This window comes from Centroberyx gerrardi, chromosome 5, assembly GCF_048128805.1.
Source record: "Centroberyx gerrardi isolate f3 chromosome 5, fCenGer3.hap1.cur.20231027, whole genome shotgun sequence".
NCBI classification, from domain to species: domain Eukaryota; kingdom Metazoa; phylum Chordata; class Actinopteri; order Beryciformes; family Berycidae; genus Centroberyx; species Centroberyx gerrardi.
The window spans coordinates 16,473,588-16,545,676 of NC_136001.1; the positions used below are offsets into that span (position 1 = coordinate 16,473,588).

The 72,089-nt window shown below is 41.0% G+C and overlaps 2 protein-coding genes across 5 annotated transcripts; one reads left to right on the forward strand and one right to left on the reverse strand.

Annotated features, from left to right (window-relative positions):
- Positions 1 to 6,517: 6,517 nt before the first annotated feature.
- pax7a (paired box 7a) lies at positions 6,518 to 52,457 on the reverse strand. 4 transcript variants are annotated; one of them, XM_071895290.1, is made up of 9 exons: positions 52,364 to 52,457; positions 50,851 to 51,086; positions 49,691 to 49,835; positions 49,088 to 49,216; positions 28,631 to 28,830; positions 20,777 to 20,942; positions 20,025 to 20,221; positions 7,898 to 8,147; positions 6,518 to 6,633 (listed from the first exon to the last, which is right to left on the reverse strand). In XM_071895290.1, the coding sequence occupies exons 1-9, from the start codon at positions 52,446 to 52,448 to the stop codon at positions 6,518 to 6,520; spliced, it is 1,524 nt and encodes a 507-aa protein (XP_071751391.1). In that variant the 5' UTR covers positions 52,449 to 52,457. The 4 variants fall into 4 exon arrangements, with proteins under 4 accessions (XP_071751391.1, XP_071751389.1, XP_071751390.1 ...); XM_071895288.1 differs by having other exon boundaries at positions 49,706 to 49,832; positions 52,364 to 52,448; XM_071895289.1 differs by having other exon boundaries at positions 28,631 to 28,818; positions 49,706 to 49,835; positions 52,364 to 52,448.
- Positions 52,458 to 64,081: 11,624 nt separating this feature from the next.
- mrps16 (mitochondrial ribosomal protein S16) lies at positions 64,082 to 67,151 on the forward strand. The gene is made up of 4 exons (XM_071895282.2): positions 64,082 to 64,223; positions 64,447 to 64,476; positions 65,930 to 66,196; positions 66,812 to 67,151. The coding sequence occupies exons 2-4, from the start codon at positions 64,464 to 64,466 to the stop codon at positions 66,940 to 66,942; spliced, it is 411 nt and encodes a 136-aa protein (XP_071751383.1). The 5' UTR covers positions 64,082 to 64,223; positions 64,447 to 64,463; the 3' UTR covers positions 66,943 to 67,151.
- Positions 67,152 to 72,089: the final 4,938 nt, after the last annotated feature.

A 72,089-nucleotide genomic window follows, 5' to 3' on the forward strand; every position in this document is an offset into this window, starting at 1 on the left:
TTTCATCTCTGATGATTTTCTCTCTTTTTTATGTATTTCCCCCAGAAGGTGAGATCACAAACCCACAGAAGGCAGAGTGGCATGTTTTAAAGCGATGGACAAAATACAAATATTTGAAAATGTATTTCATGGTAATTATGTCAGGTTTCATGGCCCTGGCACAGTACTGAGGCACAGCCTGGATGCCTTAATTTGTATAGAAATTGTAATCATTTGTTCATTTCAAGGTGAAAATTGCATTTTTTAATTTAAATTGTATCCTGCGTGATAGGCTATTATCTAGAAAAATTGTCTCTGTGTATGGCGGTCTATGCCCTGGCGTCACGCCTGTTTAGAACCCACTTCTCCTGAGAAAGGGCTTATATATGTATCTCCTGACTGAATGCACCCAGCTTGTTCTTCACTTAGGGCCGCCACTGCACTCATTTCCATTTTTGTTATTAATATTAATTAGTTTGAGAGCACAGCTCAGATTTTAAATGTAAATCAAGCTTGGCTTCACAGTGATTTTTATCTCACTCCGATTTCTTAGATTTACAACTTCACTTGGACTTTTTTCTCCCTTCCTTTTTAAACTCCTTTAGGGGAGGTGTGCATTGATGTGTGTGTGGAGTGTGTGTGTGTGTGTGTGTGTGTGTGTGTGTGTGTGTGTGTACGTGCATTTGCAATATTGTGTATAAGTCAAGATAGATCTTAAATTAAGTGTGAGCTACATAACTGAACAAAATGGAATATAGGTGAAGTTAAGATTTTATATTTAACATTTGAGGCACTGATTCTGGCAAATCAGACAGTTTTAAGCTATGACAATACCCTATTTCAGCTTCAGCTTTTTGCTTATACATGGCAGATTAGCTATCTATAATACCTGAGAGGGGTAACCATGAAATTCAAAGTACCTAAAATGTTCTTAAAATAAGATTTTCTCCCTATGCAAAACACACAGTTGAGAAGGAGATATATGCGTACCAAGCTGTGTGTCTGTGTCTGTGTCAGTGGGATCCTTGAGGTGACGAGCACAAAGCTGAGGCTCAGGTACACGGCGTATGCTGGCATAATTACAGGATTTGGAGGATTATTATACTGTAAGTGCTTTCATGGCGACAGCTGGGAGCTTTTTAGTCCCTGTGACACATAATCTCAAAGAATAAAACCAAGACCCCCAGAGCATCTCTTAATCATTTCTTAGCATACCTGCACACGGCTCTGAACTCTCTTTCTGAAGATAGATTTATAAAATTAGAATATAATTATCATATCTTGTATAAATCATTCATGATTACTGACTTTTTCATCTATCTTGTTTTTAAACACAAACATATATATCTTTGAAAAATGTAGAGATTTTTGGCCTGTTTTGCCTTCTAGAGCGAAAGCCCTCAGCGGCTGTTGGTGTTCTACCTTCTCATTCTCCATGGCTTCTCTGGCTCTTCAGCAGCAGGTTATTTATCACAGCGTGGCCAGGTTCAGGGGCCTGGTCCTAAATTAGATCTGAATCAGAGGCTCTATTCCATGGCTCATTCTGAAAGTGAGTATGACCGGGCTGAGGCAGTGACTTCTCTATCACCGCCTCCTGAGCGATAGGGCCTCCTGGTCTCTACAGCGAGGCTCAGGAGTTTCATTTCCATCCCTGTGATCTAAACAAACCCATTACCGCCAGCCATTTATGCACAGGGGCAGTACGCAAGCCCTGGCCCTGAGGACACAGCCCACGGCTAAGCTACCGTGGCGCAGAGCCACCTTCAATGGCCGCATGTCCATATAGAGAGAGGGGAGAGGAGGAACGAAGTGCTCGGGCCTCTGCACTTTATCTAAACCACTCCAGAGAGGCGAGCGGAATCGGCTCTTGTGGGCTCTGTTTATCCTCTGCTCCTGTAGTCAATCAATTAGGGGATCAAAGGAGGAGAAGAGTGAAGTGTCACAAAGCTCTCCCACACACCACTGCCTGAGCTGCCACCTCGTCCGGTCTGAGTGACAGGAGACCGGAGGAAGACAAAACTCCCAGACCTACACCTCAGGAGACAAGCTGGAGCAAAGGGGACAACCATAACACATGCCAAGGTCTAATCTGGACAACCAGAACACAAACTTTTAGAGGAATATGAGGGGTGACACATACCAGGCAGAGAGCCACAAAACAATGCATCTTAAATATGTGAAGAGGATCCACTGTACTGCCACAGTCGCAACCCAGCCGCCTGTTCTGAGTGAGTTCATATAGAAAACAGTTTTTCGCTTTCCACTGGAATTGATTTTCTAATTGACCATATTCCTTCCTCATTGATATGCTTCTCCAGAACCCAAGAACTCTGTTTTATGTGTGGTTTGTAATTAGACACTGAAGAGAATTTCCATTTGCATCAAATTGAACTCAGCCTTGATGATATAATGTGGTGATAATGGTGCAGTTTGTAGCTGATTTGAATCTGTAAATCTAAAAGAAATCCAAAATATTCTGCACCTATTTATACTCTCTGAGCTCTTAAAATTTCAATATTTAACAAAGTATGAAATATGAATGATAGTTACCTCATAATAATGCAGTCTACTCAGAATCACTAAGTTTATTCAGATCAGTATTTACTTTATTTAGCATCAAATTCATCTCCTAATACAATTTGATGTTAATGATGTTAATAATTGTGATTAGTGATGCCTTTAATTAGTTTCATTTAATTGCAAATGAACAGTAAAATATTGGCTATAATTTTGTGGTATATAAAATGTAAATGCCTTTCACACAGTGCAACTTGGCATGATTTGCTGTCATTACGAATTCACCAAGATTATCTATAGATATTTTATTGCTACATTGATTGCAAACATGTCAAAATGTTGTAAATGTGTTTAAAATCAATCAGTATTGAATGAACATACCTACAGCATGTTTTACATACCTCCAACAGTGCTAATGGTAAAAACTGAATGAGCTCAACTATCCTCGCCTGTAATATATAGCGCAGTGGATGCTTCCATGCCACACTGGATAGTTCCTCTGCATTCACACCATACCGCAGAGATTTGCAGACACCATACCAAAGCCTGGCCCCGACCCAACCGGCGGCGGAGTGGAGAGCGTTGCTGGACAGTGGGCAGGATGAATGACTTCCTGCAGCTGCAACCAGACAGATGCTCAGTTTCTCTCTCTGAGTCTGGGACGCCCCAGCTCTCATCACTCCCTAATCGCACACCAGGACAGGAACAGTCACTGGTGGCCCACTGGCTCCAAGAATGTAGCTGAACACACATGGAGGACACACACATACACACGGGCTAGGTGCATATATGTATGCATACATACAGTGTGTGCACACATGCCACACAGAAACACACACAGAAGCACACACACACACACACACACACACACACAATAAGGCTACACATCAACTGAATTCAAATAATGCTACATAATGTCGCTGTTGGGTGAAAACCTCCTAATTCCAATTTTGTGATTTTCATGTTTTAACTTCAACTGAAGGATTACATGTTCCTCTTTTGGTTGAGAAATTTCTACAACTCTTGGGTTTATGAATCCTGTTCAAAACCAATTAGATAAACTCAAAACCACCTGGTCATCAAGCTAAATACGAGGCCGTTTTTCTTTGTTCGTGAAAAGCTGACATTTTGGAGATACAAAGTTTTCACCTGACAACAGTGATATTTATCTGACGTAAAGGCAGTTACAAGGCTAATTGGGATCTCAAAGTATTGAAATGCATGCAGAACAAACCTCACAATAAAAAGGGACAAATGGCAAAATCAGTTTTAGATCTTTAATTGATAACAGTTACGCCAGTGTTACAGTAAACACACCAACAGGCTGAAGGTAGTAAATACCAATACAAGTTTCCCACTACTCTAATACTTCATACAGCAGAATAAATTATACCATGATAATATACACACATGCGGAACAGAAAGGGAATAAAGCAAAGCACAGATGTCAGAAAGCAACTAAACAGGTTAAGGGTCAAACAGAGGGGAGGGGGGCAAGGAGTTGTATGCTTTAAATATCCAAATGTTTATTGAAGTGTTAGAAATGGATTTGATACACTAAAGACGAGTCTAAAATTCTTCCTTTTTAAAATATACACATGAGTGAGGCTTCTAAGCAGAGCAGTCAGAACTGCTTTGATTCAGTGCGGAGTCAGCGTTACTTTGAGTGAGACTTTCTCCTGAAGTCTGTGGAAGTCTTATTGGTCCACAAATCAAATGTGACTCTATTCAGTTTCCCAGAGCAGAAAGGCTGTCTTCACTAGCATCGTCGTCATGCTGAACCCTCGGCAATGTCCCACACTCAGAGGCCCAGAGGTCAGGTGTGTAAGGTCCGCGGTCCAGTCAAGTCTGGTCTGCACTAATGATCAGTCTGTAAGATCAGGTGGTCAAAAACACCCTCAAAATGCTCTGACACATGAAGATGTTTCATCCAGCCACCTTTCAAATATACAATGGTCCAAGAGTCTGTCTCTGTCACCATGCCTTAATAATCCATTGAGCTCAGCTTGATCCTCCTTTATACAATTTTAAATCGAACAATTTAAATGGAATTGATATTTTTCCTAATTTATACAAATTTTCCATTCTTATCTGGGCCCAAAACAGAAACTTTTGGTAAAAAAAAGTAAACCAATAAAATATAATACAACAAAAATAATAGAAAAAAGCCAGTTAAGGAAACTCAAAACATTTACTTCCGCAGATCCCTTGCTTACCTACCACTCAACATTGTTTTGTTTTAGTATAAAACATACTCTTTATAAACAAACAATACACAATCTGCTCCGTCTACTGTACAATTTCCATTTAAAGGCGACTGAGGACCAAATCCTGTCTTGAGATAAGTTTGTGTAACTAACAATTCTGTGTACATCATACACTGATGCCAATGGGAGACACCGAGAATGAAAATCACACACATCTCAAGGAAACAGTTGGCCCTGGATCATGTCAAAAGTCAACTATGAGTGCTACACAAATGTCTCATATTCACTATTCTTTAAAAAATGCTTTTTTTGTACATTTCAGTGAGTGCGTCAAAGCAGAGGATTAGAGGGGGCTCCAGTCCAAACCAGAGAGGGGGCCAATCAGTGCTGTTACCTGTGCCCTTTCACAATTGACTGGATTATATGATTTTTCCAGAGTGCATGTGAATGGCACAGCTTGTGTACTTTTAATCTCATAACAGAAAGGGCTGGAATGCTTATATATTCGTTGACGGTGCCTGTGGAATGTTTCAAAGGAATGCATACTTAGTCTTAACATGGAAACCAACTGAATGTGCCTTCAGAAAATGTGTTAATTACTCTATGAAAATAGAAATCCTGGCTGGTAATGGGAAGGGTCATTGTGAATTAGCTTTGACATTATGTTTGTGCGATTTAATCTGCTTTACTCTGTTTAAGTCACACAGGATTCCCTGGCAGATGGGATTTGGGAGGGGTAGAGGGGGGAATGGAGTCAGCCCTCCTTGGCAAGGTCCATATTTCTAAACAAAATACATTAATTTCCCCAATCCTGTTTTTACAAACAATGCCCCCCTCCCCATGGACCACGGCTAAGGATGGGATGGAGGTTAGGAGGGGAAAGCTATTGGCCGCCAAACCGCTGCTTTAATTCCCTGTAGAATCCCTCCAGCCAGACTTCCCACAGAGTGGCCAAGTTCTTTAGGAATGTCAAGATGAATATGAAAGTGGGAAGGTCAAATCGCTCATGAACATTAGAGCTCAGGGAACAGGCAGAGGAACAGCAGCTTGGAAAACAATCATCCTCTCTGTCTGACTGTGCCGACACACAGACACAGACACGCACACGCACGTGTGTGCACACACACAGACACTCACTCGTCTCAGTCATCCACTGTGTTTTACACACCAACATCTAACAGAGAAAAGAGCTACGAATGGAATCAAAGAACAACATAAATCACGTTAACCATAATCATATAACAGCAACAATAATCTTAACAATATCAAAAAAGAACAAGAATGAGAGTCGTTCAAATGATATTGGCTTTGTTAACTACTATAAACAGCAAGGTCAAAGTACATGTTGTTGATGGCTCTAAATGTGTGCTGGACTGCAGCCATGACAAAGAGGAACCCGGGCCAAGGCGGCCAACCATCCTCGGGTCGTCTGGGGTCCTGTCTGGCCCTCTGTGTGTCTGAGCAGAGCAAATCAGGGTTTGGGGACGGCGGGGGTAGTGACACAAGGAGCGGGCAGAGACGCTTAAGAATGAAAATAGAGGGTAGAGCCGCCTGGTGGTTCACAATGGTGTGAAAAGTTTACTTCCGTTCTCCTAAGAGCCTTGTCACACTCACAGGCGTACTCTTGCACACGCTCTCTGCCTGCTGGGCGCGCGGAGAGGGTACGCGCCTGTGTGCTGATGTCATGGTCGGGCTGCAGTGGGAGCAGCAGAGAGGTGAGCTGAGTCGGAGTCCAGACTTGATGGAGCATGGAGGAGCATTGCGGAGGGTGGCAGAGGGTGGTGGAGAGCGGCACAGGGTGCGTCCCCAAGGGCTCAGTAGGCCTGTCCTGTCTCCACCTGCAGCAGTCCCAGCACAGCGGAGTGGTCTCCCAGTTTCATCCTCCTCTGGGTGGACAAGCTCACGTTCTTAGCCAGGTAGTCTACAGCAGCTGCACGGAAACAAATAGAAAAAAACACATTAGTCTACAAAAGTCACACACGCACACACAGAGACAAACACACACACAGGTGGTAGATTCCTGAGACATATGTCCTATTCACTCTCATTTCATTCCTCTGATTAAGGCTGAAATAAGTTGTGGCAGAAGCGAGTGAGTCAAATGAAAAACAATTCAGAGAGAGAGTGAAAGATAAAAGCCCCTCCCTTGTCCCTTGTCTGAGGTTGGCACACTGCTGGCACAGAGCATGTGCATCCTGGTAAAGTCTCCATGCTGTCACTCAGACGGGTCCCTGTGTGTGTTCTATGTGCCAGTCTTCATTACACTTGGCATCTCTGATTTCATGCCCTCCACACTCCACATGGCCGATCATTTTCATCCTCAGACAGCAGCTCTCTCCTCTCTCCTCCATTCATTACCCATCCACTGTGCTCAATCACCATCTTAATTAACCTCACATCAGCTCACATCCGCACTGCCATCAGTTTCTCACTGCTGACAAAACACTCACACACACACAAACGTGATGGATGGCACACACACTCTCACCAACACATACGATGCACCACAACACGAACACAAACCCCCCCAAAATAACAGCACAATATACCAGATCGCTATTAGAACCAGCATATAAATACAAACAAATGTTGGCTAGCTGGTCGGCTTGTTGGGGAAGTGTGCTTCGTTTTACCTCTCATGAATGGTTGTGACAGCATCAGTCAATTATGCTAATCTAATAAAGCAAACTCTTTCCTGCCCTGAGGGTGTGTGTATGTGTGTGTGTGTGTGTATGTGTGTGTGTGTGTGTGTGTGTGTGAGACAGAGAATAGAGAAAGAGAGAGAGGTGGGCAAGAGGACACTGTGGCCCCTGAGGGTGTGCCGTTGCCTTTGAAGTGGCCCTCTCCTCTTTCCCATCCAAGTGGAGTGGGGTGTGACTAAGCCAGCTCCCAAGGAGGATGGGGGGGTCTTTATCAAGAGCACGTGTCTGCTTCCACCAACCAGGGGGCAAAGGTCAGGGGGCTCTCTTGCCTGGGAGTTGGGTGTCACTTCCTCCAATGCCACCATTAGGCTTCTCAAACTGAATCAACTTAAGAGGAGGACATTAGCCTACGAGCTGGTCTCACTGGGGTTAGGGAAGAGTATAGGGAAAGGGAAAGATGACCAAACACAGAGACACAAATAGACACAATCATACACGGATGCAGCTGAACACACACAAACATATAAAAGGACCTATTCAAGGATTACTCACTCTGTCCGTACTGGCTGTACTGGTAGCCTGCAGTGACGGGGTCCACGCTGTAGCTGGTGGCGCTGTAGGTAGGGGGGCAGTATGATTGGGAGGAAGCCAGGCTGTCCACACTCTTGATGGCGTCAGAGCGCTGGCTGCAGCTGGCTGAGATGGGGTTGGAGCTCTCCAGGCTGCTGTGCAGGGGGGAAATGGAAAAGTCGTGCTGGGTCTGGGAGGGTACGGCGCTGGGGTTGCTCAGGATACTCATCACCTGGGGGGGGAAGGGGGAACGGAGGATGTTAGAAATTTGGAAAATCAAGGATCAAAGCATTGACAGACTTGAAGGAAAGTACTTTTTCTGCGATATAGTGCCATCATAGTACTTCACGGTAAAGATGCCAATAGAAATACACCATTTCAACTTTGAAATAGGGAAAGGAAGAAACTTCCCCATCTCTAAAAAAAAGCAGAGAGCAGGGGGAAGGATACAAGGAGGGTGATGAGGTTAAAAAACGAGAAAGGGAACAAGAGAGACTGTTTCCATTAGCTGGCGCTGCCAGTAAGTGTTCTGCTGTGGGACAGAAGGGTCCCAGGGTGATAATAGACCCACCATCCGTGCCAGACAGCCCCTGTCCCGAAGCCTGAGGCCTGAGCCCGAGCCTACAGCACAACAAGCACCAAGGGAGTCCCTAATCCCTCGCCCCTAGCCTACCCATCTCATGAATAGTAATGGAGTTGGAACTGGTAAATGATCCCCTCAGATCCCCACACAAAGTAGGCTCCACAAACCTTACTGAGGGGCCCGCTGATACTGCAGGTTAGGGCTCGCCTGAATATTACAGTGTGTATATTATTCATAGAGCATAAAAGCATCCAATTCAATATTCTAGATTAATGTAATAGCATGTGACATTTGTCAGAAGAAGGCCTCAAAATATGTTAAAATGGAAGAGATTACCTCTGCTGGTAGTGCAACTTCAGTCTGAAGCACAGCAGCCCAGAACACTGTGCAGAAGTCTGTTTTCTAATGCTATGAGTTTCTTTAAGTGAAAAGGGAAAGTGGAGGCTGTGGGGGTGGTAAAAGGGGAATTGTCCCACACATGCTTCCCTCCTATAGCAGGGAAGCCTCCCTTTCAACATCAGGTTCACGTTGAGATTCGCTATGCTGCACTGGCCTTTGGCCCCTTGGCTGCTAAACCAATTAGCCCATCATGGAGGTGGTTACACAGGGGTGATACACACACAGGCACATACACGCACGCATGCATGCACACACATGCACGCACATGCACGCACACACGCACACACACACACACACACACACACACACACACACACACACAATGTATAAGCACCAAGGCAAAGCAGCGGCAAACAAAACAGTCCACAAAACTCCTGACTGACGCACTAACAATACATAGTCAGGAATATCCCACAGAGGGAAAATTAACCATATTCTGCAAATTAATCATATCTTTAGAAAAGGTCTCCCAGGAAATATGAAGCACTTGAAGCACATCAGAAACATAAAGGCTGGTTAGTCATTTCCACATGTTAATTCTATCAGTATGGAAACCCCCACCGTCCCCTCCACATATGCAGACAAAGCATGTGACATGTATCCATAAGAGGGAGATTCATGACTTTCTTCATGCTGGACACATGTGATGCTCTCTTCCATATGGAGCCGAGCTGCAGACTCTGAGGAGGATGAGGCGAAAATGTCCTGATGGTTTGTGATGGCCATGCTGGGGGAAAGTGAAGGGGGAGCTTGTAAAGTGTCCAGAGAGAGACAGCTGGAGGGCATGAGTCCATTTTAGTCATTGGTTAATTGAAGCTTGATTACATCGCTTCCTTATGAAATAGAGTAGCCAACAATTGGCCCAATTATTATTCATGCTCATAAAAGTTCTTCAAAAGAAAATGACTTCTTATCGTTGACATTGCTGCAGTTTTCTTATTTTAGACAATGAGGATGAGTTGGCCTTTTCAGAATGGAGCGCTGTCGTCTGTGAGCTGTGTCTTTCTGACGTCCTTCCAAACAGAAGACTCTGTGTTGATGATTTCAGTTTTGCTAGAGGGGAAAAGGTAAGCTCTTCCAGTGTAGTCAGGTTCTTATTAGCTATGTATCAGAAATATTCTAGTGTGTTCACACAGCTAAATAAAAATCAATGCCCTTTCACCATCCCATCCTCCCTATCTGATGAAAGTGCAGATAGGGGTAATGCGATCTTTCAGGACAGAGTTGGAGTGACTTTGGCATCTCAACACGACTCAAAGTGGTCTCACATGTTCTTCCTCGCATATCTATTTTATATTATCCATAGGTCATTTTCCAAGACTGTTGTTTTGATGTAGAACAAAGTCCCTTCAATTCACATTGAGAAGCTATATGATACTCAATCACATAAGATCATAAAAACCAACGGAAAAACCAACTGGGTGCCTGAACATTTTTCTATTGCTACACAATATGTAAAATAAACCTTTATAGCTATTAAATCCAACACAAACTCTAATATTCCTGCTGAAGGCACCGATTCAAACTCCTTATCTGAGAACTCCCTGCCAGTCAAGTTATTGTCAGAATGGAATAAAAAAGCTATTTTTATCTATAAAATGCGCACAGCTTGATATACATTAAAGGATTATGGTTTTGGATTGACAAGGATATTTGCCAATGCGATATTTGATGGAGTTTCACTGAATGGGGTCCTATGCAGCGGAAGGCAATTCAAATTTTGAATTATATATCTCAGTACCCACACAGATGCATTAAACAACAGTCTAAAGGTGTTTGAATTACCATAAAATTTTAGAGATGAGCAAAAATCCCAGAAACACCAATACTTTCCTTTAACATACTCTTTACACCTTTGCAGAGAAGGCCTCCATCAAACCTCTTCCTCCCCTACTTCTATCCTTCCCTCTCTCCTTCCCTCTCTCCCTCCCTCTCCTGCCCTCCCTCTTTCCTTGCATACAGCGTCCTCAGCAGCCCAGAGTTCGTTTGTTGTTTGACTTTGTGTGAGTGCTGGTTTGGGAGATAATGTGAGCCAGGACCTAGTTTAAAGGACAATGCTCCAGGGCGTTCCCTGCCTCTCTCTCCCCCCTTCCCCTCTCCTACTCCTTTTTCCTCTCCCTCTCTACAGATAGATTACTTTATAAATAATAATAAAAAAGTAATTAATTCTCTCAACTTCTGAGCCCTCTAGCCTGCGGCGAAGTAAATGGAGAAGTGTAAATTGATACAATGTGCATCCTTTCAGATAAATAAATAGCGCATTTGAGACACAAAAAGAGGCTCTTTCATACCTCGCTAATTTCCTCAACAGTCAAATTACTTTTTTTTTTGTCTGTGTGAATGTTTGACGAGTTGTTCTTTGTTGGATTTCCTTCCAGAATAAAACATCATGACTCCTACAGAGCTGAGAGAAGTACAGTGAATGAGACTATAAAAAATTATAAAAATCCCAGTGCTTAAAAATAAAATAAATATTTGTTTGATGTACTGCAATGCATTATGATTTACACACACTTTCAACGGCTTACCATCTACATCAAATATATTATGCAATATTGCAATAACATTCAAAAGTTTTCATAGTTAGCAGTATGGACTGAATGTGCTTGTATTCCATGAATCACGAAGATCATATCACCTCATTGCAACTGCTTGGCCCCATTCAAGCACCTGGCCAGAACAACTGGGAACTTAGGCTCTTGTGTTAGATTAAAACAATACAAATTCACAAGTGTAAAGAGAGGAAATGGAGCAGTGAAAATATGAGAGCCTATAGAACGAGGGAGAGGGGGGCAGAGGAGAGAAGAAAAAGTGATATAGAGTGAGTGAGAGGAGAGTGGAGGCTTTGGGAAGTACAAAGACTCCTGTAGGACTGCGTTGGCCTGAGGGCTAGCCTGCCTGGAGAGCTGATAGGAGCCCCTTCTGTTCCATTCCCGGCGCCAGCGCCAACACACCCCACTCCACAAATACTCTTAATCTGCGCAAGACTGGATTAGTTCCTCTGTCACCGATAGCTCCCCGTTCTGCCCAAATCAAATGCCCCCAAGATGTACCTTTAAGTTAGGCAGAGGTCACCAGGGCAGACAGGGAAAAATGAGCACTCCAAATGTCTGTAAGTTATCTGAGTGGTGCAGAATAGCATCTTGCACCTTAGCAGATCTGCCTGGCTGATACTCGCTTCAGCAGAGATGATTAAAGATCCACAGTGATGACACTGAATTTCAGATCAATATTTGAAGGCCAGTCCTGAGGGCGTGATTACAGGAAGAGAATCTAGTGTTTAATTCTCTAACCCAGGACTCGAGCAGATCCAGTGTCTGGAAACTGTCTGACTTTGACAACAGCCAAAATAGGAAACATGGATTATTTTAAAATATATGGAGAAAAAAAATCTATAAGATAATTTCTTTTATAACTATGTTAAAGAATGGACTCCAAACTTTACATTTCAATAATTTCACAAATATTGCCATAAATAGCTGACTGAAAAAAATAAAATCGGATGAAATAATCAAACATAAATAAACTGAAACAAAACAAAAATGAGGGAAGAAAATAATAATAAAAAAAAAAGATCAGGGACTTTCCCTTCCAAGTCAGTAGACTCCTGCTCCCAGAACGTCCAACCCTTCCCCCATCCCTCACATGAGAAGGCCGGCCCAGCGGGCAGTAAGGCCCCTCATCTGAGCAGACAAAATGACTATTTAAAAATAACAGTGATTGCATAAATTGAATTAAAGCGTTTTGGTCACGGTGGAGGTGGCGCGCGGGGCGGCGTGGGGCCACAGCAGACAGCCGGGTTGGTGGCAGGCAGCAGATGACGGGCCCCGGCCTGCGTGTCACTGCGTTAATTGGCCGCGGCACGTTAATAAAAACTGAAGTGTCTTCCACCAGCGCCATAGGATGAGGAGACAGAGGCAGAGTGAGAGGTAGAATGGGAGGATGGGTGGGGGGTTGAGAGAAATAGGCCTTTGAAGAATGTGGTGTGTATGGGAGGAGGAGGGGGGGGGGTTGCTAATTGTGTTCAATTAAGTGCCTGATTGGCACTGACAGAATCTGGGCATTGACAAGCCAGGCACAGATGAGGACGATTAGTGGGCATTGGAACAAGCTGTCACTCCTCACAACATGTTAGCCATCCTGCGTCTGTCTCCTCTCCCTCTGCTCTATGAAAAGGGCAACGATTCATAAAACCATTCATGCATACTAAAACAAGCGGAAATGGAACAGAATTCATATTTACTTTAGGGCTGTCCGCACCCCTTCTATCTCCACTTGGACAAGAATCATTTTCATTACAGAATTAGTAGCTTGTGACCTCTCCATACTTCTCCTCTTGCTAACCCTAGTGTTCAAGGGAGCACAGCTGCTCCCTCCCTCCTAAACATCCCACAGTATAGGCTATAAACTGGGCCCCGCACTAACCAGAGGTTAATATGCCGTCTATTGGGCTGCAATTGGAGAACGTGTGGGGAGCAATCCTCTATTCTCTGCTAGCGATATGCTTGAGTAACTATGGGATGGATTCAGCCACTGGGAACAAGAGAGGCCCCTCCAACACACACACGCATGCACACACACGCACACACACACACACAGGCTTCAACTCTCCGCACCTTGCACCGACGCCTCCTCTAAATTAAACGGCAGATTTTCTGATTCCAGGAGAGTGGTTTCAGTGAGGCAGGGCCTGCGTGTGTGAGGGAGCTGCTCCACAAGGAAAGCGAGGCGGATTGGGGAGTGAAGGAATAAGGGGGAGGAGGAGGGGAGGGGTGGGGGTTGTTTGCTAAAAACAGCAGGGGCCAGGCCTAGTGAAAAATGTCAGGTCAAATTGTTCTTGACAGTGTTAATATCTGCACCTCATAGCCATAATTACATGTAAATAAATAGTGAAATAGCTCTCAGCTGGAGACTGAGAGGGGAGAGCTGCTGCATGAGACAACCAGCTGAGGACCCAACCACCTCCCATATTCTCATTTTGCTGTCAGACAGAGAGAAAGGAAGCAGGAGAGAGAGAGGCGTGTTATGAACCATGCTGGTAATACTTACCATGTTTGAATACTAGGAACTTGTATTTCTAGCCACACGCGGCTACCGTTTTACAAAGACTATAAGAAAGCTGTGTTTGTTGGATCAACTTCGCAAAGGCGTCATAATTGGAATTGGAGTGAAGGAGAGGAAAGGGGGGAGTGAGATGGGACCAAGAGACATGCAGGGCCAACGAGGGACATGGAGAAAGAGATAGAGGGAGGGGGACAGAATGAGAAAAAAAAGTGAGTGAGAATGAGAGTCAGAGAGAGTATTAATCACAGCTATGCACCTGTCAGAGTGGCATCTGGAACTAACAGGAACCACATGCAGCTAGACAACATCCCAAACCTCCGGCTAGCAGGGCAGGTTCACAGAAGCCCAGCCCTCCTTTTTCCCCACCGGCCCATAACCCCCTGACCTCTGACCCCTGACTCCACAGAGATAGGTCACACAGCTTATGTCCCACACACACTTCACCTGCCTAAACAGCCGGCTACTACAAGTGGAGTGGAAGATTGCAACTAGAATTTTCTATTATTATTATTATTTATTATTATTATTATTATTATTATTATTATTATTATTATTATTATTATTATTATTCAATAGAGCACACCCTTAAATCGTATGTGCATAAGGCCCGAAATCTCTGCAATGGAAACTTGAGCATGTGACACAGTGTATGTCTGTGTGTAATTGGTATTTAAGATAGGATCGATGTCTGTGCCTATACTTTAATAAAAGCAATACCACTCTCCACCTTATAGGCATTTCAACTGCGTGGGACACACAGCATGTGAATCAGTCTCAGTCATTTTCTACTTAAATCCCCATCTTCTAGGATTTACTGAAATTCATATTGGCTGCCACTGCAAGATAAATGTAAATCACATTCCCTTATATTTACTATTTATCAGGATGCAGCAGCTCACTTTCAGCAGGAAATATCTCTCACCCGCACACAAACACCCTTGCATTTAAATAGCATTTTTATTGTCCGCCATAGCCTTTCATCTGGGCGTAGGGAGAAGAGCTGCCTCTCCAGGGGAGAGAGTTGGAGCAAGAGAGAAAGATGGGGAAAGAGAGGGAGAGAGAGAGAGAGAGAGAGAGAGAGAGAGCAAAGCACTATTGGCAAGGCATCATGGGATGACAAAAAGCCAAATAGAGGGGAGGAAGGTTGGTAGGTGAAAAATAGATTATGAATACATGAAGCTCCGTCCAAAAATATTTTGGAACGAACAGAAAATGGCTTCACTTGGCTGCTCCAGAGACCTAAAAGATGGAGTGAGCAACAAATGGTCCAGGTATACAGATGGCTAGAAAGCTACAGTATATCTCAGTCACTAGCGAATGGTTGACTATGGTCAGCTCCAAAACATTACCAATGACCATGACGCGCTGTGTGTGTGGCACTGTTTGATTCTGCAAAATGTCAGAAGCATGGAGTTTAGACTGACAAACAAGACACTATTAGTCATGTTGCACTCCACAATATCTATATATGCATAAGTCTATGCAGACAGCGGAAACAAACCAAGATGTATTATCGTACAGTAGAAGAAGCCCAACGCAACAAGAGGACCAAATTCTGTGCATGTGTGAATTTTGGGTGTCACAGACGGCACATCTTTCCTCAGAGTTCAAAAGTGTTGCAAAACAACAGCAAACACTAATAATCTGTGCAAAAACAGTATAGCCAGTGGATATGATTTACAGTCCCTGGATTTTCTTGGCAGCTGCCAACAGCAGGTCTCTTTTTTCTGAAAGCCTCTTACATCTTTTTTTATACTTGCCAAATTGAAACAGTATTTGTTTTAATGGGAGTTCTAATTAACCAGTATGTATTCCCCCTCTTGCTCTGCGAGTGGCTGAGCTATGAATGCAGGCTATGTGCTCATCCCCTTTGATTTGTTGTCAGTGGAGCTTGCCAGCTGACACGGTGCCCGGTGAGAGGCTTAATGCCCAAGTTTTAATAATGTGGGGGACTACATGAATCTCCCCCTCTCATTGGTATTCAGGTGCAGAATGTCTTGTTAGAAGTCAGGGAGGGAGGCGGAATGAAGCCAGAGCTCCAGATTGTTCCGTACATTTTCCCCTCTCCATTTTTTTTGGCAACGGCAGAGCTTGCTTCTTAAATATAATTCATCCCGTTTTTAAAAGAAGCGTCTGCGCTCGCTAATGGAAGAGCAGCAGCACAGTTTGGAGTCTCCCCTGGCTTATCTCTCTCAGACAGTTGTGGGGAGTCGCTGGCGAGCGTGGTGTCAGCGTGCGTGGTACGGTGCAGTGCCGCGCGGGCAGGCAGGCCTGGGGACACAGATCAAAGGGAGGCAGGGGTGAGAGCCGCTCTGCCTCTGATCCCGCGTACGTGTGTGTGTGTGTGTGTATGTGTGGAGGCCCAGCCCACTCACACAGCCCAAAGGCCCTCCTCAGATACACACACACACACACACACACACACACATCCTTGTCATTCCAAAACACACAACACTTTCATAAAACTGCAAAACAGAAAAAAAAACTAACTTCCTCACAAAACTTTGCAAACTTCCTTCATCAAAACAGCAATAAAATTTCTATCTGCCATACCTATATAGTTTACTGACTTTCCACCCTTTCTATCACGTCTCTTTATCAGGTTGAATCATAAGAAAGGTGACAAATGTCCTGAAAGCATTGTATACAATGCCGCTGCTATGCAACAATGCAGACTACTTGCTACAATGTATAATGCATGCAACACCATATTCAACAGTTTCCCACTTTTATTCTGCAAGAGAAACTGCTTTGTATTCTTTATATCCCTTGTTCTTAATTTTGCAGAGATTTTTTTAAGGTTGAAACCCAAACTCTCAGCTCCTTCTATTGCTTCAGTTCTCCAGTGCAGTTGTTTTCCCCCCTCTCCCAGCAGGTGTCCCTGTCATGCAATAATGAGGAATTCAGCCCTAATGGCTGACACAACTCCCAAGAAAACTGCTTCAAAGAATCATTTGGAGAGTGTCTAAAGAGCTCTTTAGAGTCTCATATTGCCAGTTATTGCTGAGAACATACAGTATATTTCCCAAGAAAAGATTGTAAATAAAAGTTACCTGTCAAAGTAAGACTTCCTCAGTTAGGAAAAGAAGAACTGTCTATCCGTAACAAATAAGATTGTTCACTTATTTTCTGGTCAGTTAGAGTATGAGAAACACAAATCATCGGTGTCATGATAGGCATTTAGAAGGCCAAGACAAAACACATATTCCAAATGTGTTCTTAAAAACGAAAAAGCACAGAATGAAGCAGCAGACTTCAGCTTAAATCTTCAAGTAAAGATAGCTGAAAAGGGACTGGAGTGCCTGCCCTTGGTGCCCTTGCCCTTCCTTCTATCCAACACCTGCTGTGCCACCAAATGAAACAAGACCAACAACAAAACACACTTCTGGTTTCATACCTTTTGTCCAGCCATGCACAGCTTCACTCTCACCAGCCCTTAATACAGTGCCTCACTCAAACCAGCCGAACATGCTGTATATCCCACAACGACAACAACCGGTGTCAGTGTGGATGGGTTTTCCACCGGCTGTAATGGGAAAATGTGTGCTGTCGGGATAGGTTATGGGATTGGGATGGACGCGAGCACCTGTCGGGAATGCTGAACGCTGCAGGATTCCATTACAGACTTGGCACCTTGCCACCGCAGCCCATTTACTGGGAATCAGAGAATTTTTGTCAATCTTTACCAGCAACCGCTAGGCCATCAATGCCAGACACTTGAGAAAATAGCTCACACATACCAATACACAAGCATATCTCCTCCAAACAGATGCTGTCTGAAACTTACAATATCAAATTCTCATTTCCATCTCGATGGAGAGTGTCTTTGTATTGCTTTTTCCATTACAGGGAAGAGGAATACAGGAGAGTAAAAGCATACTGTATATCATAAAAAAAACTGTGAGGCATCATATATCTGTCAATAATATCTTTCCAAAACTGAAAATGAGTTGCCACTGAGATGAGTAGAAAGTGGCATTTGCGTAACTGCAAGCAAAGTGAAATGAAGTCTGACTTGGACGAGATGAACTTTGTGTTTATTGTGTGAGTGTTATGTGCATAGTTGCATGTGTGTGTGAGAATGAGAGAGAGAGAGAGAGAGAGAGAGAGAGAGAAAGAGAGAGAGAGAGAGAGAGAGAGAGAGAGAGGCTGCCCAACTCAGCAGGGCAGTGTACCATGGAGTGAACTCTGATTCTGCTGTCAGTGGGAACATTCATCTCCATGCTGAGAGATTGATAGGAATGCCACATGGCATTCTATATACATTCAATACAATTCAATTTTGTGCACCCCAAAAAATGGTGTGATACATCAAAACATACCTACCATATACTGTATATGCCCCACCAATGCCCCCAAAATAATTGATATATAAAACCCATTGCTTAAGTACTATATAAATGAATGAATGAATGAATGAATGAATGAATGAATGAATGAATGAAAAAGTAAATAAATAAATATGAAAAAATAAATATTAAAATAAAATATCAAGTGGGTTTTTATATAAGACTTTTATAAAAACCCACTTGATAGAATTATTGAATAGTAAAAATCCCTTCTGTACAGTTGCCCAAAGGCTGCTGTCCTAATCCTCACTACAACAGGAAATGTTTATTATCCCAACACATTCTTGAATGCCTGTGAAGAGAGAGAGAACGAGCGACAGTATACCCCATGCCAGTATTAGGGAGAGCCATTAATGAAAAAAAAGACTCCATGTTCCTGGTGTTTTTCTGCAGGTTTGCAGTGAGAGCATTAGCAGTTAAAGCCCCTGTGCCACGATTAACAATCAAACACGCTGTGAGCCTCCATGTTATCCTCCGTCGCTCCAGCAGGAGAGAAAATCTCTTTTTTGTCACAAAATCCTTAATTCTTTCTTCTCTGAAGAAAGAGGGTAATACCAAGAATGTTTCCAATCTGCTTTGAGAAATATTTGAAGAAAAAAAAAAAAAAACTCCCAATAAAACACGTGTGAACGACGGGGTAATTGTGGACAAATGCAGCATTGAAATTCATTTTCAACTCTTTACACACCATTTCAATCTTATTTTCTGCCTGTTAACCACATCTTGTTGGTGAGGGTGGGCAAGACTGGCCAGTATTGATGGGTAATTGTGTATAATTCACTCCGCACACACGATTTGCATCAATACAAATCATTTTTCATTCTGTGCTACTTAAGGCTCAACCCTTAGCATAGAGTCGCATTTAAACGCTCATTAATGGAGGTGTCCAAAGAGGTTAACATGTGAAATCCACAGCTTTTCAGAAAAGAAAGCAAACAAAACTGCACATACAGTACCACACATTAGCATGGCAAAGAAATTGCGTTTTCTGTGACAGAGGAGAATGAATGAGGTAGACGTTTCAGGCTTGCTATACATTTATACTGCAATTAGGAAACCCAAATATCTAATTACTCTGGGTAATGCTCTGCTTTATCATCACAGCAGGGCGCAGAGCAGAGAGAGGAGCAGGTAAAGTGACCAGCGGAGGATAAACCTGCGAAGCCCTCCGTCATTCTACGTACAGAGCTGTCTGAATATCATGCAAAGAGATGAACAAAATCACATATAGCGCTGGAGTCTTCCAGCTGCAGACAATTACTTGAAGAAGATTAAGGGGCTACATTTATAAGCTTTAGCTAATTATTTCATCTGCATGTTCCTACTGTGTTGCGCAGGATTTTGATGTCCCAGGAAAGTCGAAACCGCTGTTTGGAGCAGCGCGAGCAGTTGCGGCACTATCAAGATGAATTTTAATTTGTTGATGTTAATCCAATTGTTTTACAAATGTAGCAATTTAGAGTAGCTAAAATAAATCCAGGGCTTTAGAAGCTAACATAAAAGCCCACACCGACAGTTATTTTGCTGAACATGCTGTTTCTGAATTTTAATTTCAGTCAAATACAATTACATATTCTGAACAGTAACAGCTCCAAGGAGGAGGAGGAGGGGAGGTGGAAGAGGAGAGGGACTAAGTCATTTGAACACTACCTATGTGGGAACATTATATATACTTGCAAATATGGAATAGCAAGGTAATGCGTGTTGGACTGACCTGTGGGGAGAGCCCATTGCCAACCGAGTTCATGTGGTTGCTGGATGCTGCGGGGCTCATGAAAGTATCAGAGTAGCTGGAGAAGCCGTGGCGATTGGACGAGAGACCATAAGCAGAGCTGCTGTCGGCACTCAGACCTCCCTGGTGCATGGAGGATGGAGGCAGGGGCTGGGGTCTGTGCAATGTACTGCTGCCATCTGACACCAAAACAACACACCCAGTGCACAGGTGAGAAAGGGAAATCAGGGGAATGACACATAAAATTCTGAGTTGAAACCACCACATCATACAGGGATCGTCAGCTGTGACGCAAAAGGTTAAAACAATACTCAATAGCTATGAAAGTCATTATTAAATTCAGTAATGTGTATACTACATTAAGATTATGTCCCTGGAAATGTAAAGCGGTTTGCCAAGTAAGCACACCTTTGTATATGAAGCTCTGCAAAGGATAGAAATATCCTTGTTGCGCTCAAAAAAAAATGAAGGCTTGTGTTTGTTCCACTGTAACAAAGACGTGGTTGTAAAGATAACTACTTGCTGCATGGATCCTATATGAGGCACATGGTTCATATATGATCTAAAATGTTGTTAACATGCACATAAAATACAGATGACATACCGTCATAAATAGCACTATCTTAAGATCTAACCAGATTAGATTAAACCCATTTAGTACAGAGCATAAGTTTAGTCTATAGAAAGGCATGCCAGATGGAACTGAGATCTGGGCTCTGAAACGGTGGTCTTACCCTGTGATAGTGTGGTGCCGGGGTAGCTGGACTCTGGTAGCTGGTATGTGGGTAAGGTTGGCATCCCTGTGGGTGGGAATCCTCCTGGTAGCAGGTGGTTGAAGGCTGCGAGCTGATTGGCTCCAGCCTGTTTACGCCACCTGGCCCGTCTGTTGCTGAACCACACCTGGGCAGAAAAGAAAGGCACTAGCAGTTTATAAAACTGAACAAAAATAACAAGAGGAATCCCCACAACTACCAAACATAGCACAGCTTAAATTGTGTGTTTTTACTTATATTCATCTTTGAGGATCTCTCAGAGATAACTGAGGAATGTTGAGCCCCTACCCAAGTTGCACAACCTAAAACAGTTTTTGCTTTATTTTTCATTTACTAAAACTCCATTTATGCTTATGCGATGAGCATTTGATTCCAGTAGACCCAGAAGCAATAGAGTCTGCTTGCTCCTGCCACCTGTGATTAATCTGCTGGTTAGTGTGAGTGGTGGTGCTGGTGGTAGTTGAGAGGCTAGTCCCTGTGGGAGCCGCCATGGAGGCTCAGTGGTCCGGCCCTGTTGTTCTTAAGTGGCTGAAGCTGTGATCTGTGTAAACAGGCTGCCCTAAGCCCTCTTCAGAGGGGAGAAGTCATTAAGGGGTCAGAGGTAGGCCACAAGCCTCCACATCAGACATCTCAAGTATGTTTGTGAACCTATTAGACACTGTGAGGGAGGCCAGGAGGAATGCCGTCACTGTGCTGGATACACACATACAGACACACATACACAAACAGATATACAGTAATACTATGCTATTTTAATGTGGTCATTTATAAAGTTTAAAAGGTCAGGTAAAAGAGAAAGAAAACATTTTAGGTTTAGAGTCAAGGCTATGGCTTCTTAGGCTCATCTGTAAGTAGCAAAATCCACACAAAATGAGCTGCATATCTGCATCAAACCACAGACACACAATGTCAATTCCCTGAATGAAAGACAAAATAGGGCCCTTTTGAACGGCAACGATTTACACATTTTAAAAAGGCTTCTGCTTCAACAAAACATGAATATAATCAGGCCTTTTGAAAAGAGTGGCCATACAGCCAGCAACCTGTTCCATTTAACCAAGACAAGGCCTGGGCTCACTGTGTGCTAAGGGTTGAAGGACATTGATCTATGCCTCGCACAGGCAATTCATCAGAGTTTAATACACTGTCAGCGCAGTTCATCTACTGTTGTGTTTCAAACGGCCTGGGCTATTGTGAGAGCACATGAAAGAGGGGGACAAAAGCCCCTCCATACGCCACGGAGAACACTGGACACAAAGAGGGGGCGTCCCTTTTAAACAGGTCTTAAAGAGGGACACTTTCAAGGGGACTTACACAGCGACGTACTCACTGCTATTGGGGCTGCCTCTTTTTCTACACACAAACATACATATAAACTCGTATAGGCCTACAAGGGATCTCAACCCAACAGAGATCTTAATTTGAATGTGGTTCTTTTCCACACAGTCAAAGCCTCTGTAAAGGCCCAGTGGTTTTTGCCCATAGCTCAGTTTAGTCAAGAGCATTTAACAGAAAGAAAATGCAAAAGGCTATGACTGCATTGGTGCTTGCGAAAAGGGCAAACCTCAATTATGCAAGTTTAAAACCAACAGGAAACCTTTATCTCAAGCCCTATCACTTCTAAAGACCCTGTTTCAATCCTTCAATCAGCTATTCCAAAACAAATGCTGTGACTGTGGCTCCGGTGAAATTTCTGCTATTGGGATGTAGTGGAGCGTGGTCCAAGGTCTGAACTAAGCTCCTACTGGGCCAGACAAACAGCTGCCTGGCCCAGGGGAGGGGCACAGGGGCACACCCCTTCCTTCCACACACTCCCCATCACCCCACCCCGCAGTGCCACTTCACCTCCGACCTCATCCACTCACCCCACCCCTCTTTTATGTTCACTTTAACTTCCTTCCCCCTTTGTCACCGAAGCTTAGGGAGGAGGCGTTCCATCATGGCCAACACAAAACACTTAAATGTTGAACTCTCTTTTTGCCATTACCTTTTTCCTTCTCTTGTTCTTGCACTTTCAGTTTCTTTCCATGCAATACCCCACTCCCCAAAATACATAGCAGTGTTTCCAATACATAGATTTATTTGTGGTTGCCCCACCACAATATTAGACACATTCTCAACTAATACAATAATATAACAACGCTTCTCATGTTGTATTTTCACAGTTCTTACCACCAGTTCTTACCTAAAAGCTTGGATATAAAAATCCTTCACAAATACATGTACCAGAACCCCTGAATGCCTGCTTTGTATTTGCACATTTATGCATTTGAAGTTTCTTAAAAGGAAGGCCTATATAAGACCAGGCATTTACAAGTACTGCAATGTATCACCCATTAGTTGTCCTTCTGCCTCTTATTTCAGCCAGTTATGCGTGGGCGACAGATAATCTTAAGAGTAATGGCGTTTCCCATCTAATCGCATTCACTTGCATCTCCTTCCAACTGCCATAGGTCCCATTCACCTCAATCAGAGGGGAGCCTATGAAGAGTACCTGCATAACTGAATTTAGTCTGAGGCTTTGAATAGGCGTGCTGCGGCGCCAATACACTAAACTTAACTAAAATACCAAAGGCTTGAGCCCTATTGAGTTAGAGTGGAGAAACATTGGGCCCAATGTGCCCAGGTCAATACTATATTGTTGGGTAAGAGAGGGGCATGCGTCACTGCCTCTGAGGAGCTGGACTGACTTACTCCAACAATCAGCAGAGACTGGGATAAACATGTACACAAGTATGCATGCACATGTGCAGAGCCACTCATACACAAACACACACACATACAAGCGCACACTTACATGCACACACATTTCGCTCTCACACAGAGTGACACACAGCCTGAAGCTGAGGATTTGAGGCTGCGCTCTGGAACCTGATCACAAAGTCACCTTGGACCACAGATTCTCCTCTGCTCTCCCCAATCCGGTTTAATTCTCTGCAGTACAGAGAGCTGCAGCGCTCCTCCATGTCTCCCTATCTACCTACAAGTGTGCTGCAGAATCCATGTTGCTCACTTCTGTTTTGTTTTCACGGACTAAAAGCTTTGCAGGTTGCCCTGCATCCAATACACTTGGACAAGTCTGTATTTTGCATCTCTGAACCATTCTGGGGAAAGTTTTTGGAGGGGGGGTGGTAGAAAACCTAGAGCGACAACTCATCTTATAGAAGTAAAGCTTAGCCCAGCCTGTGAAACAAAAGAGGCAGCTTTGAACTACTGAAATGAACACAGAGGTGGTTGGAGGAAGAGACATGAGAGAGGAGGGTTGTTGCAGAGCACAACCAGTACAAGGACTATATGCAGGCATCAGAGTCCAATAGGATGGACACACTTTAGTCTAAAATGATACACAGCACAGTGGCGGCAACCTTGACATTCAGTACAGTAACACAGTTTTGATCCCTATTTCAACTTGAGGCTGTCATCGCTCACATTGCTTCATTGGCTTCTATCTTGGCCTCAACTCTCAGCAAACATAATTCAGTCCTGGCCATCGAGCGGCTTTCCAGATTTTCTTATTGCTGATCGATGATAATACGATCACAACATTGTCACGCATGACATTGCACTGCAGGAAAAACCTTTCAGTGTTGTTTCTCTTAAACAGGATCACTCGTATTTCAGTATTTCAGTTCAGACAATCCTCCATGAATTATTTTGTCAAAGGGAAGTACTGAATATGTGACGCCTTTCAGGAGCCAATTTGCAACATTCTATAGATGAATACCAAGAGCCTAAATAATGACAAAACAAAATGTGCTGCTGACTTCATATCCACAAAAACAGAAGAGTGATGCAACCAGCTTCAACATACAAATCCTCTTCTGTCTCATACCACGCAATACCCCCCTCCCTTTCCCTTTCCTTCTCCTTTCCCCTCTCTCTCTCTCTCGCTCTCTGATTCCCTCCCTGCTTGCCTTCCAGACTGGCACTATGCTAATTAAAGTAGCTAGGAGTGTGAATTTGAGAGGAGAGTGGGATTAGCTTGATAAGTATCAGGAGTACAGAAGCACTGTACCAAAGTCATTTAAATTCTAATAATAAGAAACTGTTAGAACATTCACACTGATGCATTGCAACAATTTCTCCCCTACAATCTACATAAATCCTATTTATTCCTTTATGAAACATAAAACCATACTGGCGGGAATACAGTTGCCTGTTGGGTTTGGTTGTCACCACTCAGCTCCATTGTGCTTTTCTCTCTTGCCGCTGGTACTCAATTGATAGTATAACAATCAAGAAATTGTGTATTACCTTGTGATACCTCTCTATGGGATTATGTTTTTGCTATACCACAAACCTGTTTAAAACCATCTGCTTGAGCTAGAAAGCATTCAGTGCTTGAGGATCATTTGTCTTTTAAATGTATGTAGAGAATTATCTGTCCCATAGCACCATGAAGCAGTGTAGTGTGAGTTCCACTCCTCGACAGTGACCCCTGAGATGGGACACCATCTCCATACAGGGCCTTTTTCTCTATTCATTCCATGCATCAACACGCCAGCACAAGCCACAGCTAAAGAGAGAAACTTTTCTCCAAATTGATTTTCACGCTTCATAAAAAGCGATGCTTATACCTTATTAGATTCCACTAACTATAATAGCTACATGCAGAATGTTTATTGGTAATGAAAGAGGATCTATGTGACAGATTCGGTAAGCGAGCCGGCGGCATGCTGAGATGATGAGCTTCAGCTGAGGCTGAGGAATCAGTCTCTTAAAAACTTCAGACTAAATAGAAGAGAATGTAATTTACTTCATCTGTGAGTGCTGATTTACAGCGGCCTGCAGCCTCTTGCCTCTTCCCTCCCTCTGTTCTTCGGCCTGGCTGACAGCAACCCCCACCTGGCCCACACTTCAGAGGGAGCAGACACAAATGATGCCCTCTTCCCTAATAGCTCATGGAATGACACTGCTGCCTGCTCCTGTTAAGACTGAGGGGTTAGCGGATGGAAAGTGGCAGCACACACTGCATCGGTGGAGGATATAGGTAGACTTGGCAGCGTCCCCTCCCACTGAGACAGCCTGGAACTAATTGCTGAGAGATATGGATCATATCCCACAATTTGTCAGTTGTGGTGATAAAACCATTGCGGGACTAGTGTTGGTGTAGGAGTGCTGGTAGCTCTGTTGAAAGGGGCAGTGGGGTTGATAAAGATGGATGGTGAAAGGGTCTCAAAATGGCAGGCAAGGGCAGACACAGGGGAGTTAGCTGTGTTTATGGGGCGGTGAGTTTAGGTTGTGAGTCAGCGCTAAGCCAAACACTCATCACTTACACAAGAGTCTAGCTGCTTAATTTACAACACAGCATTGGGCTCCGAGTGTTGAGTGCCAATGCAACCACTTGTTTGCAGCAGAACTCACATCACATGTGCCATTTACCTGGCCCACAAACCTAAAAAGCCCTGCTCTACAGATTATCACCATGTTTAATAACAAGCAGATAACAGTGAGCCATGACCACAGCCACATATTCAACTTAAAATATGAGTCTGTGGGACCCCTCCAACACCCCCTGCTTATGATTTCTTCCCCAACCCCAAACACTGGCTAGCCGCTGACATCTGGAAGATGCGTCATTGCAGCTGTGCTGGAGCAGCTTTGCTCTCAGGCCAAAGGGTCTCCTTTCTCCTGGACTGTGATGGGCCATTTGGGCACCTATGTGAAAGCCCAGCTGGTGGACATTTTCAGAATGCTCTGACACACACACACACACACACACACACACACACACACACACACACACACACACACACACACACACACACACACATGCATGCACGCATGCACACTCCACCAAGTTTACATAAAAATAAAATTCTTCCAGCTTTAGTATACCTTTATTGTCTTTGTAAACTATACATATCATACTGTATACTACAATGTTCAGATTTTTGTGAAATGGTCCTTGTATGTCCAAATGCTATAACTTCGTCAATGACAAAACTACCAAACCCCTAAAAAAGAAACAGTTCTAGTCTAGGTTTCAAATCTCTCAAACACCTTTACCAAACTGCGAGGCAACATTGGTCATTATTACTTGGCTACCAGAGTCCCTTTCTTGGGTAACCTTCTCAGAAAATTAAGTTTGAGTTGACCTTTGGAGATTTTCAAAGCCTTTCAGAATTAGATTATGAGGAAAACAGCATTAACAAATTATAGCCATGACACAAATTCCTCAGCTTTTTCACATGACATCATTTAGCTTCATCTAACAGCAAAGAGATAGCAGCCTTTCAGTGTTCTTTCTTGTTCTCTCTTTTTCATGTTTCGATATTTTTGTCAGTTTCCATAAAAACACAGGTGCAAATACCTGCATGGATCTCTTCTCAAATCTGAAATGTTACTGTTCTCCACTGTGAGTCTGAATTGGACCAGACCCAAGGCTGATCACTATAAACTTTCAAAAAGAAAAAAGAAAAAAGAAAAAAGAAAACTGCCATTGGTAAGCTTTTGTGGCTACATTAAAACATATTTCAATAAATGTTTGTAAGGATTTATTGTAACTCATAATCTATAAAACGCAAACTTGCATACATTTGTTTTCCAGATGTATGTTTTTTTATAATTTATTATAATTTATTGAAATAATGCCTCCCAAAGCAAATATTGATAAAGCTTTCATTTCAAAGATCTGTTCCCTTTTCTCTCCAAGTTTGACTCACGCACATCTCTAAAACATTGCTAAAACTAATATATTGCATTATAATAAGCATGAGATAAATTTCTCCTCCCTTGAGTGAGGCATTAACCACTCAGACATACAGTACATCTTTGCGTGTTGGGGGGTTTCAAGATGGACAAAGACATGTGTGGAATCAGTTACCCCAACTGCATGTTTGTAGTGTGATGAACACTTAGCATGCGGTGAAGAGTTTGGGGGGTTCAGAGGGAGTGTGAACGACTGTGGTAAGAGGAGAGGGGTGCCCCAGACCTTTTTTTACTAGCGCCTGATTGATTAATGTTGTTGTCGGGGCATAGGGTCCCTAGAGAGGATGAGGAACCCTCTGTGATATGTGGAGGGTTTTACAAGCAGCGGCAAGCTTGAAAGTGATGGGATGAGATCCTGGCCAAAGGCCGAAATGAGAAATCCATCAGGAATGCATTCTCTCTCTCACTCTTCTCTCTCTCTCCTCTTTTCTCCCTCCCTCTCTTTCTTTTTGCTAGAGCAGCTGCTGCTATAACTCTACTGTACATATCTTCCTTCAGTCTTACATATAACCACATGGCACCCAAGCTGTCAGACAGGTTCCAAGGTCTGAGGTGTGAAGATGGGGAGCAGCTCCGTCAGACCCCTCTAACATGAGCTGAGTTGAAGGCTTATAGTAAGCAGCGAACTCCCTAACATGAACAGTACAATACGGAAAGTGAGCAATATCTTCCTGACAAATGAACACACCATTGCCGTGGGTTAAAAAAGGGCAACAATATTAGGTGCTCAGGAGGAACCCCTCTATAAGAACCAGGCTCTGTGTGCGCATTTGTTTGTGCGTTTGTGTCTAACGCTTTTTGCCATGTGCAGTGTTTAGGCGATGCAGAACCCTAAGAGGCCTGCATAAGGGAAATACAATGTGCACTCGTGCATGATTTTGCAACTAATAATGCACAAATTAAATATTTTGTTCAGTGATTCTTTTAGAACAACACTGTGCTAATACAGCTTTTTGGTGTTAACAGGTAGAGTTTTTAAAGTGAACGTAGTTTCACTCACTCCAATCATGCATCGGTGTGTTTAAATGTGCCTGCATGCATACGGTGTGTGTGTGTGTATGTGAGCATGCTCATCCATCTGTGCGTTGGTACTGTCAGTCTAACCTGTACTCTGGCCTCAGTGAGTTTGGTCCTCTGAGCCAGCTCCTCTCTGGTGTAGATGTCTGGGTAATGTGTCCTTTCAAAAGCCTTCTCCAGTTCTTCCAGCTGCTCAGCGGTGAAGGTGGTGCGACTGCGCCTCTGCTTCCTCTTCAGGGGAAGGTCGGGCTCCGAGTCTACATCTGAACCATCATCTGTGCGATTACCTAAGGCGAGAGAAACAGACAGACAGAGTGAGTACTTATCTGTGTAAAGCAAGTTAGTGAGGTTCGTTGATTTGATCCTGCAGGAATCAATCATGTTTTGTGTGAATTAACTCTGTGTTTGTAGAGAATAGCATCAAAAGTGGTTTGAAACTGATCAAATGCTTGCTCTAGCTTTATCTGTATTTTGGGGACACAACCCTTTTCTGTTGCTATGGTGCCTGCAAGCAACCTCAGAGAGGGGGAAGGGCGGCAGAGAGGATTCAAATGACAGCTACTCCTCTCTGAAAGCACAACAGAGCAAATATTATCTTAATCTGTGGATATTTATTCAATATAGAAGAGGCCTGATACACAATCCTGCCTCTGAGAGGGGCCCCAGAGGCTGTTAAGGCAGAGGGCCGCAGGCAGCGAGAGGGGAGCGGGGGTGTTGGTGGGTAGAGGGGTTAATCTGCACAGGCCACCTTGCTGCGCCTCACCCCACTATTCTCTCTCATTGGCCCAGGGCAGACTGCTCATAAACAGCAAGCCGGAGTATACAAAATACAACACAATATCACACCAAAACCATTCAATCCCATGTGTTTCCATATGCTGTCATTAAATGAATTAGAACATATCTTACATTACTTTTTAGGCATTCAACTAAGCTGTATTTCTGCTCGAGGAATATAGATACAGCACAAAGCTGTACAATCCAGGCCGACAGGGAAATTTTTGACAGCAAATACGCATTACCATTGCACATTACCATTATAACTGAATTTAGAAAATTGCATCATTTTCACCTCCTCTGCATGTCTATTCAAACTACATGGCCCTTTTCATTTCATGTCATAAAATTCATATTTTCATAATTTCCTCATTGAGACATTGACAAGGCAGTGTGACGTGCCAGTGTTGCTCCAGGCCTAGTTGGATTGCATCATGCACAGTCCAGAAAGTGTGGGAGAGGGGAAATAAAGGAAGATATTGAAGAAGAGGGTGTATGAGAGAGATTTCTGCTACCGACCGAGGCCCTTGCTATTCAACTAAAATGAAAACGATAAAATGGTCACCTTAATGCCTTGCCCAAGTGAGTTCCAAGCATCCGATTCATCATTTCCACCTATGAGCTCTGTGTATAGTTCACTCCTCTAGAATCTTCCGATATGATAAGTGGACAAAAGAATCGCCAAACCTAGCCTCCAAATAACAACTGTGAGAACAAAAGAGCAACAGAGCTGGCTGAGTCTCAAGGCCAGCGCCGGAGTTTAATTAAACAAGGAATTATGGGATTATATGGAGACTATCATTACAGGCCACTCCATGAGTCTTCTACGAACATCTTTTTGTCCCCCTGAGCTCATGCTCAATGATTCTCTGCGGATTACATGTGGCCGCAGGACATGAGGCCGCATTCATTAAATCAATTCTTCAGTCTTATCCTTTTTAATAAAGATTGATTCTTGAAACACGGGCTCACTCCGCTGCAGAACACCCTTGAACATACAAAGTTGAATATGTACATATACCACATATCCCTTTGTTGGTTTTCATGAGGATGCGTATATCCATTTGGCCGGTAACTTGCCATGACAACACTTGAGACCAGCACAGCGGTCTGCAGATCACTTTCCAAAGTCACCTCTGTGTCCTACAGGGAGACGAGGGGGCCGGAGTAGACACATACTCAAGGGGCTCTAAGCCAGACACCAAAGTGTTCTCCTCAAATTATTTTCTTCTCCTCACGTTTCCTTCACCCTTTGTTTAAGACGGTTCAGAGGTGCGTGCACAGACTGCCTCAAACATTTTGGAAGTAGACAGTTGTGTCATTCTATGTCAGTGCCAGCTCTGCATCACGATTAGCATGCTATCAGGCTAATGACTGATAAGGCATATACATAGCAAGCAAGACATAATAGCATGTACTGTTGCATGTCATTAAGCCATGTAGAGCCAACACATCTGCTCTTGTGCATGAACCACAAAGCGCACTCTGGGCTGAAGGTCAACAGCTCTGCCTGTAATGAGCGAGGGAAAATGGAAAATAGCACACACTGGAGCCAATTGGGCTGTTCGATGCAAAACTCATCTATATGCTGACAACATTTGGTGATTAGAAGACAAACAGAATTTGGTAAAAAAGCATATGGCTGCTCTCATTGTTGATGTAACACAGAGCCGCACTGATTTCTGGTTAACTTGAGAGATTAGTTACTATCTGCTCATGCAAAACCCTTCTGTAGACAGCAGAACATGATTTACACACATGAACTGGTCTGGAAACATGTTTTGACTGCAGCTACAATAAAGCACACAAGGTCTAAAGACTTTTCTCTTTCTCTTCGCTTTTCTGTTATTCTGTGGTATCAGAATGAGCAGGCAAGAGAGAACATGAACACTTTTCAGTCTGTTAGTCAGACAACAACGCATTTCAATTTAACATGTCTCTTTTCACATGTGTCAAGGTTAATAAAAGACAAAATGGTGGAGGATAATATTGAACAAACAAAATCCCTGCAGGGGTGTTGAGGTCAATTCCTCGATAGTCCTCAGAGCTCAATAAATAAAGAAACAAAAAGGTACATTCTGATTAGACCTTTGTATAATACCACTGCTGTAATTCCATTCAAAGGTTCATGGAATATTGATAAAGCACTCATGCGTTGTCTCATCACTTATCTTCCAATTAGACCCTAATTATGTGCCATCCAGTGGGCATGATTACTGCCGTGTTCCCTCCTCCAGGGGCCCTCTGAGGTTTTCCCTAAATATTGATTTAAAATCGCAGCCATTATAAACAGGAACTAATCAGGTTTAGACATCGCATTGTCTAAACAAGCGCTTGATTAAGATTCAAAATAACGTTCATGGGGAGAATGTGCACAACCAGGTATGTTTTAACCAAAAAAAATGTCCTTACTCAAGTTTTAATTGAATCTCATTACTTATGAAAGAGACAATATGCTTTCAATACAGGGAATCTTTTGAAGATTTGCTCAGAAAATGTTTTGTTAATCAGCAACCTAACATATACAACTATTTGAAAAATGTATTTATCAAACCAACAGAATACGGTGATCACCTTCTACAAGGCAAAGTCAATGCTAATCACTACTAACAACGATGATGAGTGATCATCCGAGCTCTGCGTCTTTAGAAAATCAATGAAAAAAATGCTTTTTCATGCACCATTTCAGAATTTAACACAAAAAATTAACTGGGATCGCATCTGGTTCTTGCAAAGTCTGTGGCTTATGGCTAACCTTACTGTCATGCACTTCCAACCATTGGACGGCCAGTCATGCGTAACTGATAGGGGCATTGTCCTCCTGGAAGGCATTGCGCACATTAAAGAAAGTGATGCACTATGGGTGATCACTCACAAATAATGTTAGCAGTGATTCGAATTTGGTTTGTCCTGAGTCAATGGGGTTGATTCCATACCAGAAATGAACCCCATTAAAACCTTTATTCTAATGACTCTTTAATTCTGACCATACCCTTTAGATAAAACAGGGTTCCTGTGCTTTGAGGACTGGTGGTTAATAGTTTTAAGGTTGGTGTATGAGATTTAAAGACTGTTCTCTCCGCTGCTGCTCTTCTGCTGACCCTTTAGACAGACTCCTCAGACTACAGGCAGATGGGATACTCATCACCCTATTTCCTCACCCCCCCCCCTCCTCTCCCCTCCCCTCCCCTCCCCCACCCCTCCTTGTCTTCTCCCTCCAGCCCCATGGACTCTCTCATCCTCCAGTCCTCCACCTTCACCCCCGAGACTCTGAGGTAATACTGTTTAAACAGACAGCTGTCCCTTCAATAAAGACAATTAACGAAGTAATCTGAAAGGTTACAGATTTATGGTACATAACAACGTCAAAAATGTTCACGTCTATTAGGCCTCAGATCATGTTAGATAAATAGAGCGTCCGATCCAGTGATGTAGTGTTGAATAAAAAATAAACTATGGCCTCCAGTGATTAGTGATCTTTCAAAGGCATCACAATGAATATGAACAAAAATCTATTATATTTTCAGAAAAGCATTAATTTCTGCTTTTTCCCCCCTTCAAGACCATTTCCTCATATAAATTACACCAGGAAAGAAAATAATAAAGATAAAAAAGTGGGTAAACTCTATTTTGCAAATAAAAAGGTGGGCAAACTGGGTTTAAGCATGTTTACCATCTATTACATCCCCAATCCAATATCTATACAAGCAACCAGCAGTGTGTTAATAGCAGCAAATAACACTCGCAAAATAAAGAGGATAAAATCACTTGCACTGACATTAACATCTTTTTGCAAAAGTAAAATGAGTGTCTCACATCTCACACCCATCAGCGAATTAAATCTTCACAATTAGAAACATGAAAAATGAAAAAACGTGTGCGGGGAGGTGGAGGGGATGGGGGGGTTTATGTGTGTGTGTGTGTGGGGGGGGCATCCCTCATTTCTAAACTTACCTGTGAGTCAGTTTTAGCCTAAAGTGAAGTTATGCTCATCCCAGGCAGACTGTTTCTCATACCATAACCCATGGCCTCAATATCAGCCGTACCTTTGCAAACTATCCAAGACAGAGGGACAAAAACAGACAGGGCTTTGGCAGTGCAGCATTAGCTCATAATGGCTCATTTTGAAAAGCATATTAGTTCCAGCATAATTACAATCAGGCCTCACGCTCTGTGTTTTGCAGGCATTCACAGGACCAGCCTCTGAGCACCGAGTCACACCAGTTGACTGTGACTGACAGCAGATTTAGTTAAAAATGGTGTTTTTTTCCTCCCTCTTTTTTCCCACAGGACAAAAATAACACCACATCTTTTCTCCCTATTTATGTTGACTTGTTTATTTTGTGCCTACCTTTTGTCGTAGTTGATATTGCAATTATACTTTTTGTCAGTCAGAGGGGGTGAATATCAAAAGGCCTAATTATGCAAACAGGCCTGTGATAAGAGGCATCTGCCTGAGATGGGATCTGCTATCTCTGACATGCATCTGTCTCTGTGCTGTCTTTGCTGCTCCAGGCCTGCATATAAACAGCCTTGCCTGTCCCCAGGACTGCATGCGATTGAACCACCAACACTGGAGTGGAGGGATGTTTCGGGGGCGGGGGGATCGTGCAGCAACATCAAATAACTAACAACTTCCCAATTTGCATTTTTCTGAGAATGGTGCAGCATCTCTGTTGAATGCACTTGCCTGTGTATCCCAAAGGGGTTGCCAAGTTAAAGGAGCAATGTGATTCAAAGCATTTACCAAAGGATGTATCTAAGATAGGAACCTTATGTGAATACAAGATAGACTACAGCGATAACCACAATGGTTTGAAGAGGAATTCTCTATGAATAATCTATTCCTGTAGTTATATCCCTTCAAGTGGAAACAAAAATAAAACTCTAAAAGTGAGCACAGCTCCCGCGTGGATGGAATGTAGTTATATGAATTAGTGCAAAATATCCAGATCAATGCACCAAATAATTTGGAAGAAGAACATGTATATGGCAAAATCAAGACAAGTATTTACTTGGTTTGGTAACATACCAAAATCCACCATCATTTTCCCCCAGTTGTCAATGACCTTCTCTGTGCCATGATTTGACATTTAGCTGAAATTGAATCTGGATGTGATGTGTAACTATACATATGGATATTAAAATCCACCGTCTATCTAAAATAAAATCAGATTATCATTCTCAGTTCACCTTTTTGGACAGATGTCATTGGATTCAGCTTTGTCTCATGCCTACCATGTCAACTGCGGGTTTAGCAGGTGGCTGAGGGCCAAGGGCACTTGTCCGAAAGTCTGTTCGGTTTCATGAGCGATAAGTGAGATGAAAAGTATGAGCGAAAAAGAGCCTGAAAATCATCACACAACTTTTACATCAATTACACAAGTTAATTAACATCCCATAACTTAACATCAGAAGTAGCGGTTAACAACTTCAGCACTCCAAACAGACTTCCTCTTAGTAAGGAATAAACAACTACCTGATGAAACTAGCACAGGCAGCCTTACTTCTGCTACCAAACGCAGCACCTTGTCTCATTGCCAATGTCAGAGTTAGGCTCTTTTGCATCAACATTCCACAGGAAAATTCCAATACTTTTCTTCCCTTGTCTCTCGGATAGAATCACATTCTTTAGAAAAGGAGTAGGGGGCTTGAAAAAGAGGAGAAAAAGGCAAGGGAGGAAGAAAGATGGGAGGCTCTATAATCTTTGGCTCTCACAACAAACAATTAGCCCCCTTTTCTCTCTTTGAGGTGGGGAGAAAATGGGAGGGGGGTTGTGGGTAAGAGAAAGCAGAGAAGACAGAGAGGGAGAAGCAGCGAAAGCGATGCTCTTTTATGGCTCTTGTCATATGGATGAAGGCGCGGCGCGTCCATGAGAGCGCACGCTCACCTTCAACAACAGGGCGTCCACTGGGCCTCCCGGCCTTTTCAGCCTGGAGAGACGAGCTCCTCAGGGGGCCATTAGAGCATGAATAGGGGCCTGACAGCCCTGTGCAGCTCCGCAGGGCATCCATAAACGCTGACATATTGACTCCCCATGCCTCTGCTCTGCCTGAGTGTGAAAGCGTGAAGGGCTTGAAGGGTGGGATTCTTTTTCTTTAATATACTACTGGCTGGAACTAGGATATTACTGACAATATGATTGTTTGCTTTTCACTCTAAGATATACAGTACTCTCTTTCTGCATGAAGTGAACGCTGTTGTTCCAAATGTTAATTTGAGAGTCTTGTTTATGTTTTGTTTTTGAAATTTTTTTTTTTTTTCAATATATGAGTTCTTCTTTTGAAAGACTTATATTAGTTGTTGTGGATATTGGGGGCAATACGACTCTAATAATGCAAAAATGCATCATTCACGCAGTGCAAAGTCCTATATTTTATGAACTTACATGAATATACTTACTAAGTTACCATAATCCATTTTACTGTGGCAATTTTCTGAACAAAGCCAGATTACAGAAGATCTAAAAGAGCCACATGGAATCACAAAGACTTCAGAAGATGCGAAATGTGCACCTTGTTAGGAAAGCTGTTGCCACTTCTCACTTCCTACTAAGACCGAGCTTTACACCAGGTCTCTTCTGTCAAGCAGAATGTCACTCCCTGGGCTTGAGTCTTTGCTAATTGAGGTCACAGTGAAAGTAATGAAATTAACAGAGAGCACAAGAAAGTAAAAAGGAGCCCATGGGGGTGTCTGCCAAATGGCACTGGAGCCAGAGCCCCAGTCCCCCAGCAAAAGCTCTAAAACCTACGCAGGAAATCAAACAGTAACGTCTCAGGGCTATGAGCTGAGGTCTCCTGGAGGAACAAATCATTTTCTCAACAAAGCCAAAGAGAGATTACTGGGCACAGTATAGGAATGCACAGCGGACATTTTTATGTGCCCAAGGGAAGTTTCCTAATTTTCTGGACAAAGCTGGGCAGCAAATATCGTGGAAAAAGTTTGTGCGATACAGAGGACACTGAGAAGAACAGTTGTGAAGCATGGGAGAAACTTTAATAAAAATATAGGTTTGATGCGGACAAAATCCTATAAATTGTACAATTAATGAGCAGGGAATATGTATAAAAGTTCTATCTTACTTTATGGAAAAGACTATATTTTTCTAGTACAGCAGTCTGTGTTTAGTGCTGCAATGGGTCCACAGCTACTGGCCTTTGTATATTATTCATGATTTTATTACTGCCCTCCATAATTAGATAATATGACAATAGAAATTTGCCCCATAATCTTCACGTGCTGCGTGAAATCCTGAAATAAGTTTTCAGAAATACTCTGTATTATGCTCAATCCAGTGACATTCAGTTGATTCTAAACAACAACCGATTACCAAAGAGTTCCCTGTTATTCCACAATTTACTGAATATTTCCTGTAAAGAGCTTTTTATATGGACAGTGAAGCGTTGGCATTGGCTTGGCTTGGCATTAATTTCTGAGATCCTGCCATATTGAGGGGTTGTAATGTGGCACAGAAGCAAAGCTTTTTATATTGAGAGTACATATTCCCCAAGGAGAGAATGACTGACGATGCAGAAATAAGCCCATTAGTTGAAAATAGAGGACAACATTTGAAGTTGTTATTTTGCCGGCTAGGACAGGAGCTCCACCCCACTGTTTGGACAACCGCTTTCACGTTTTAACTTGGTGGGAAAAAACACATTTCTGATTTGCAACACTTAGGGAACATGTTTATTGTCTTTGTGGCTCTAAAAAAAAAAACATGCACAATTAAAACAAATGAAGATTTCAGTGGTGAAGCAGATCAAGAGCATAAAATGTGAAATGTTCTGGCCCTAAGTAGCATAGGCTAATGGCGATTTTTAAACTAGCAGACCATGGTCAATGTTTCTCATTCATCACTGAGAGAGAGCATGGGCACACTGTGCTAAACGTAATTACTGTTGCACATTATGTGGGCTATTCCTGTATTGTAATAAAATTAGCCAGAAATGCTTTTTGTCTTTTCTAATGCAGCTCCATGGTAACCAGTGGACGGCCGTAATGCAACACACTGTCCTGATCTGTGCCAGCTGTCAGAGTTTGACAACCCTAGCTGGCAAGGCGAATTGGAAGAAACAAAGTTTTTCAATAAATGATGTGGCTTTGACCTGCTCATCCATTGCACAATTTAACATGGGCATAATAAAGCCTGAGATGGCCTGCTGTACTGTATCCTCATTTTTGTGCTCCTTCAGTTTTACTGTTTGTCAGAATGACAATGGCTTAATCACCAAGAAAAAGATCTATTTCTGCCAACGGTTCCATTTATTCCACTGTCCGTCTTGATATTTTCCTACGATTACATGAGAAAGGCGTGGAATTCAATTGGACTGATTCTATATTGCATAAGTAATACATACACAGGGAAATCTGAATTCAGAGTTGATCATAAAATCTAAATACTGTATACAGACAACAAAAAGGCCACGCAGATCTTAATGGCAAGACTGCAAGACCAAATGAGACTCCATAATTACAGGAAAGGAAAAAAAGACTTAAGTCAATAATTTTTCACAACTTAATATTAAAAAATCAACAAATATACAGTTTGGACTGCTCCAGTGATAATTAATCACAAGACTGTATCAGCATCATAATAAACAGTACTAAAAGACCTAAAGGAATTTATTCCAAAGTTTAGTAACCTGAGCGTATCTCTAGAGTGAACTGGAGAAAGCTGTGAAAGCTGTCAGTAAAAGCTGGCTTTCGCTGACAGAGGCCTGTAATGCATGCCCTCATATATCACACAGATTATACAGCACTGGTAATGTTGTATGAGCAAACAGAAACAAGAGACAAATGTTCGGTCTAATGGGACTATAAATACAAGATGGTACTGTCTTTTATCTGCTGGAAGATTTTATTTGGCTGAAATCAAAGAGGCCGTTGCATGCAAAGACTTGGCTCACGATCTATGAGGCTTGCATGGACATGCTGTAAAAATACGGAAAAAATTACAGTGACCCTTCACAAATTCACAGGCCTTTTTTATTAGTGAAATGTGGGTTGTGTGGAATGACATGATTTATCAGCAGCGAGCAAAACGTATGTAGTCTGGGAAATAACATATTAGGCACAATGGATGTGATTTGTGGAATAACATACTATACAGCTGAATAACAGCTGAATAACTCTGTAAACTTGCTCCTTTCTATTCTCTAGTAATTTCTGCAATACTCTGAATTTACCTAGTTGAGAAAATACAAAAAGACTGAACATTACTTCTTACCTATGGTCTACACTGCATTGGGACAACAGGAGAAGTGGTTTTTCGTTTGTCGTCTGTCTTTAGGGCTCGTTCTCCATTTACGCGATGTCCCAATGCCATGAATGCTCAGAATCATTTTATTGCTTGTTTACATTGTTATTGGGACTTTCTGACAACAGCCACCATTGTCTGTTGGGGTCATAAGGTCAGTTAATTATGCTTGTTTATTGCAGCAAAATGACTGGGGCTTAGCTAATGATGTGTTTACAGCAACTGCACAAAGAGGTTTGTTTTACCTGACTTATCATCACAGATGGAACAATACGTAGCACACATGAAACTACCGGTATCCGTGTCTGGGCCATGCAGACGCTTCTACAGAAGCCATCAATCTATTTTTTATGTTTTTGCCTGTCCATATTTGTTCAGAATTGCACCAAAAATCCATTCATACCTAATAGGGTCTGTTCTTTCCATTTGTTTTTCAAGAGACCAGGAGGAAGATGCCAAGAGGACATTTCAAATCAATTAAATGAGATTTCTCTCCAATAACAAATACTATAGGTTTTTCCATTAAAACCTTTGAAACTAATCTCCCCCACTGAGAACACTTGTCTCTCCTGGTGGCATGGCTACGAATCAGCGGTGAGAGATAAATAAATGGCCTTTAAAAAACATTGCCCCTCTTGTCAAGACACATACCCACTCAAGAGCAGCAACAGTCCACATGTCAACTCATTCTCTTCCCATTTCCTCTACTCTCTTTGGCAAGACACTTCTGTCTAATGAGGTAGAGGGGCTGCAATCCCAGAGGGCTAAGCAGGGTTCTGTCATCGCTGAGTGCTGCTTCCCTCTGGACAGCCCGGTCATTGTCCACTATCAAAGATAATACTCACCAATCAGGATTCATTACAACGGCAAATCTATGAATGAACTGCCCACCGCAGGCTCAGCAAACCAGCAACTAACAGAGAACTGCCCAGGAAAAGAAATAGGCCTCGCAGGGCCCCCCTCAAACTAAATTGGATTGCCAATATGGCCCACAGACGTTTGAGAAGTCGAGAAAAACAATGGAGCAGAAAATAAATACTCCAAAGCCACAATGATGACTCCACTTGGTAAACTAACACAGTATTGATCGTCTTCTTTTTTGTTTGTTTAGAAAAGCCTCATCCCTGCTAATAGCTGTCTGAGAGTGTAATCTCTCCCTTGTCCTCCCCCTCCTCTCCTCCCCTCCACATTCCCTATTATGTGGCTCCTTTCAGCGCGCCTCAAATAGTTTAGGTTCAGTGTCGCACTGGGGTACGGGGCATGGGACTGGGGACCAATTGTTTGCTAATGTTGACACCTGCCAGAGCAGGCTTGGTCTATTTGGGGCCCGCCAAGCTGCAAACTGGATGCTCCCCCTCTTTAGCGAGATTAAGTGTGGGTTGCTGGGGTCACAAATCACTGGACTCCCTCTGATGTTGTGAGGCACAGAGCCAGAGAGCGAGGGGACTAAAGAGAAAGCTGGAGAGAGAGGGACAGAGGAGGGAAGAGGGATAAAGAGTGACAGTCCATTGTCTACTGAAAAGGAGGGGAATAATGTATCTTCTTGAGTGCGTAACTAGTGTGCCCCATTCAAAAATATATCAACAGTGAATCAACGCAGCCCCGCTAAAGCACACAACAGAATTCTGCCTTGCTGTCTCCTGCCTTGCTGCGCAAGTGATCATTAAGATTTGAAAAGCATATTTTGTGTGAAATTCAACATAAACAGGAAAGACCAATTTTCACACTCTGCAGTGGCTCTTCAAAAAACAGCTTGGTCAATTTCCATATCCAAAATATATTATTAGTAGGAGTCGGAAATGTGATGTAGCGCATTAAACCGTCGTCTTTCATGAGGATTCACAGCACAGACTTTGTGGCCTTGAATTTCACCAAAGACATGACTGTTAAAAATGGCCTTTATTCGCTGTGTAAATAAACATAATTAGTGAAGATATACTAGATTCTTACATTGTGTGATTCTAAATTATAATTTCCTCAAAGAACTGTCCAAGAACGCAACATGGTGTTTCTTTATTTACCCTAAGTTATATCTTAAGTTCAACTAAATTGCCCTTAAGCGTGTAGTGTAAACCCCAAGGGAAAACCACCATGGCCATGACAGACAGCGCCCAGCTGCACCTCCCCCTTCCTTTGCAGATGTACATTAATGCAAAAAAGCAGAGATCTGAGCTGCAGCAGAAGCACCCTCTCTGCCTTTAAAACTGCTGCTGTCCAGCCTGATCGTGTCAGTTTGAAGGCCCTATTCAAAAGTATTCATGCATCTGCCTTTGAGGCACAATGGCAGCTAGTTTATAAACTGTCTGCCCGGGCACCCAAAGGCTTTAGTTCTTATTGTTTTCAGCCCCTTAATAAACTTTTTGGAGGAGTTCATCAACTTGCCTGAATAGCCTATGCAGCGAGTCTCAAGACAGAAAATAACAGAAGGGCCTTTTCTCCTCCCTCTTCTTTCTCTCTTCCTTTTCTAGTGGCTGTTCGTCTAACAATGGTGAGAGTAGGCTGTCAGACATCACAGGGCTTTTTGTACCAATACAAGAAAAAAGTATTCAATAAAAAGAGAATGCTGTCTCTAAAAATGGGAATGGAAGACAATTGCATTTTCACATCAGAACTGAAGAAGGTATAATTCAAGCAGCACAATAAGTTAAAAATTGTATAAAAAAAAACAAAATGCATATGCAAAACAAAAAACATTTATTTAGTCATTATTACTGTAAAATGACTTTGACATTGTTGAGAATCTGATATGGTGAAAAGATGTGAAGGCATATTTGAAAAGCATAAGTTTTTGAACTTTTTGATTAAAATTTGAAAAAATAAATAAATAATTAAAAAAACAGAACAAATTAATATGAAAATATTTTTCCATATTTAAATTTCCAAGATTGCTTGACACCTGTTAGACAGGCAGCACAAATGACCGGGATGCAATAAAATGTAATATTGGCTGTAAGCCATTAATCCACTGTTATACCTTTAAACTCTGTGGAAAAAAATTTAGCCAAACTTAAAAGACTTTAATAGATGTCTGCTCTAATTAATTTCATACCTAATTAAAACAAGGCTACAGTCCATGCAGGCTGCCCTGCTTAGCCCGCTGGATGGCCATAATTGAAGTAATAGCGGAAAAAGCCTGCTTAGAAATAAAAGCCCACAGCGGTCCAATTCAACAACATCACGGTCCAACCACGCTGCTCATCCCCCCATCTGACCCAAAAAGGCCTTATTGGCTGCCCCTGACCAACCACCTACTGTTTCCCACCGATGCACTTGGTGCGTTTTAACACCCTAATTAGATGTGACAAGTTCAACGAGCTGGTTTCAGAAGAGGAAAAGCTGGTCAGGTTATGATTTCCGAGTCAGACTCACAGGGGATCTCCGGACAGCTGATTCCTGTCAGCCTCATTCATCTTCTTCCAGCCAATTAAACATTACTGCTAACAAAGCGGTGGCTACTTAGTGAATCATTTAAATGCGTAAAATGAAAATGTAAATATTGAGGCGACGTCAACAGTAGTAACAACAACAGCAACAACAACAGCAACAGGAACAACAACAATAATAATGATAATAATAATAATAATAATAATAATAATAATAATAGGCTAATAATAATAATAACAATGCAATAAATAGAAGTAGCCTTTTAATGAATAAGTTTATAGCCTACAACAAATTAAATTGACCAAAATATTTCTACTTATGTTTTTTTCCACAAATACCTCAATTTTCTCCTCGCAATGCCTCAAAAATTAACTCACATAAGCCTGAATGATTATGAAATACTAGAAAAACTCAATATTCATTTTTGTGGCAATCTTAAAAATAAGGAAAAATTCCGAGGGTTCTGCGCTGTTTCAGAGGTGGAGAGGCACTTTTTTCTTTTTTCTTTTTTCTCCCAATAGTCAGTTAAAATAATTAAGAAGCCTTCACCTCTCGGGATAAATTACACGGAGAACAAATTACGTCGCAAATAAAATATCAGAATGCAGCTGTTTAAAAAAAAAAATGGAGGTGAAACTTCTATCAGGTTTATTACCCTGCACGATCCAAAATAACTTCAAACAACCTAATACTAAAAAGTACAAAGTTACTAATACACGCCACCTGTTGATATGAATGTGTGATATGCGTGTGTCTGCGCCTTGTGTGTGCGCGTGTGTGCGAGAGAGAGAGAGAGAGAGAGAGAGAGAGAGAGAGAGAGAGAGAGAGAGAGAGAGAGAGAGTCGAACTTAAACAAGCAACAAATGATTAAAAAAAATGGACGTTTTGTATTTTCGACTTGGCTGTAGCCCCGAGTCACACATATAGGATCCCCAAAAGTCCTATAGTGAAAATTGGCGGAATAAAACACAGACAGAAATGAGAGACGCGGTGAAACACCCTACTGTTGTGACGGGATACCTGGAGGGCAACGCTTCCTCTTTAATTTGTCTCGTATGGTTTGAGACCCCCAACCAGCCATTCAATCTTCAGAGTCTATAAGCCTATACTGAATTTAATTCTCGATGGTGGAAATTATATGCTATAATTAAATATCATATCATTTAAAAATGCTCGGTGGCATAGAGTATCTTATCAACTATTCCTCGGCTTCTTCGTCGTCGTCGTCGTCGTCGTCATCATAATATTAATGGTGGTTACAGCATCTAAATTAGGCCTATCAGCGTTTGTGGGAAAAAATATTAGGCTAAACAAAGACACCTATGGGCCAAGCCTATATTCTGATATTTCCGAGCAGGAAATGTTAACCTTGAAATGCTACTATCTGCGCCTAACAATGTGCGATCACAACCCTATAAATGAGGGGGGAAATTGAATCCTTTTAAGTTATTAAGCAGGAAAGGATTATAAACTCAGTCTTTATAAATGAGCTAGAAATCCCCATGTCTTCCTCTGTACACTTTTAAATTTCCCACAAGAAGCTGGAGAGGAAAGATTGTCCCTTTTCAAGAGCCCCACAAGAGATGGAAAAACCATTTTTGCGCCCAGATAGGGACTCGTCCCACATGGTCTAAGCAGCACTTTAATTAATAGACAGCCTTGAGAGGTGTCACTGTCAGCCTGGATGGCCCAATAGTGCCATAACTATTGTGTTTGTGCTGCCGTGAATATTTCTGATGTGATCAAAGTCAAATAGACAGGATGAATTTGGGCCTACTCCACTTTTTTTTTTTTTAGTTTCACACCTCCTTGACACTAAAATGCCTCCTTTGCTCTCCGGTTTGCCCCCTTTAGTTGCAGGTCGCACCAACCTGCAGTGTTGAGCTCATTACTAAATAAATAAATAAATAAATAAATAGCATAAATAATGCATTAGGCCTACTCATTAGCCTATTAATATGGTTGTTATTACGTTGCATATTACGTTGCGTAGTAATGTGTTACACTAGTCATTTTCATTCTATTACTTTTCCGTTACAGCTCCAAAATGAGTGGTTGACTCTTCCTTCGAACATCGCGATACCTCAATGAAATCTCCCGTGAAGTGGAAGTGGAAATTGGAGCAAATTGGCTACCTCGAGTTCTGTGGTTCCCGTCATACTTTTGCCCAATAAAATCAAAGTATCCTAATGGGAATAGCCTACTTCCACCCAGAGAGAGAGTAATAATTTCTACAATTTCTCTTCTAGGTTAAGCTAGCTTAGTGTGAGCGGAGGGCGACTAGCCTAATTCCAACGAAAACGAATTGGGGGATTGGGTTAATCATAGTTTTTGGATAATTTAACATCAGTCTAATAGTTGGGGGGGGGGGGGGTCTAAGAAAAGTGACATCTTGTTTTGCTAACATTATGCTATTATTGAAGCTGAATTCGTTACACTTGCCTACTACTTACTGGAAACGTAACTTTAGGCCTAATAATGTTGCTGTAGGCTACTGTAGGCAACGCGTTACCACCCAACCGCTGCTACAACCGAGGAGAGGAGAGGACTAATAGGAACTAGAGCATTGCCTACATGAAGACAATTTGTTAACTATTTATCCATTTGACGTGTTGTCACCATGGGTTGAGCAGCTGTTGGGGCTATAGGCTACTCATAAATCGTCCCGGAGGCAGACGCCATGTCATCCTGCCACAGTTCATTACAATCAAAGGGGAAAGAGGCAAAGGTATAGGCTGTGACACATAAATCACCATTGTTTTGAGTTACAATTAATACAGAAAATATCCTCATAGACCTATTAGGCCTGGTCTGCTGTCGAGGAAATCACTTGGCTCCATTGGCCATCGTCTTCTGCTGTTGAATGTGGAAAAGTTGGGCTGTTCTGTTTAAATATATATATATTTTTTTCATTTCTTTGAGTTAGGCTATTAATAGGCTATACCAATGATATACTGTAACTACAGCCCTTTGTTTGGTTAAATTGCAATTATGTCTGAAGTTTCTATCATCAAAGAGCCCTATTTTGCCAAGTTTATTCATTTAGTGCAAATAAAAATATCCTTCAAAGGGCTAATTCGATTTATTATTATTGTTGTTATTATTTTTATTATTATTATTATTATTATTATTATTATTATTATTATTATAATACATTATACTATGCTTATTATTATTATTATTTCTATTATTATCGATCATGCAGTCTCTTTCAGCTCCTGCCCCCTTTATAAGAAATGTAGGCCTACCGATGTAAATTCCAGTGAAATGTGGCTTGAGTGGCTGCGGGGACAGGGAGGTTAATCCGAGTTTAATGCAGTGAAGCACAGCGCAGGGTCTGGGCTATGATGGGTATGTTATCTCTGCCCAACATTTGGGTCTCCCTCAATTTCCACCCAGCCAAATAGCTGCGAGAAAGTGCAGATGGAGTCACTCTCAATGCCTGAGGAAAAAACGTTATTAATAGCTAAATAACTTCCCCATACTTTCACTAAATCTCTCTCACACACTATTCCAGATGGATTTGTTTGAAGTGGTCTCTCGCTTCATTCCCCTGTCCTTCTCATTCAGCACGGCTTTAGACCCGAAATATAGCTACATTATATTACCATACACTTAGAAACTGTGTGTGTGCGTGCGTGCGTGTGTGTGCGTGCATGTGTGTGTGTGTAAGTGCTCGCGCGCATGTGTGTTTAGGTGACATGGAAGGCATGGAGGGGGGTCACATTTTCACACTTTCATTACTGTAGGCCGACTTCATCACCAATAACAGGGGAAATTATTATTTTGTGTTTCTTTGTTTCTGTAAACATGGTTGGGTTTTAATGGGATGGAGTGGAGGGTAAACCCGCCAAAACTCAGTCTACCTACCGCTTGTGTTTTTTTGCGTAATAGTTTGCTCACCTTCTTATGGCTGACATAAATCTTTATGATGTAAATTCATAATAGCTCTTACATCACAGTGTCCCAAATATCAAACTGAAGCCTATATTATATGAGGACAGGGTCTTTTGATGAAAAAAAAAAAAATCTTAAATTAACGCTTTTCTCAGAATAGCCTTGACTGTTATGTCTGTGGCGGTTTGCCTATCACCCACTGGAGGTCAAAGTTTACCCCCCTTTTTATTTACCAGGTTACATCCGTGGTGATTTAATTGAATATGCACACAGAGCCCAAGCTAACCTGCAGCTTTGGATTGTCTGACTTTCCACACACCTCTCCTCTGCTCTGTCATTATCCCTTCCCAATGCTCAGAAATAATCCCACCTGGCATCTGTTTAATTAGATTGAGGACCTCAGGTAATCCGACGATTTGCTGAAGTGTCCGTCGCCTGTCGCCAGCTCATATGACAGTCAGGTTTGTTGCTCCAGTGTTGCAGATGGACCCCGGAGAGCGGATTCACCTTTTCTCTCTGCCCAATCTGGCGCAAACCAAAAAGGATGCCCAAGTTTGCGCAGATGCAGCGCAACCTTTCCCCCCCTTTCTTGCTTATAATTAAACTTTGGCACGGCAATCAACAGCCGTGCGCGACCACTAAATGCACATTGAGGATGGGGAACTGGTTCCCGGTTATGAAAAAACAGAATGGTGGGTAAACTATGACCTCCAGTCCCTGATCACCATAAGGTAAACAGTCAAGTAAAAAACAATTACACTCTGCAGAAAAGTATTACTATCCTCAAATTTTACAGGCCTACCCTATCACTTTGATGCAATTTACTTATGATGTATACTATGAATTTATGTCAGTCTGAAAAGGTGGATAAACTCTATCCGGCAAATAAAACTGAGTTTCTACTAAAAAAAAAAAAGAAGAGGTGTGATGCCAGTTGGAATATTCCAAGCAATAGAATAATCCACAATATTGTAATATGGTTAGCAGTTTAAATACATGTTTAATAAAGATAGATTAAAGCTAGGATAAATCCGTGATGTAACCTCTGAAAAAAATCAAATACATAATACACAAATAAACAAATAGATAAATAAATAAAGTCTTAAAATCTGGATAAGTAAACCAAAAAAAAAAATAAAAAAAAATCTCATGAATTTTGTGCCCAGGGCGAGCCACTGTGAGCTCCGCTCTGAGATGAAAGTGAAAAGAAATAAAAGGCTCTATTTAATCTGCTTTAAAACCCCTCTCCACATAAGGGCTGTGCTTCAAACTCGGGGAGTGAGGGGCTGATTGGGGATAAATACATTTCTTACCATGCCTGCAAGCTATTACACCCTGCACGAACACAGCCACCTATTCAGCAAACATCGTTTCCAGTACTTACTCTAATAAGTATTAACATTATTAAATGCCATCCGGATGCTGGTAGTCTAAACTGCATTACGCAGAGGATGCGTCTCTTTTTATAGCAACGCAGTTCAGTCCCAATTTAAACACAAGCAGCACTAAAAAATGGAAACACGATTAATAACATCGTGGGATCGTGGATATTTTCTATCAACGCTAGAAAATCAATAATAGGCTAATGCAGCAGCAATCTAGTTAACACTTCCCAACTCATCAATTTAATCAGTTTATCCCAGTTCATCCAGCAAAAGTGACCTCGGTTTTACGCGCCTGAGTTGTGCGCAAACGACAGGCTGCTCTCCAAAAATGTTGGTCAAGTACAGCCGACAGCGTTACCAGACGAGTATCTGTCAAGGAGACTGTAGATATTTGCAACAGAAATGGTGACATTTTCCTTATAACTGCATTAATGCGTGGTGGGACCGCCAAATGGACAGAAAAAAGAACCGTTTCACACTATCAAATGCTTCTACTCCAACAGGCCATTATATAATATTACAAAACTATCTACCAGCGGGGCGTACTGAATAATTCATCTCCTTTTATGTCTATCCTTGCCCTTTGTCCGAAGTTTTCTCTCTCTTTTACGAGATTTTTGAATGAGAATGGACGGGCCTATATTCCCCTTTTCGCTGCCCTGCTTTCCAGGATTTGCTTTTGTACCTCGGACTCTTCACTTTAGAAAAGCGTCAATGAAGGGGAGGTTTTGCTAGTGAAGTTCATCTTCAAGTTTGAAAAAGTTTGGCAGTGTCGTTTTAAGAAAAAAGGAGCTTTTGTGAACTCTTATCTAAACCCCATTCACACATGTTTGATCATCAAAAGAGCCAACCTTTATGCCGTTTGGAGAAGTTTGTAAGCTGTGCATTTTTCCACTCCCTCGCCAGTGAAAACAGTAAGCAATGCACTAACAGCATATGACGATAGAATCAGGAGATACTTTTCTATTTAAAGTCAAAAATACTTTACAAAAAATCTCATAAAAATACTTTAAATATAAATTCAAAAACGACTTTGAATAAGAAAATTCTTATTTTGTTATTTAAAGTCAAATATCTGTTTTCAAGTTGTCCCATGTGCTTTCATATCAAAAATGATTTGGTTTCTATTTAAAGTGTAAAATTGTCCTACGGATATTAAAATATAAATTATATAAAATATCCTACAGTAATATTACAGAGATATTACATTGATAGTACGGGAGATAACAATACCGTTAAATACAATAATGCCAGTATAAACTTAGTACCACAGACACTATAAGCCTATGGATAACTACAATGCATCACTGCCTTTCCTGGTAGTATTACTAATAGCTATTCATAATAATAATATGAACGTAGATCTCCACGTTAACTGACAAGTGGTGAAATGTCACTAAACTGACATCGATTGTGAAATGGGTCAACTGTCAGCTGTCGTTTAGAGGTCGTTAAATGAATGAATGAAAAGGGAATTTGTTACACAAATTAATTTTCTGCTGTTAAATACCTTCTGCCAAGGCTCTCATAAATAATTGAATGATTGAACAACTGCTGGCTCGGAGTTAAAAGCATGGAATAAATTCACCAGGCTCTCTGCTTTTAGCCACAACTCGGATGTGTGAGAATTTCCCAAGAGAATGAAAAGTAGGCAGTCTATTTAAAATATTTGCTTCCTGTTTATTTAAGGCTGTATTTCAGTTGACATTAGTAAGCATAAAAACAATAATAATAATAATAATAATAATAATAATAATAATAATGATAATATTATTATTTCAGATATACAAGCTATTATCGTTAAAAGAGGAAAAGGGCCGATAATTGATGTCGTCCACTTACCTTTATCACCGAGGATGCCATCGATGCTGTGCTTTGTTTTCTTTTCCCCATCTTCGTCCTTCTTATCACAATCATCCTCGTCATCTTTTTTGCCAAATCGGGCTCTCAAAACACGGCTGATGGAGCTCACTAATGGCAACAAAAAAGGTAAATGGGTGATTAGGTCTAAATACCATAATCGAAAAAGAATCGTTATTAATCCTATAATAAATTTTAGAAGGGTGCCATAAAATAGCACAGGGAAACTTACTTTTACATTACAAACAAGCTGTTACTATAGGTTGAAAAAGTACTACCACAAAAAAAGTCCTATATAAATATCATGGGGGATAAAAAAAAAAAAATACCATAAAGTACAATATGGTCACTATAAACTCACTATTGAGCACCACAGGCTCACCATCCCTATAGGAATATTATATTATAGATGTTTGATTAGAGTACTGGGTCAGAATATGGGCAAAAGCTGTAGGTCTTCTTCCAGGTATTGAAACATTTTAGCATCAGTGAGTGTGGGACATAATATTAATACATGTAAATCGATTCAGACTGATGTTCAGACTTGGCTGCAGTGGTCACTTGTAATAAGAAAAAGGTGCTTACCAGATGAAGCCTCACCTGAAGGAACCGTGCTTCTGTCGCACACCCCGTCCTTCAGCAGCTTATCCCGGATCTCCCAGCTGAACATGCCCGGGTTTTCTCTCTTGTACTCCTCGATCCTCTTCTCAACGTCGGGAGTTGCCACCTGCTTTAGGTTTGAAATTGTGCAAATTCACAAATTCAAGAAAAAAAAAAAAAAAAGGGGGGGGGGGGGAAAGAGGGGAATTTTAAACCACTTTTAAATAAAACGTAGCCAATTAAGGATCAATTGCTATTGCACTCTTGTAATCCTGTAAAAAAAATATAGAAGGATACTATACAAATATCGCAGCAAAACTATAAACTATAATTCCCAATAAGAATATTATTGGCTATAATACCATAGCAGATAAAGAAATTACAGAAAAAGAAAGTAGTAACGGAATTATAAACTGTTTTTTTCAGTACCGCAGACAAACTTTAGGTCCCTGGAGGAAAAATATGGGAATATTAAAGAAGATAAAATATGCCTACCATGAAGTACGGTAAGATCACTATAAAATCACTATTGAGTTCCACAGACACACTAAGCTGTAAGTCTCTGTAGGAATATTATAGCAATATTACAGTGATTTTTCGTTAGGGAAATGTTCTAAGGAAATACTTTGTGTTGATTTTTGATGTTGATTATTGGTTATATATTAAGAAGAATAAAACATATAGGCTATAAAGTTTGTTGTAGCCTATACTCTGGATGGATGTTAGGCTACAGGTAGGCTGATACTAAATGACAGGCCCAGACGTTGGCTGATGTGCCCAATGTGCCTCTGTGGACAAGTGGAGCAATGACTAACAAGATAAATTATTAGACGTATGGGTCACCAAATTATCTTGCACAGCCACAGCTTAGAGGAAACATTGCTCCCTGATGTGAATTAATTGAGATTTTTTTTTTGGATGATGATTGATTAATGGGATTTATTTCAGATACAGCTTCCAAATAGATTTCTATCACTTTTCCTTGATCTTTGCTCTCCTTTATAATGATACAAAAATAAGATGAAATTTGGGTTCAGCCAGGTGCCACACACCTTGCGCCATACCAAGTGCCGTTTACCCTGCAGCACCCAACTGACGCCCATTCTTGTGTCGCGAAACAAAAGCCATTCATGGATCCCACTCACCCTGGGCTTGCTGCCTCCTATGGCCCCGGGACGAATCGACCCGGTCTCTTGGTACCGACAGAGGATCTTGGAGACACAGCCGTGAGAAACTCGCAGTTGTCGCGAGATTACGCAGGGTCGGATGCCGTGGTGGGCCATCTCTACTATCTTGTGTCGGATGTGATTTGGCAGGGGCCTCCCGTTGATGAACACTCCACCGAGCTGGTTCACCCGACCTTGGCCCAGAGGGGTTGAGACTGTACCACAATAAACAACACAAGTCTCAACAACAACAACAACAACAATAACAAATCATATTCTGCAAAGCCTTAAGATGTTCACTGAAAATAAAGATGAAGCTACATTGTCTACCTCCAAGTTTAGCTTCTGTTAAAATGAAATAGTGAAATAGTTTCCTATGAAGCCCATGTTACTGACTTCAATGGGACACAGTTTAGGGACATTATCATATTCTACATTTTCAAGAGAGAGTCGTGCCAAATTCATTCAGAGTCAGTCTGGCTGACAGGATGTATCCGAGGCACTTCAGTATCCAATTTCACATTCAAGAGACACTAAAGAGGGTGACACTTTCCACCTTGATTATTCCTAGTCATGCTGTACAAATATTGATGTGATCCTTTGAGCCATCTCTTTGCTGTGTGTATTATTGCCATTTCCAGCAGCGGGACACTTCAACAAATCCTGGAGCTCGAGTAACTTGCAAGCTACGTGGTTTTGTACATTTTAGTTTAGAGCTCTTGAGCACGAACTGGGTGTAATGGGAAAACTGTTTCCATGAATGCATGCAAATACAAATTGATCTTTTTTCCGCGCATATGCTCAGACAACTTCAATGTCTCGGCACCAAAGCGTAAAAAATTAACAATTTGATTAATGTTAGGCCTATTTGCTTGTAACACACCACGTTACACTAATAAAAATGTGCCCTAAATGTAGATGGTCTACACATTAAGTGCATCTGCCAATTCTGGCTTTGACATTATTATGAAGCTAATTTACTGTTCCTTCTGTCATGTAGGCTTTAATTTTACTGCCAAGAACAACTTACACCTAATACATAAAACTTTGCTATTTCACTATAATTTGAAAGTCAAAGCATTGTTTCTGCTGAGCCAGCCTTGCCTATAAAAAACAAATGATAAAATAAAAATATTTTAGATGTATAATAAACAGGGAAGTAAACTCAGCTCAACCATTTTTAAAGGCTAATATAAATATGTATAACCTAAACTCACAGAAAACACCATAGTAATTAGTATCAAACTGATGTAAGGTATATGAGGATAGGATAGTGATGCTTTTCTGAAAATATAATTCATTTTTGTTCAGATTCGTAGTTGTTTGCCTTGTGATGATCACCGACTGGAGGTCATATAGTTTACCCACCTTTTTGTTTACCACTACATCACTGACAGCAAACTATGCTCTGTGTCACTATCAACTCCAGGCTCAGTGAGTGGAGTATTGAGGAGTATTGACACACGGGAAGTTAAAACAGATGATGTCTTACCCTCCAGGGGGAAGCCGGTGCGGGGGTAGTTCTGGCCTGGCGCAGGGCGCATCATCCGAGGCATTGTTCCTGGTAAAGTAGCCATCCTAGCTACTCAGACAACAACAAATGGACTCTGGTACTCTCGCAAAAGTCCAAGTCTCACAAAAACGGAATGTCTTCGAATGCACAAAAAATGCTGAAACCTGCTATCAAATCCCAATCCCAGACGGAGAAACTTGTGGATAAACCCTTCCACGGGAGGAAAAATAAAAGTGGTGGTGATGCTCTCCTCTTGTGCGATGAATTTGCCAAAATAAAATAAAAAACCTTCGATTAGGGATAGTGTGCAAAATGGGGGGGTTGCACTTTACTGTAAATGTGTAAGAGTTAGAAAAGCGTGTTTTTATTCTTTTCCCTTGGTATAGTTTGTGGTCAGTAGTTAATGTCTGCTTGCTGGTTGGAAGTATAAGTGGCCAACTTTAGTGCATGTTGTAGGAGGAGACAGACGAGCGCTCCCATAGGCTCCCTGGCCTTTCTTTTATGTATGAAAGAGAGTGGGTTTAGCCAGGGACCGGCCAACCAATCAGAACAACACATTCCACTTTTAATTCACTGCTGCCTCCCTCGTAAGACCCAAGACACCAAAACCAGTTCAAAATGTATTATATCGAAATATAATTCTAAATGTCTTATTCAATCTATTCCAAAATAGCCTGCTGTTTTTATGGGATCCTGGCCAAACTTGAAGAATATAAACTAGCCTATTATGTTTACACTATGATAATCTAAGTTTCAATATGATAGGATAAGTTCTTTCTTTCTTTCTTTCTTTCTTTCTTTCTTTGATTTGTTTCTGCTTTTGCTTTTAACTCAAGGAATAAAAATATACACTACATCTAGGCTATCATTACCATATTACCAGATAATGTCTCACCCTTGCCAGAAATGCAAACTAGAATAACTTCCTAAAAAGAAATATAGTCTCATTACAGTTTTTGTTGAAAGATAATTTTCTCTGCATTGCCTGTTGCTTAGGGAAATAATCAAATTCTGATTAAAATTACTTACATTTGGAAAATATTGGGAAAAACCTCACAGAATTGAAATCAAATTACATGGATTTTTGAAACAAAGCCACATTGATTTCAATGCAAGATATTAGGGTACAGAGTAACATCTATATACAAGTTCCTCACCCATCAACTTGGTGCACTTTTTTATCATTTACACATTATTATTTCGTATGAATGAAATCACTGCCCAACAAAGTTGAGTCTATGGTTTCTGAATGGACTAAACTGCGCAAAAGCAGGCCCACTTGACTGCTTATAAAATGGCTTTTGGCTTGTTAACCCTTCAATTAACTAAATTTGCGCATCAAGAACGTCAAAATCGCTTCTAGTAGATTTTGTGGTAATTACTACATTGGCATCGACCCGTCTATTGATGACAACAGGTTGCCTTGCCCCGGAGTATTCTGCTATACATTGAAGAGTAATTGCTTAAAGGTAATTGTTATAAAATAACGCGCAACTATTAAACTCCAATAAAAAGAACACATATGGCAGAAAAGAAGAGGTGCATGTGTCAACTCTGTGGGCCCACCGTGCATATAAAATTGTGTGACAATTGCCGTGGAAAACACTCCTGGTGGAAGGCAATTTCACAAATAATTTTAGCAACAATTAGGGAGTGTGGAGGGGTGAAATGGCGATTTCACATGCAGATGTGCCGGTGGGGAGGACCTGGTACCCTGCCGAATAGCTATGACCCTCACTCTCCCGCTTTGGTTTGCTTCACATGGGACAGAAAAGCACAAAGAGACCGCCTCACCCTCCTGGGAAGGCGCAACGAGCATTGGATTAAGTCAAGCATCAATCATGTGAAATCCAAACAAAAGCAAATTTCTCTTATGGAAAGCTCACCATGTCCTTTTACAAATATTTCATCTCTCTCTCTCTCTCTCTCTCTCTCTCTCTCCCTCTCTCTCTCTCTCTCTCTCTCTCTCTCTCTCATATAGACACGCACACATCACTGCCCTACCATTATCAGGTGTAGCCTCTGCTACTCCAATCATCATTTACTTATTAGCCTGGTATTCACTTGTTATGCAGCTATGGATAATTACATCCAACCGGTGGCTTCATTAAGTGTTTGGTTGGATAGCGCAAAGAGAAATTTATTTCATTCACATTAAGGATTTAAATTATTCAAGTATGATTTTTTGCAGACATAAAGAGACTGTTGCCTTTTCTCACCTAGGCCGCTTTCGGATCGCCGAATGTTTTAGGACAAATATGTCTACAAATAGGCCTACATTTGCATGTCTTTTAGTTGTTTCCATAAGTGAAAAGAATTGTAAACTCTATTTTTGTAAGCTTCGTCCAAATAAAGAAGCAAGTACAGGTCTGTACTACAAATAATTTTCTAGATTTTAATTCAGTTCTCTTTAGACGTGCTGCAGTAGACATGTATCATCCTTGTAGCCTAAACATATTCCAGGACCTGATAAATTCAAAATCATAACGTCAGGTTGCATTCAACTTATACTTAGTGGGTGAACTGAGTCCAATGTCTAGAGGCACTGAAATGAAAAGTGATTATAATAGCCTCCTTCTCAACAACTATCACGTTTTTTTTAGCCTACAACTTAGAGTAACCAAAATGACAAGAACATAACGTCGATTTTGACTATACAAACGCCTGTAGATAGGATTTTATTATTTCCTTAATTGTGTTTTTATTTTTATTTTGTATTTTTTATGTTTTAGGATTACTATAAAGCCTCGTTTTCAAAATGTTGTTGGGAGTGTGGAGTCGCCATAAACACAGAGGCACCATGTCCACTAGTGGGCGACTACTCTTTCACATTTCACACTTTCCATTCCCTCATTTATGTTAGAAATAGCAGAAATGCCACATTGGACACTTTCTTCTGCGCTGTCGACCTGTTCCGCTGTTCCAAACAACAGATATGTATTTATGCATTATGTTTCCCTGGTGAAAGGGTTTCTGACCAAAATTGGCATCTGAATCACACTAGTCCCCGTCACGCTCTAACCTGCGTTTACTTAGCTTGGTTCTGCTGAGTTCAACTCGGCATCTGGCTCAAGTGAGCAACTCTGTCACTTAAGCTTCCTTTTCAGCTCCAGCAGACAGAAAACGCTTCCACTCTTATGATATTGTCTCCAATCTTATCTTGATCAGGACTGCTCTTCAAACACTTTCCTACATAGCCTCTCATTATTTGTGACATGGCAATTACCAAAGTTTCTTTTTTGCTTGTAGGTGAACACTGCTTTTTCTCTCCTATCTATTTTCTAAATCACTCTATACACAATGTTTAGCTATTCATATTGAGGTACACAAAGAGAAAACACCTTTGATGAGAGGCATTGCCAATTTAGACTTTATCTTTCTCTGAGCTGAACAAAAGCGAGAAATATGAGCATTAAGTGTGTTTAATATGATATGAACGTTATTTTTATTTAGATTCTTACAGTTCTTTAAACCATTGAGTTGGTGGGGATGGAGTGCTAAATACAACCAATTTTGTCTTTAGTTAACATTGCTTTGTAAAATAACCCCTCAAAAAATAAGATTTTCAATGCAATCAAAGATAGCTGTTGATTTATGTGTTTCACAAATAATCATCAGATAATCCCATAGCAAAGCTGCTTTTTGAAAGCTACCTGTCAGAGTTGGTCGACCTATGTACTGCAGACTGCATGGGTTCATTTCACACAGTGACCTCAATTAATGCAGCCAAAACCCAACGAGACAGATCTCTTATTTTCATTTGTTCCCTGTTTGCAAAAGAAAGAAATAGACTGTGAAATATATAACATACAAAAATTCACAAACAAGACATTAGGCTACAAAAACAAGAACATTCCACTGTTTAGATCTCAAACAAACAAACAACAAAAAAAAACAAAAAAACACAGCAAACATTCAAACAATACTCTGCCTCCTGCTGTCTCTCAGTCCCTGGAGGCCTGAACTGCAAAAATCAAATCAAGATTTCATAAATCTAATTTGATAGTTTCCTGAAGTTTGTTCTATTTGCCGGGCACATTAAAGCTAAAGGCGAGTTCTGTTCTGTGTTGACAAGCAGAAGTTCATAAATACTCACATCTGCACCAGTGCTCAATAGATAAACTATAAGCTGCTGCTCTCTCCTCGTAGCAAGAGATGACTAACCGAACTTCTGTTACAATTAAAAGTGATGTGTGCAGAATCTGCCCCCCTGTAATAAAACGGCGGTCACTATGATGAACTGCAATCAAAGATTTTAAGGTAGAAGTTGCTGAGTGCATTAAGCGCTCATAGTCTTGTATAACTATTGACTGTTTCCTATACTGTCACATTCTTTAACATGAGTTGGCTTGTCATCAGTCACATTCAGAGGCTGTTATGACCATTCCCAGTTTACTGAGGTGCAACGCAGCATCTTAGCCCCGGCAGATCTGTACAGCTCCTCTGCCAGGCTCAAGGCTCTGGAGACCGGCCCTCTGGATACTCGGCTCACAGCTCCCACACTGACGGTGTCTGCACTTCCACCACAATCTTGTTAACTCGCTGAAGCATTTTCACATCTGCTCAGAATTATCCAAATGTGGAATCGTTTCCTTATGGGAATTATTTTATCAGGATGCAGAGAGCGTATAAAATGTGCTCTTAGAGAGAGGCTGGTGAACTGCTTACTTTGTCTTGTAACTTTAATTAAAGGAAGCTGATTTGAGATATTCATCTCATTATGTGTGGTATAGGGAGGAGCTTTGAACAGGCATGTAGGGTCTGACAAGGTGGTTTGTAGTTAATAAGGAGAACAAGAGTGCAGCCATTCCCTACACTCATTTGGAACAAGTTAGCCATGTAAGACCTGGGTCTGAACCCTGCTTGACCTCCCACTGTCAAGTCTCCACCTTGCTGTCTATATTTAAAAAACACAGAAGTATAATAAAATAAAAACAGTCAACATATGTGATTCTTAGAAAAGATTCTTTTATTACAGCAGATTTGGAAGATTTACTAAATTCTCAAAAGAACAATAGAGAACCCTATTTCATACATACATAAAGATTCTTTGTAGAACCGTTTGAGCCTTGCTCTATAAAGATTCTTTCTGAAATGGTTCTCTGGAGTACAAAAAAGCGGATATCCAACCTTACTCTTCCTTTCCTATATTATCATCCTCTCTATTCACACACAATGTGTGGTAGGGGGAGAGGAACAACAACATATGTTATGATGACATCTGAGTCTGGCGTCTGAGTTATGAGTCATGGAGACATCCATAACTCAGCCAGTGATCAAACAGCCAAAGGCCACTTACAGAGGGCAGCTCTCTCTGGATTTCAAAGAGGTCAGAGGTGGTACCAGAGGGTAGACAAACTGGACAAGGACACATGGGAAAATACCCAAACATGCTAAAACTGAGGTAAAGAGGCGCAGACGACAGTAACATCAGACAGAGCTGGAAAGAAAAGAGAGAGTGTGAATGTTACATCCCTGTTACAACACCACCAACAGGCCTATCGGTTCTGCGGAGAGCAAAGCTCTGTGGAAAAGAGTGGGGTGTGAGGGTGACATCAGGCAAACAGGCAGACTCAGCTGGATGGGTGCAGGTGGGTGCAGGGGTGGTAGTAGCGGGGTGGGGGTTGATCTATGGCAGAGTGGGTGACATCCTGTCACTGCTCATTATAGTGTGAATTCTGTGTATCCTCAATAACAGGTTCACTTGGCACAGTTTGTACAAGCTAGCGGTGTGACAGTGTAGACAGAGGCCCGGGAAAGAAAGAGCCTGCAAATTTAGTTTGATCACTAAGGTACCAGCTGGAAGACAATGCAGATGGTGGACAATACACTGCACACAGACAGACAACACAGCACACCATTTCAAGTGTGAAAACGAGAGCTATCATTAACACTTTGAAGCCTGTTTGAAGAAGTTAAGTACCAACTGGGCATAGGCTGCGTTTTGAGGGAACAAATAGATGGGTTTTTACCAACGAGGGAAGACAAGGCATACGACAAAGCACCGGTGATGACTGGTGGCTGCTAGAGCTCAGCCAGCGGGGCAGAGCAACACTGCTCCTTTATTCTCAACTAAACAAAACCAGTGATCCATTAAGAAACCTGTTCTGTGTATATCCCTGGGCTCTTATCACCCCGCGGCAGAGCTCACCTGTCCTCTTCCGTTTAACGCTGCGGAAGCCCAATAACGGATGCCTTTCTGTTTTACTGTCACATGAAATCACGTTCTTACTTCCACTTCAAAATGCGCCACCAGTTTGTTTCGGAGCTAACATTTGTTTATGTAAGGATGGCATTGGACGGTGGTGAGAGTTTAACGCGATGCCTGCTCTTCTTAGTTCTGTATAAACAAGGTACCATATCATAGCCAACTGCTGATCTCATGTCTTTGATGATTCGCCTCACACCGTCACAAAAGCACTGAGATAATGGAACATTTTAAATGGTGTATAACTACTCATTGCCGCTCCCACAGTGTTTTGAGGAGGAAAAACGCCTACGATGTCCCTGAGATAAGACTGCTCTTGGTTTGGTGTCAGTGTTCTCAGAAAAGGGCATGATTTCAGTTATACAAGGAGTAATCTCTGTTTTGCTACTGGATGTTTATCTTATGTTCCCAACTTTCCAGAATGACCCGTCAGTAAATCATCTGTTATTCCCGGGTCCTATCTATTTTAAGAAAGTTAGACTAACTCTTTAATGTGCAAGATCAGAAACAGGAGATTTGATTATGAACGCATGCATGCATGAATACTTCAAACATTTCCGAGACTAAATCAATGAAAGAACCTATTGGAAGAACTTCTCCTCCTTGATATTTGTCAGTCTCCTCTAAATCCCTTTAAATGTTTGACTGGAGTACACCCAGAAAGGTTTAGTATTAATTAGTACTTTGTTTATTATTCAAATAAAACCAAAAATCTAATTCTACATTTGTCAAATGTTAACTCCTGCGGTGTGTCCTCTTTATTGAACTTAAGGAAGACCAAGTACGGCTGCATATCAGACCACCATTCCCCCATTTGCAGTCTATGCAGCTCAAGAAACAGACAGATTATTTCCAAAGTTTTAAAGAAATTCTATTTAATAGAGGTATTTGTTGTTGTTTTTTTTAACACTTTTTTATGCTTTAACAAAACTGGACACTGACAACACACTGAAACCTTTAGTGAGATTATTTGCAAAGGAATACTGTGGGTTGTTGGCATCATTTCATTACAGTGGCCAGTGTTACAATCCATTTAACATGACCAAGAATGCAATGTGTGTGTGTGTGTCCGTGTGTCCGTGTGTGTGTGTGTGTGTGTGTGTGGCATGTGATAGAACCAAAATGCTGGGGTATCACGCTCTGATGTGCATGCCAAATCCACTTGTCCTCTCACACAACCTACCAGTCTGCCTCTGCCGTTTCAGCTCTGCCAGCAGAGGTCTGGGGACAGTAGGATAGGAGGCAGGTCATGACCCCTTTGGAGAAATCACAGTCAAATGTATTGGCTGCATTTTCCCAAACATTACCCTAAACCTGCAGTGTGATTATCCTATGTGCTTGTGCTTGTTGTGGGCTTCATTGTTTCCTAATGCAAATGTGCCATTTTAGGAATTTTGGCTCTTCAAACAAAGCAAATTGAAGTTTTTTTTTCTAAAATTATTAGCATTCTTAAACAATGCAGCAGAGCGAAAGAGGGAACCAGAGTAACGTTTTGGCGACACCACAGTTTGCTTTGATAAAATAACACAGGTCTGTATCTTTAATATCCAGCGACAAATTAAACCTTTTTGAAATGACAGTATTAGTGAACTCTAAACCCACAGCAGAGAGATGGAGTTTTTATTGGCACTCATTATTTGACTAAAGATACTCAGATAGCTTGTGTATTATCAACAACATTCAATAGTTTGCTTGACTAAGGCAGGCAACCACATGCTTTTCAATTCCAAAGAACATAGCACTTTTTTTTGCTTTAATCAGTGACTGCAAGGGTAGACAAATCTTGGAAGAAAAAAAAAAGAAACAGAAAAAGAAAAAGTCTCTTTGTTAATGAAGATAAAAGTAATGCCTCCATTTTGCATGCTACTGCAATTAGTTTCACCACGACCATCTGATAGATCCTTCCAGAGAAGGGAGATCACTTGACCCCCCATGTGTGACCAAATCCCGTCTCTCCATTAGGTGCTCTGCAGAACCATAACGTCTATCTCTTCTGAGGCTGGACACACACACTTAAAGCAGCATGGGACGCCACAAAGAAGCCACAGACTCAGAGTCACACTACTTCAGTGATTGAAAAGATCCATTATTCTGACGAGCCAAGTTGAAGATCTTATAGATGGATGTACTTTTCCCCCGGAAACCCATAAAACAACATGAAAAAATGCCAAACGGTAGAAAAATGCATGAATTTAAAATACCAATCTAGATGTGAATTTGCATGCGCTCGCCTTCTGAACTGCAAGTCAACACAGTGTCATATGCTTGCATCAGTTTAGACTAACACCTACAATAAAACATGAATAATAAAACACTCAAACTCTACTTGAAGAATCTGAGGAAAGTATGGATGTAACTTCTTTCTAAGCTCCCTAAACTCAATATGGAGGTTTCAGTAATGATGTGAAACAAAAATGTTAACAGAAAAGATAATCTAATTGAGAAGGGTTATCATGTTAGCAATGGGGTCCAAGAAAATCACACTGGCTTGCTCTTCTCTTGGTAATTTGCCTAATAAAATGTATTATTTGGTGCAGAAATGGTGGTTAAAACAAAGTAGCATAAAATGGGTGAAACAGTTTAGCGCTTTGGGCGGCACAGTGGATCAGCGGTTGGCACATGGACCCCGGTTTGATCCCCGGCCTTTTTGCATGTGGTGTTCGCATGTTCTCATGGTGTTCATGTGGGTTTTCCGACCGGTGCTGCGGTTTCCTCCCACGTTCCAAAGACATGCAAGTCAGGTGGATTGGAGACTCTACATTTCCCAAAACTGAAGGTATAAAAATGTCTGTCATTCTGTGTTGGACTGTCCTCACTGCCTTCCACCCAATGTATGCTGGGATAGCCCTGAAAATGGTTAAGCAGGTAGGGAAAAGGAATGTTAATGTCTTACAAGATGCAATTTTAGATCTCTCTCTGTGTGAACAAATATCTGAAAAGACCATTTTATCCCAGATCATATAAAGGTCTAAAATTTTAAAGACAACTGCCTTGAACTAGTTCAGAAAATGACAATTTTGTGATTCTAATCCTATATGTAGATTAATAAAAAGAACTATTATGCTTACTTTACATAGAGAGAAGCAAAGAAGGTCTCATTTTTTGTAGAATCCTTTTAGAAATCTACTACGAAGGAGCATTACACTATACAGTATAATAAACCTATTATTCCAAAATGCCTATGTCTTTAACCAGTTTATAGAGGTGGTGGGAGTTGTTGGTCAGTGCACAATGTAACAGCAAGCCCAGTATTTCACATTATACTGTTTTAAAGCAGGAGATATTAGTAGCATCTTCCACTTAATCGTATTAAAGTCAGACATCGTCAACCACAATGTCTTAAAGCAGGCTCTTTTTGCTTTTTCCTGGTACATTATCTGGTCATCTGAGCGTCTCTAACTGAGCTGTCACAGATGATTAGAGTAGGAACAACTGGTCTTGGTATCCCAAAGAGCATGGGGTCCTCACGAGAGAGTGAGCCACAACTAGAATCAATGTCACCGTTCAGATAATCACGCATTACAGATTCACCATGTAAGATGCATTTTGTTTGCTGCCTAACTGTGTAAAGCCTCTATTCATTTTCAGATTTTTCCACAGAAATGTGGTCAACGTAATAATGACGCTTTCCTCTTGAATTTCATCTGCAGTCGTCGAGAAGAAAGTGCTTTGTGTAAGGTTGTTGGTCTGGTTTGTCTGTGACAAACCAAAGTGACAAAATTTTCAAATCTTCTTGAAGTAATATCCTTGTAATCTTGTTATTCTCTTCAATTATAGCTGTGTGTGAGTGTGTCGATAGTGTGATAAGATAACTCAATTAGATTTATATTAAATAATGTAAAGTGTGATCTACTACATTGTTCATTTAGGTCATTTGAGCATTTTGTCTTCACCCTTTCTTATATTTGGTGGCATGATTTCTAATAACATCACAGCTGTGTTCATACTACAACTACATCACAACAGACATGGTATGGTATGAAGTGACAAAATTATATATCCTTTTGGAAAGCATTTAAAATACATTTGATCAAAAGGGGGAAAAAATCAATTCAATGAAAAATTACAATTATTTTCAGATAATGCCTTTTTTTTTTTAGCAGTATTTAATGTTAAAATTACGAAAGACATTACCAAGAGTCACCCTGGGACAGTAAGATATCCTCGGTATTAGAAACAAGGGCTCATCTATTTTGTGTGTCTTCAATGACCTCTCCTCACAGAAAACCATGTGTTTGTCACACACACAGAAAAACAAGCTTTACACAACAGAAGTGTGAAATCACCATGTTCCAAGATGGGGGGGAGTCGGGCTCCCAGTGGGCAGAAATCTCTGTGCAGCCGGACGACATCAGGCAAAGCGCTGACCCCTGAATTCATGGATCACTCTCAGGAAATCAGTGTTCTCATCTCTGCCGGGGTCAGCGGTTGAAACTGATTTAAAACTCAACCCGTTGCTGATGTCTGAAATACAGCACATCTAGAATAGAAATTATAGAATGGAATCGTTAGGACATGATTGACAGCACAGGCGGGATAAAGAGAACCTTAACTACAATGTTAGATTATACTATTATTATTATTACAACTAATGCTGTTGTTGTTGTTGTTGTTGATATGCCTACCACAGAAAAATAAAGGTGTGAACTGAGTGATGCCACAGAAGAACAATTTCTGGTTCCACAAAGAACCTTTCAAGAACCTTTTCATATCCCAAAGAACCATATTAAAAGGTTCTTAATGCTCAGTTATGGGTGATGGCATAAATGTGGAAAATAACCAAACCCTCCATATTGTGCAGTGGAAAATAACCAAACCCTCCATATTGTGCAGTTGCAAATGAGGCTATACAAGGGCAGATAAACAAAAACACAATGCAGGTGTCTAAGCAAAGGAGTGCAGAAATGGTTCTTTAAAGAACCTTGGTCTCTGTGGAACCAGAAATGGTTCTTCTATGGCAACACTGCGAAGAATCATTTTCGGCACCTTTATTTTTCTGTGTACTTTGTTATCTTTATTACCTCTGTCTGGTGCTATTACCTATATCAAAAAATAGAAACTGGATTATTTATACTGAATTTAGACTGCATTTATATCTTAGGCATTTAGCCAATGTACTTATCCAGAGAGACTTACAATGAGTGCAACAGTAGAATAAGCTTTTACTGTATCACCAAAAAATACAAATAACCAAGAATACGGGCTGCAAATGTACTGATGTACTATTTTATAATTCAGGAAGCATTTTCTAATAGGCCGACATTAACCCATAAAAATAATATGAATCTAACAGACAGTATAGGGTTAGAAACGATTTCAGACTGGAAGATAAACTTGCACATTGGAAACTTTGACATCCTTGTGTAAGGCTCAAGCTGAAAGGTGTCTGGCAGAGTGGATGGAAAGCAGTGCAACAGCTCCATCTAGCGTCTCTGAAGTGCACTGACACAGTAAAGTAGCCTTATATACGTAACTTCCTGTTTAAACATGGCTGCGCGCAGACGAATGTCACATTACTGCTAGTGGTGCTGAATACATCTATTTTTCAACGTTAAATATTATCTGTCCAGCTAACAGCGAAGAGCACAACATTTGGAAATAATTCCCGTGCTTCGTACAGCATTCCCACAGGTATCTCGCTAAATTATGAGCTACTGCAAAGCATTTAGCATTAAAACAGGTGATGCTCTGAACTGTTAGCTAGCAGTTAGCAACAGTTCCAGCTATCGTGTTGCCATTCTGTCTAGGTTATATGCCTACATGTATAACTTTATTGGTATGCTGTTATTGTTGATAGCTAATCGTAGGTATTGCTATACATTTTCATTTAAAGTTTTCGTGTTGTCTGTTGCAGGATAATTCAGCAGCACCATGGTCCATCTATGTAAGTACAGCTACACATAAACAGGCTCTTCATCACAGAGGTTTGATGGTTCTGTCTCGTCCTGTCAGGGGGGACAGGGGCAGGGTTTTGGCAGAGACAAGTAGATTTAAAATCTAGAGAGGGAAGTACATTATCTACACATTTAACACCTTCTTTTCTCATATATGTTGCAGTATCAGCCGCAGGTGTAGGCAGCTTCCCTACATGCTGCTTGTTTTTGGTGCATTGGGAGTTAAGTAGTAGGAGAGAACTGATCTTAACTACAGTATGTGATCTTTACTGGCACTTACATCCAGTGATGAGAGGGAAGGGTTGACCAAAATCAGACTTAGGTTTGTCTCAAAACGTCTCACTACTGCTCCTTTCCTCCCATCTCTTCCCACCATGTCGTAGCAGGGAGTAACTTTGATGAGATGAGGACAGGAGTGGAGATGAGAGAAGGGGAAATTAGGACTGCTAACTAAAAGACTTCTGACTGTCAGATGTCAAGATGTAAATTCTGCTCAATAGCAAATACATTTTGAAAGGTGGTTGAGCTGACAAAGAGCAGGTACATTTGTGATAGCGATATTTTAGAATAAAACTCATTTGGGCATATAAACCAAAACAAATATTATGAGTCCACAATAATAATGCTCTCATTCATTGTCGGCATTTATAGAACAGCTTCAGTTTAAGTGTAAACTGTCTAATTTATACCATTGAGGGAGTGTTCATGTTCAAAAATATTGACTGCACCATAGGAATAAAGTATATAAAATGCAAGTTGAAAATATTCCTCTTAAAGATATTTGCCTAAATTCTCAGCAACTCTGAAGTAACTGAATCTCCATATATTATAGACATCATTCTAAATGTTTTATCCTCGTTATCCATAGTTGTAGGAATGTACAGATGTGCTCAGACAATTTTTACGTAGGAGTTATTATGCACTGAAAGGACAGCCATCTGAACACACTGCAGGAGAGAGAGAGAGAGAGAGAGAGAGAGAGAGAGAGAGAGAGAGAGAGAGAGAGAGAGAGAGAGAGAGAGAGAGAGAGAGAGAGAGAGAGAGAGAGAGACTAGGCTGTTGATATGCGTCATCATAGGAAGGTTTGGGAAGCCTGTGCCATTGCTGTTTCCTTGTGCTCTGAGTGGGCAGCAGTACAAACACAGGTATACATCATAAAAAGCCTCCTCCCACCTCTTGTCTGTCTCTCTATTTAACAACATCCTTATTATAGTTAGCTTAGCAGTAGTTTATGCTGAAAAATACAAGCCACACTAGTAGGACAGTAAAATGATTTAACCTGCTGTTGTGTTGTGGCTTATCGACAGCATGTATAGCAAATGTAGTTTATGCGCTTCTCTTTCTCCACCTATGCCATTTCTACAATGTTGGACAGTTATCATAACCTACCCCTTCCTTATTGTCCTCTTGGCAAATGTTTATTGTGTCCATTTCTCCCTGCAGCATCCCTCCTTCTAAAGAAGTACCACGGGGGGCACGTTGTCATCCGAATGGCTCTCGCTGGCCACAAACAGGCTAACAGACCCTTCTATCGTATTGTGGCAGCCTACAACAAAAGGGCGCGAGACAGTAAATATATAGAGCAACTGGGTTCCTACGACCCCCTCCCAAACATCTACAATGAGAAACTTGTCAGCTTCAACTATGACCGAATCAAGTACTGGATGGGCTGTGGCGCGCACCCCACAAAGCCAGTGGCCAAACTTCTAGGTGTGTATTCTCAGGAAAGCAGGTTCTCTTCAGGTGGATCAACATTGCTCAATCTTAATGGCAGGTCTGTTTGGGGAATTGCTCTGCTCTTAGTGATTTGTTTAATCAAGGAGGTCCATCTGTAGTTTGTATGATTACCTACACCCTTTAGGCAATCTCCCCCTAGAAATATACTTGACTGCATTTACTTTTTAGTGAAATTCCGTGATTTATTTTGTTTAATATATTATCTGTTACCAGCCCATAAGGTGATTAAATGTACTGGCTATTACTGTAAGGGTAATGTGTTCACCGTGGCCTCAAGGACCTTGTCCATGCCCTAAGTTTTAAAGAATGGTACCGATTAAACAGGCCTTTTGTGGTCATGATATGTATCCAGAACATTTTTGTCAATTGGTAGAAATCACCTCAGTCTCCTGGAAAATGATAAAAATAGAGTAATAATATATTTTTCCTAAATAAAAATTTAGGCAGGCTAAGATTAATTCTGAATATCTAAAATTGTAGAAAGTAAATGTGCTTAAAAAAGGAAAAAATCTTTTTATGACAGTTGAAATGACAGTTACTTGGAAAAGTATGTTGTGAAAATTGTGCTCCTCTCTCTCTTGTCTGCAGGGTTGGCAGGATTCTTCCCTCTTCACCCCATGACGATAACAGAGGCAGAGCGACGCACAGCTCTCACACAGCTGCAAGAAACAGCGACAGAGGAAGGCCTGGAGGAGGAACAGAAGCAGCCAGAAGTGTGAGAGTTACAGCTGGGGACTGACTGTGTGTGACTGCTCATGGCAACTTCCGATATTGCACATATTGTACTTCAATAGTCTCTATGAGCCATGCATATACAAAAGTGATGTTTCATAATATTCAGTTATGTGAGCATACATGCACTATAACAGATGGTTGTTTGGATTCAATGTTTTATGCGACTTAATTAAAGTATTACAATATCATTGTATTTTTGTTGTGTTCAACTGCAAATTGTTGCTATTTTCTTCCAAGTAACCTTTTCAGGAATTTTATTGATTATTCATGCAAAGAATGTTAAGTAAGGATTATATTTCCTGGTTTTGTTTTGACTTGAACCATTGTTGGATTACTTTCCTTCTATTTTTGTCTTTCTTTTTACATCACCTGCCAAGAGGGAAGTCAATGTATTTTTTGCATGAGTACACATGAAACACTAGTGACCTTTAGAATCATTGATCTTCAAACAAAGTGGGTGGGTTTGTTGATACAATTGTTGGCAGATTTACAATGCTTTTGTAACTTTTTGGCTCAATATTACGCGCTCCGCCCTCACTTATACTGTGGTGTGTTATGACAACCCTCATAAACTGGAAAATTACCAAGGTTTCTACTAGGAAGATGTCCCTGAACAGGTTACTAATGGGATATCTTCGGGTTCACCTAAAAAAACAACTTTGATTTTACTTTTACTTGATGCATATAGTTTGATAATATTTTAGGAATCATTATGGGTCATTATCATATTTTCCGTTGATGTTTCACAGACAACTGTACTGCCCAGTGACTTGTTCCACAGGGTGAGTGGACCGTTACAGATCAGAGTCAGATGATATCAAAGTTGGGTCATAAGCTGAAGTTTACATCTTGGGAGTCTGTTCAGATGCAACTTCCTAGCAGTAAACTTAGAAATTTACCAGCTTACAAGGACCACCCTAATGCACTGTAATTCATACATAAATACATCATACATGGTAATTATACCTGACTCTGGGTGTGACAGTGAAGCGCCTTTTGTCGTGTGAATACTGCAAACATTTCTGTAGAGGAAAAGCATGGAAAAATCAGCAGTAATATGATGTTGATTTAATCACACTGCACCAAGAAAAAAGTTGGATTGTATACGAATTCAGATAACAGCAGGTGCATGGGTGTTTCACTGCAATATAAACAACATTACGTGAGCCCCATCTTTTCCCCATGTACTGTTTGTTTAAAACAGTATGTAGAAAACGCGTGCATTTGTTTATTTATACACATGATTATTTAACCTACCTGTTTAGCTCAGATGTGCCCTGAGAGCTCTGGAGCTCACTATTAGTGATGACCAAACAGACAGATTGTGATAAAATACCATTTAATAAATTGTATTTGTTGCAAATACAACACTGTAAGTGCTTTGCTTTTGTAAAGTTTTTGGTTTTCAGTTTTATCACTTAAAAGGAAAAATTAAATAATGTATTAACTCTTTAAAATTTCTCATGTTGTACTGTAATGTAAGTTGCATATTAATTGTTTCCTGGTGTGCCTGCCACATGCGTATCCTGGTTCAATTTATATTTACTTTTAACAGATTTAGTTTAACAGATCCAGATTCTAAACCACAAGTGTATAAAATGTGGCTTGTCTCAATCACTATGTAGTGATAAAATGTGCCTGTAATTTGAACCAAGATACACTTGACAACACCCAGAGGTCCACAAGATACACATGGAGAGCTAAATTAGTTGTGCTGTTGATATTACCTGATGTCCTTCCGGACAGTGTAATACAAGTCAGTTTGATTCTTGAATAGAATAGAATAGAATGATCTTTATTGTCATTATACTCAGGTACAATGAAATTTCGCCTGGCTTCTCTCGGTGTAGTTAAAAATAAAACAAATAAATAAAAGCAGTAGTAAAAGCAGTAATAGCAGCATAATGTTACGAAAGACTTTAAAAATAAAAGGCACTAGTTAAATTAAATTTACACATTTACAAATTTACAAAGGTTGAATGTTATAAATAATAATAAATAGATGTTAAATCCTTGTGTTTATAAATTGTGTCTGTGATAGCAGTCTCTGAGGGTGGAGGTTTAGATGTGGTGACGTAAGGGTTACGAAGTGTCTGGAAGGTTGCTGATTCAAATCCCTGGACCCTTGAGTAAGGCACCTAACCCCCCAACAGTAGGAGGCATTGGTTGCACTGAGCACATCAAAATGTAACTGTGTAACTGTATGAATCAGAAGCAGTGTATTGTTGTATTTACCAATACACAGGATCTGATTTATCTATCCCTAGTGGTATTAAAGGCTAAAATAAAATAATAAAGGTTAAAATGGATGTCATGTTGTTTTTGCAAGTCATTCCAATGCTTTTATAATAAATCATCAAGCATGAACCAGTGGGCAGGAAATATTCTGTTTTTCTGTTGCCTGACATTGCAGAAATGAATTTCTAATAAGCAAACAGAGGTGTGGCGCGCTCTACCCAAAATTCTTGTGAATTCAAGATGATAAAGAATGTTTGTATTCAACCTCGTCACATCTCACTTTTTCCTGGTACTTTTGACACTTATTGACCTCTTCTGAGATCAAGTTCAATAATCTGTTTATAGCATGACTGAGTCAGAGTCAGGTGACATTCTCCATCATTTCCAACTGATTGCCACAGTGTGTAAATATTGGATTCAAATAGTCAATATTAGACTGTCAACAACAAAGCACATTGAGTGCCATTTGCCGTATTGAGAAAATAGAACTCATTCAATCAGTACCATAAGCAAGACAATACACTTGTGTAGTTAGATAACATTCTTCTCAGTCCTACTAATAACTATATGAACTTTGAGATGTTTGTATTTAGATTTACAGGATGAATGCTATAGTGACAGCTGGCCTTGATTTGATTTCTAACCTATCCTCCTGACTTCATCAAACTTTGATGAACACACAAGAGCTCCAACAAACGTAGGGTAGCATATATGTGGAGAAAAGGACTGGGTCCAGAGTAGAACCCTGAGGGACACCAGGTACTGTAAAGTGCTGACCTGGACTTCCTAACAGCAACAGAGAAAGTTCTCCCAATCCTGCAGACAGGAGCAAAAAATAGTCTATAGCAGATCCAGTGATGCTCAAGTAGGAGAGCAGGATCAACTGTGTCAAAAGCTGCACTAAGATCCAGGAAAACTAAAACAGTGGGTTTTCCCACATCAGCGACTAAAAGCAAGTCAATTATCACTTTAAGAAGACCTGTCTCAGTGTCATGAAGACCTTTACATCCACATTGACATTTCTCAAAGAGACCATTGCTGTTCATAAGAGTAACTCATTTGTTGGCTACTTTTTTACAAATCCTTGGACAGGAATGGTGATTTTGAGATCGGTCTGTAATTCAATTCATTTAATTTAGGCAATGAGACTTCCAAGATTTCCTTAAGAAAATTAGTGAACAGAATATCAAGGGCACAGGTAGAGAGGGCCTCATCTTGGCTATGGTCTCGACTAATGAATCTTCTGGGGTGATCTGTGTTGTAATATTGGCAATTTTGTTTTCAAGGAAATGTAAAAATCAGTTCATTACTGGCACAAGGGAGAGCACCTACCATTAATAACATTAAAAAGTGTCTTTGAATTTTGACCTGTCTGTGAAAATTGTAACATACTGCCCAAAGCATATGCCTCATTCACAGTAAATGACGTAGAAATTGGGTAATAACATTTTTATTATTAATAGAACCACATCCACCCAAACCCCCTCCCAACCCACTCACCCAACACACCTTATTTTGTCCACTTCAACATCACTATACTTTGGACCTTTGTAAACAAGCACATGTAGAGGGTGTGAGTATACTTTCTGGGGACTTCTCAACAATTTACCTAAGGTGTGCACTACACCACTACCAACCTCAGTCAACCAGTTGATCATTGATGACACATGAAGTAGATCTGATTCTGACTGTCAAGTGTTGATATAACCTACAACTGCCAACAGGATCAAACTTTACTGACAGCACACAGAGAGGATTATTTTAACAGTGAAAGTTGGGTATGCATTGGAATTCTCTGCTAGACTGGAATTGCAGAACATCTAAATGATTCTACTTCAGTATAATTCAGACAAGCTGAAGGACTGAAGAGACATTACAACAGTTTAAATATTTCAGCAAGACATTTTTAAGAAGATTGCATGAGTGCACATGAAAATGAAAAAGTGGACTTATTTGGGATCCTTTAATTGGAGGAGACTTTCCACCATTATAATTCTTACCATTGTGGTCATTGTGCTGATTTCATTATTTGTGGTCTTTGTAGAAGAAAGAGGTAAGTTTGTGATTTCTCTAATTTCTTATTACAAATACAGGTGAACCATGCTGTTCATGTTACTTTTTTACTTGAGAATTATTTTGCAAGTAGCCCACTTTGCAATGTCATTAGACATAAATACATTTATCGTCATTCAATTTAGATTTACCAGTTTTCCCTCATTTGAGAAGGATTAGGATTAGTATTACTCCTGATAATTCTCCAGGAATAGAAAGTTGCAATTAGTGCTAAAGCTTCAAATATAATTACTCTGACTCACTATGTTAACATGCATACCGATACTTCAATCTGAAGACAATTCTTAGAATATTACAATTAATTGCAACAACGTAAATGTCTTCATCTAATCATGTTGCTTTGATTATAATCATAATCAGTATCAGTAGTATTCCTACTGGGATTAAGGCATGTGAAGTATCAGTTGGATTATTGGAAGGTTATTTTAACACATATACACACATAATCCAAATAACGCTGTCCGTTGCATCTGAGTTTTCAGTTACATCACTTTCCATCATGTCTTCAAATTGTTGAGTTGTTACTGTTCTTAATTAGTTTATTTTTCACATATGTCATGTCAGCATTGAACAATATGTTGTATGTGATTTTTTCATGGGTGCAACAGAAATGCCATGGGAGTAATATGACTACAGTGTATGGCAAGAGGAAAATAACTGATGTTGCTTGTAGCCCGACATTCAGTCAATAAATGCAGAGATTGATCGAAAACAAGAATACAAACATTCCACAGACATTAGACATGTACCCAGGATAAGTGAATTGTATTCACTACGGGGGGAAGGGAAATTGTTACATTTTTGTGTCATCTGAGTCAAG

What these genes read in the sequence shown, in the direction of transcription:
- pax7a (XM_071895290.1), bottom strand. Translation starts at nt 52,448, where the DNA reads ATGGCTACTTTACCAGGAACAATGCCTCGGATGATGCGCCCTGCGCCA. An exon ending in TAGGAGGCAGCAAGCCCAGG is followed by an intron (nt 49,836 to 50,850) that starts GTGAGTGGGATC and finishes TCAAACCTAAAG; the next exon opens with CAGGTGGCAACTCCCGACGT. An exon ending in GCAATGGGCTCTCCCCACAG is followed by an intron (nt 8,148 to 20,024) that starts GTCAGTCCAACA and finishes TTCCCCCCCCAG; the next exon opens with GTGATGAGTATCCTGAGCAA.
- mrps16 (XM_071895282.2), top strand. An exon ending in GCCAGTGGCCAAACTTCTAG is followed by an intron (nt 66,197 to 66,811) that starts GTGTGTATTCTC and finishes TCTTGTCTGCAG; the next exon opens with GGTTGGCAGGATTCTTCCCT.